General features: G+C 33.5%; 4 protein-coding genes and 1 non-coding gene across 5 annotated transcripts in view; all 5 read left to right on the top strand.

Annotated features, from left to right (window-relative positions):
- LOC133854469 (protein HOTHEAD-like) overlaps positions 1-495 on the top strand; it is a 7,369-nt gene extending 6,874 nt beyond the window's left edge. The window contains exon 6 of the mRNA XM_062290695.1: positions 232-495. Within this exon, the coding sequence (XP_062146679.1) occupies positions 232-289 (58 nt within the window). The 3' untranslated portion in view covers positions 290-495. The remainder of the gene's footprint in view (positions 1-231) is intronic.
- Positions 496-27,002: 26,507 nt separating this feature from the next.
- TRNAL-AAG (transfer RNA leucine (anticodon AAG)) lies at positions 27,003-27,083 on the top strand. The gene has a single exon. It is a non-coding gene; the product is annotated as a tRNA-Leu (tRNA).
- Positions 27,084-38,183: 11,100 nt separating this feature from the next.
- Positions 38,184-44,639, top strand: LOC133854242 (hydroxymethylglutaryl-CoA synthase-like). Its single transcript, XM_062290337.1, has 12 exons — positions 38,184-38,428; positions 39,870-39,976; positions 40,613-40,745; positions 41,335-41,478; positions 41,959-42,117; positions 42,419-42,492; positions 42,596-42,671; positions 42,816-42,871; positions 42,982-43,069; positions 43,203-43,343; positions 43,442-43,591; positions 44,198-44,639. Exons 1-12 carry the CDS (start codon positions 38,366-38,368, stop codon positions 44,387-44,389), a joined length of 1,383 nt encoding a protein of 460 aa, XP_062146321.1. The 5' UTR covers positions 38,184-38,365; the 3' UTR covers positions 44,390-44,639.
- A 14,357-nt stretch (positions 44,640-58,996) lies between these two features.
- On the top strand, positions 58,997-65,392 carry LOC133854223 (hydroxymethylglutaryl-CoA synthase-like). Its single transcript, XM_062290311.1, has 12 exons — positions 58,997-59,247; positions 60,656-60,762; positions 61,404-61,536; positions 62,126-62,269; positions 62,733-62,891; positions 63,180-63,253; positions 63,357-63,432; positions 63,577-63,632; positions 63,743-63,830; positions 63,964-64,104; positions 64,203-64,352; positions 64,958-65,392. The coding sequence occupies exons 1-12, from the start codon at positions 59,185-59,187 to the stop codon at positions 65,147-65,149; spliced, it is 1,383 nt and encodes a 460-aa protein (XP_062146295.1). The 5' UTR covers positions 58,997-59,184; the 3' UTR covers positions 65,150-65,392.
- A 2,946-nt stretch (positions 65,393-68,338) lies between these two features.
- Positions 68,339-69,723, top strand: LOC133854886 (transcription factor TCP9-like). Its single transcript, XM_062291151.1, has one exon. The coding sequence runs from the start codon at positions 68,465-68,467 to the stop codon at positions 69,560-69,562; it is 1,098 nt and encodes a 365-aa protein (XP_062147135.1). The 5' UTR covers positions 68,339-68,464; the 3' UTR covers positions 69,563-69,723.
- The last annotated feature ends 2,366 nt before the right edge of the window (positions 69,724-72,089 follow it).

Here is a 72,089-nt window from a genome sequence, read left to right as displayed (position 1 = left end):
TTTGTTTGTGTTTTTATTTTCAATCTTTCGATTTCTGCTTACGAACAACTCAAAATACGAAACATAAAAACAGTTTTTACTATATTTTTACGTCACATCATAACACTTTTTCAAATTAAAAATAAAAAATGCCCCTCAAAACACATCAACAAACGTACCACAATCATAACTTTGGCTATGATTAATACTATGTTCATGCAATAATGGGGTCATGTTATTTAACATTTGCAGGTACATGGGTATAAGGATATTGAGTGAGAGACTTGCTGGTGATGATGACTCAAAGTAGATGATCATGATTTTATTTTTGTTTTCCAGAGCATCGGGAGTCATTACAGCTAATTAATTAGCCTAAAGAAATGTAAAATTTATTCTTGTCAAGGATTTAAATTAAGTCATGACATGTTCACGATGAAGATTATGTGTACTGTTTTACGTTTGTTTAAACGATGTTTCTGGTCAACCATTAGTCGTAATGAAGATAATTAGCCATGATATTGTATTTTTTTTTTACCTAGCTATTACAAAATTTTACTTCAAGTCCTCAATTATTAACTGATGTGGTAATTTATATGGCACTTACCATATTAATCATTAAAATATGAAGTGTCACATGACACTTAATACGTTTATAAACTAACATGTATGGCAGTTTATGTGACACTTACCATATCAGCCAATAAAATGTTTGGAGTACAACTCTCTTACAAACTATCAAACTAGTTCACATTTTAATGCCTGATGTAGTAAATGTCATGTAAATTATCACGTCAATTTATAAGGAACTTAGAATAAGAACTGTAGCACCTTTATCGGCACTACTTTATTAAACTTGTGTGGGGTTGGAGGCTTTGGAGCCATTATATCAAAGAACCAATAAGAACAGCTTACAAGAGCAAACAGGGGGGAAAAAACCAGATCTTTATGTCCAATTGTTACTGTAATTCCCTTTTAACTGGTAAAATTTCTACAAAATTAAGAACACTACAATACTTTTTCTACGGTTTTTTTTTTTTTTTTTGGTTTTTTAAATATTCAACAGCGAAAAAGAGAATCATAATAAAATCAAAATGAGAAGAATATGACACAGGATATACCTCTAGGCCAAGATTTTTGCTGCAATTGTCTCCCAACATGTACAGAAAGAGAAAGAGAGAGAGAGAGAGAGAGAGAGACATACACAAAAGAAGGCATCTCTCTCTTGACCTTTTTCTTCTCTCTTCCTCCTTCACCTCATTGAGAGAGAGAGAGAGAGAGAGAGAGAGAGAGATCATGATAGAAACATTCATATATAGGTCGAAATAAAGACAACAAGAATCCCATCACATCGTGAGAAAAGCTTTTTCCTATAAAAGCAGCCTTGCATGGAATGCGTAGAAAGCAGGCACCATAGCATATCCATGGCATATGCTACTCCTTCAACCGCTTATCCTTTGCATGAAGAGCCTATAAAAGCTTTTGAGGAGTCCTCCCTTCTCATAAACCAGAGGCACTGAGCGAACTAGTTGTAGGGCTTCTCTCCTTTGGCAGGCCGGCAATCTGAATCTGACAAGCTTTCTCTCTTGACCCGCCAAAGGAGAGTTGCCCTTCAACTGCTTCTGCTTAATGTAATCCCAAGGCCACAAAGATCGTGTTAATTTAATGCAGAGAGGTATATATGCTCAGAAAGCTTCATTCATTCATGCAATTTGTGTTCTGCTGTAAATTGTATTGCCATTTCCATTCCAATGTCATGTTTATGATCATCACAAACTGATGATTTTTAGTTGCAAAAGTTAAATGATTAACCTAATTTTCTCTTTCTTATAAGATTAAGTTTTTGAAATGAGCTGTAATTTAACGTTAGTAAGAACTCCGATCCGGTGGTAGATCATAAGTGCACATCTCATGCATATAATGAGAAAACTGCACACGTACTAGCTAGCATCTGTCCATGTGTTGTAGTGCATTTGCTTATAATATTGTATAATATACTTGAGAGAAGTTCGAAATGCACTACAAATTCATTTAATTACTTCAATTACGTACCCAAAGAATTAAGAATTAAAAAAGAAAAGAAGGTTAATTGCCCTCCCTAATCATGTGAATATATATGCAACCATTTTCACTTACAGGTATGTGAATTTACTGAGAAAAATAGAAGTTATATATTCAAACGTTCTCCTTTTTTTCTTTTTTCTTTTTTTTTTTTTTGCTTTTTTGCTTTTTTTTTTTTTTTTTTTTTGTAAAGAAATTTTCATTAATGTGGAAAAATTATCTTTGAATAACTTGATTGCTTATTTAATTCATGCAAGGACTCTAGAGATTGGCTTAATTGCCCTATAGCTTGTTAGAAAAAAAAGGGCATATCTTTGTTATTGAATATAGATGGTTAAGATTAAAACCCACTCAAATCCATTTAATGATTAGAGATATCCTTACTCTCCATATCCAACAACATATGTTCTGTTATTTAATGGGAGAAAGTTTAAGGTAATTAATCATAGGAAATGATTAATTTAATTAATATTTTAATACTCATCTCATGTGTAGCTTAATAAGTGAGGCCTAATATGTAGAATATTTAACTTAAATGAGAGGAGACTTGTTGGACATAAGGTTCGAACTCACGATATCTGGTCGGATACCTTGATAAATTATTAATTATCTCAAAAACTTAATCAGCTGATAAAAAATAATTAATTTAATCATTTAATAGTTAAGACAGCTTCAAAGTTAATTAATTACCCGGGCACTCATTTTTTATTATTCCTCTTCTATATATATTGCTGAATGGGCAGTTTTTTTTTTTCCAAGTATTTAATGGGTATATAGTTTTACGCAAAATACAGTAGTCTGTTCGAGGATTCAGGGATTCAGTGTGGAGGAAAATTGTGTTCCTGTTCGAAAAAGTTAAGAGGAAATTAATGTAATTTTTACCAAAACAAATTAACCAGTTAAGTCTCAATATATTCTCAAAGGTTTCTTTCTACTGTCATAGGCCCCTCTAGCAGTAATTATCATCCGCCAAGTCCTTTACAAACATGTACTTCGAAAAATATCATAGCCTTGTGATGTGTGTATAGATGTAATTAACTCTAATATAATTAACCAATATCATTGATATTTTTTTTGGTTTTACCATACAAACGTGTAAAAGTTCAACAGATTAATTGTTAATACAGTAATACACTGATCGATAAGTAGCATGAGCTAGTCAGAATAATATTTCCGGTACACTAATATAAAAAATAAAAAATAAACAATAAATAGTCTGTTGTCAGTTTTCTTTTCTTTTATTTATTTTTAAGCAAGGCATCCATTAAAATTCAAAAAAAGCTTATGAAAACAGAATAATGAATGACATGAATAATGATTGAGATTTTAGGAACTATATATATAGTAAAATATTTTAAGAATTCTAAAGAATCTTAATCATTTTGAAAAATTACGATTACTGTGATATCTTTGGTGGTGGAATGTAATTTTTCTTAAAATTCTTATATGTTTAAATGGACACTAATCTCTAAAAACTTTCAAAAGCTCTAAACCCTACTCCCTAATCCTAACTCAAAGTCCGGCCAGATCTTTAATCCTGATACTAACCTTGAACCGTAAATTAAATAAAAATTCATTTTGTATGTAAATACAACAAAGATTTATATTTTCCTCACTTAAAAAATACATAGGTCAATTTGTGAAGGACTTGTAGAAAAATTGTAGTACCCCAAACAACTTACACTTTATAAAATTTTATAATAGTCAGAGGAAGAGTATGGATCGGCAAGTTTTCACATTTTATTTGGAATTAATTTATGGCACTGGGTCTATTTAGACTCGGAAAATTGGCATTGGGCTATCCACTTCGATCTAAATTGGCATTGGATTTGCCAATTCTCAAATCAAGATCCAATGAAATGCCAAATCAATGTTTCAAAGAAAAACCGTCATATCTTTTATACTGCATGAATACAAGATGAAACTTTTCCTGTTTATATTTTCTTATTCTTTTTGTTCTTTCTTTATGTTGTGTTTGGATGGTGTGATCCAAGGTGGTCAGTCTTCAACCTCAAAGACTTCAATTTGCTCATGACTTGTCAGGGATCGATATCACTGCATCTGTTTTTTCAAGCCAAAAGATATTTTTAAAAAAAGAAAAAAAGAAAAGAAAAGAAAGAACATTTCTCTTTTTCTTGATTTTGTTTTCTAGCTAAGACCTGGACAAGTTTTATTTTAAGTGATATCAATCAAACTTTCAACCCAAATAAACAAGATTTAACAGCATAAACAGCATATTGGCAAAGCAACCATTGGTATAAATGTGAACCTTAGTTTCCTTTGAAAAAAAAAAAACTTACCTATACTATTAGAATATTAATTAAATAATTAAATCAATCAGTTCATATCATATTAAGCTTTTAGAATAACTGGTGATTTAACATGATATCAAAGTAAAGGTCCAGCATTCAAACCTTGTTTTAGTGCGTACTTGAAACTTTAGGGACCTCCATAAATTAAGGAGGACGAAGAAATGGAGGATATTAATGGGGGGGGGGGGGGGGGGGGGGTCCTGGGATTGCGTTGCATGGATATACCTGATTTATAGAAGTTACGAATCAATAGAGAGAGTTGTAGGTGTAGCAGGTGGTAAGAATGGATGATATGCAAATGAGGAGTGAAGGAAGCATGGTGGTATTCAAGAGTCGACTGTCTCCCAAGTATCCAGCCAAAGTTATCGTGCCATCTGCAATCACTCGTGCAATTGTCCCAGCCTCTGTTGATAGTAGTCCACCATTATAGGTTCCACGGAAAAACTGGGACAACATGACCCGAGAGAGGAGTGCCAAGTTAACACCTAGATCGACAATAGAGGAAAGTCATAATCTATTATTGTCAGGACGGGAGCAAATTCAAATATTCACAGAGAGGAACAAGAAAGAGCGCCCTAGGCTCCGTTTTCACTGATTTTTAGGGTTTCTTGAGTGATTTTCACCTAGAACTCCGATACTTTGTATGTCTTGTAATATATTATTCCTTTTTGGTTGTGGCCTTTATATCACATTTACGGTATTTACTATGTTTATTATTTTTTCAATAAACATATACGGCATTATGGATATTTCTATTAATTTAGATTACCGTAAATATGGAATCGGTATTATGGTTATTTCTATTAATTTAGATTACCGTAAATATGGAATCGGTTAATTGATTTTAAAATCAATTAACGATATTGTTTCCTTGATGGAAGGAAACAAATACGGTGTTTACCATTTTGAGGGTCCCTAACCTAGCCTATAAATAGAGTGCCTGTGTACACCATCAGTACAGCCATCAAGCAATAGGCATAGGTTAGAAGATCCCTCAAATAATCTTTCTTGTTCTTCAGATGGATCGTGGAGACGCTTGAGCAAACATGGCTAGAGATGGATCGTGGAGACGCTTGAGCAAACATGGCTAGAGGTAAGCCTGAATCCTGTTTATTCGTTTTCCGCTGCGCATGTTAGATTAAATAATATGTTGATTATTTCTAACATGTGGTATCAGAGCCAGCCTCTGTGCTATTTTGCTCAGCATATAATTTTACTATGCGTTATCAATATTGAATCAAGTATTTTTTATTGGTTATCAATATTGAATCAAGTATATTCTATTTGGTATTGCTCACTTCTGTTTGTCAATATTGTTTGAGCAATATTTCGTCTTTTGTGACATGATAGAAACGCATTAGCGATTATTTTGTGAATATTTGTTGTTCACGTACTGTTTGTGAAAACCCATAAATTTGATATAACTATTTTTTGTTTTATCACTATTCTGTGTATTGTGATATACTGCCTAATTTTGAGTTGTTGTAATCTTGATATGGGTATTTTCATAAAGGGGTGGCGGCTAGGGTTCCATTTTTTGGGTTTTCAACCCATCTGGAACATTACGGGTCGGGTTGGTTGGTGACTGGGTAGGGTTTCGACCCATTAAAGTTTTTGGGTTTGATATATTTTCGGGTAGGGTTTTTTAAAACCCATGCAGTTTTGGGCCATTTAAGTGGGCTGACCTAGTTTGGGCCAGCACTATACATAGACCCAGAAGCCTGACCCGATTAAGTGGGCTGACCTAGTTTGGGCCAGCACTATACATAGACCCAGAAGCCTGACCCGATTAAGTGGGTTGACCTAATTGCCAAATACAGTAGCCCATTTGGAGTCTTGTGACCCAAAAGCCCAACCCAATATAGTAGCCCAATACAGATACCCAACCCAAATTAAGTGGGTTAACCCAATTGGGTCAGCCCAATACAGCAACCCTTTTCAGTAACCCATCAAGTTCTTTTTAAAAGGGGAATTTAGGCCTTATGGTGTTTAGAACCTGGGTTCACCAGGTGTAAAGAGCCTTGGCCACTTACTAAACCATTAGGCCATGTGTTTTATTATGTCCTCATATTAAAGTTTTATTCCCTTTATTATTTACAGTACTGTGTATTAAAATTATTGTTTATTTAATACATGAATTGAGGGATATATATATTTTAAATTTATATTGTTTAAATATAAATTGTTTGATGCCTAGACCTAAGAATAATTAACAATACCATATATACTGGTGTGTTTACAGTAATATCTAAGAATGCAATGTCGGGGAAAGTTCTGGCAAGGAAAGTCTTGGGATTTAAGTGTGTCCGGTGTGACCCCCCTCACTTTCCTGGGAGCTCATCTGCTTGCACCTTGGAAAATGCTGTTTACCCCTTTTAAGTATTGGTTTGTTATATTCCTGGGGCTATTCAGGGGGCATCTATAAAGTTGTTAGATGTTAATGAAGTAGCAATTATCATGATAATTTTGGGAGAGCCACAGCATCCCAATTTTGAATGACAATTGCATCAAGATTACACACACGTAATTATCATAATAATTATGGGAGAGCCAAAGCATCCCATTTTTGTATGATAATTACATCAGGATCACACGCATGAACCTCATAAAGATTTATTAGATGTTCATGAATTACAGCGTGATTATTATGATTTTGGGAGAGCCAAAGCATCCTAATTTTGTAATAATTGCATAAGGATCGTACACATGAACTTCATATAGAAAAATTAACATCGTATTGTAATTAACTCATAAATTTAATTACCTATCCCCAAAGGGAAGTTTTTATTTTTATGACTTAATTAGAATGAGATAACAAATTTAGTATTAAAAGTAAAATTTCTTTCGGTTGCCCAAAGGTACGAAGAATTTTATTTATTAATATTTAAATTTATTAGTCTTATCAATAAAGAGTAAATTTCATGCGTGATGCAACCTTTGCCCAAAGGTAGGTTGAAATTTACTATTTAAATTGGCATTGGCTAATTTAAAATAAAGTTACTTCATAGCATTAAAGTATTTATTTTAATTTTGGGTTATTGCAGCTATTCCTGTTACTCTACCTTTTGGTGGTTTTATATTCCAATACATTATGATAATATTTTTCTGACTGGAAAAATGATTGATATGCTTTTTCATTTGGGGTGTTAAAAATTTTGGTACTCCGTGTGGACAAACCACCTACTCCCGCGGAATTAAGTACGCCACGTGAAATTATTAAGCATGAACGGTGGGAGTGATTTAATCACTTAAGTTAGATGTTCATGAAATCTCATGTCACTAAAGTCATCAGGGATTTATTCCTGAATGTTTTAGAGCCAAAGTTTTATAAAGGTTGTTTATGAACATTTAGTAAGTTCAAACAAAACTTGGCCAGCACTCTAATAGAAAATGCTTTAAAGACAAACCTTTTACAGTTTCTAAAGTGTTTATAATCCCATTATGGGAATGAAGGATATTATAGTTTAGCTTAAGTCCCTAAAGATTGAGATTTTTGAGTCATTGTTGGTCTATTTCAATTTTTTGAATTCTCTCTTCTAAGTGTAGAATTTTATCTTGTAACACACGTAAGGATAAATGGTTAGTAAATAAACTTCTAACCATGTGTGTTCAAGGATATGAGAGAATTTATAAAGTGTTCACATGATTACTCATATTAAAGGAAAGACCAATAAATGCAATCATGTCCAACACTTAAAGCATGAGAATAAGGTGCCAATAAAGTATTATGGCAATCAAGATACATATTTCTCATGAAATAAGGAAAATTAAGGCATATAAAGAAAGATTGCATGAAGTATAAGAAATGACTTAAAATAAAGATAATCTCCATATCTAGTATGTCGTGAATCTCTTTTAGTGACTCAATCAAATATATTGTGGATTGATTATGGTTTAACAATCCACATTGTCAACACAAATGCAGAGTCCTTTTTAAAATGGATAACACGTGTTTATAATTTGAGCTTGTTGGGATCTATAGGTTAATTTTAAAATTCAGTTATAATTTTGACCTCAAAAAATGATTTATATTCCATAATCTTTTTGAAATCTATTTTCTAGTTTGGCTTGTTAAAAATTTCAATTTTATTTTAAACTTGAAGTTTTTCTTATCTTTGGTGGAATATTGGTTGGGGTTTATTTAAAGTCTATTTAAAATTGACCTACGTCCCAATTTTTAAACAAAATTATTTGTTTATTTCTGCATAGTGATGTTGACGTAAAGTAGAGTCTTTGAGAATTTAAAATGCTCTGGTTATGGCTTTGGAGGTTGAAATATATCTCCATACAGTAAATAAAAGTTGGTGATTTACTGACTTTGGTACTTGTGTGGATTGCATAAGGGAAAGCATACCAACAAGACCATTAGAGGTGCCAAAGAGAGCCTTTTAAAATTCTTGAGATCATGTACATTGAAATATGTTAACATTTCCATACTCATTGCCTAAATGGTCAGAGATATTTTTATCTCTTTCAGTGATGACCATATAAAGTTTATGTATGTCTATCTTCTAAATATTAAAGCTGGGGTATTGAATGCTTTCAATATCTATAAGGAAGAAGAAGAGAAACAATGTGAAGATCATTAGATCTAATATAGGCATAGAGTGTTAAGGTAGGTACACACCAAGGGAAAATGATTAGTAATACTAATCTGCTATTACCCTTATAGAGTAAAGCTTTGAAGACCGTTGTGTATATGTTAAACAGGATTTCATCTAAGGTTGTCTTTATGACACATTTTAAAATATGAAATAGATGGAAGCTTGTTTACATTATTTACACATATGGGGTTGCCTTGCTAAAGAGAGGATTTATAATCCTCACCTTAGAAAATTAGATTCAAGGACAACCAGTGGATCTTTATAAGCTATCTAGTAAACTTTAAGGGGTTATAATGTTTAATTATCCTTCATATGATCATAGAGTTGTTGATTGTAAAATTTCTAGAGGATGCAGAACCTAGTGGGAGTGCTCATTCACATAAATTGGAATTTGAGGAAGCACTAGAGTTGGCCAAATCTCCTCCTCATAGAGGATGATTGATTGTATTCAGGAAAATCAGATTGATTATCCTGAGCCACAATCACTTCTAGAACAACCAACTCATACAGAACAGGTTCAAAATCTATTCTCCCATTGCAAAATGCAGAGGAAGTAGAATTAAGAAAATCCTATAGAATAAGTAGATTAACAATTCTTAGTGATTATGTTGTATATCTCCTAGAGTCTGATGTTGACGTTGGACATAAAGATGATCCAAATTTGTTTTCACATGCTATGAATGGAGAAAACTCCTCATTGAGATTCAGTGCCATGAAGTGAGAGTTAAGTCCATGGCTGAAGGGTCGAGCTAGACTCGTAGCCAATGGTTTTACTCATAAGGAAGGCATTGATTATCGTGAAACATTCTCTCCAGTGTCTAAGGATGGTTCATCAAGATGATCATAGCATTAGTAGCTTATTTTTGATCCAGAGCTACATCAAGTGGATGCGAAAACAACTTTTCTGAATAGGGATCTTAAGGACGAGGTTTACATGAAACAATCAAAAGGTTTTATAAATAACAGTCAGAAAGCTTGCAAATTAAAGAATTCTATTTATGGGCTGTGATAGATCTCTCAATGGTAAGATACTTTTTACAAGGTTATTGTTTATAGAAAACCTTGTTGATTAGTATATATACCTTAAGGTCAGTGGGAGTACAGTAATCTTTCTAGTCCTATATTTGCAAGTGGTGATTTAGGTTTGCTACATAAAGTTCACAAAACTTTGAAATGAAGGATTTGGGTGAAACCTCTTATGTCTTTTGACATAGAGATTCACAGAGACATAAAGAATATTAACATTGTCTCGGAAGGCTTACATTGAAAAAAGTTTTGGAAAAAATTTAGAATGAAGGATTTGCACCTTCAGTAGCAATTAAGAGGGACTAATTAAATACAGATTAATGTCCCAAAATGTATTGGAATAAGGGCAGATGAAAAGTTTTAAGCGTCTGCATTATACATAACCATATGACTTACAATAAGTATATTGAGTCAATAAAGTGCTGCAAATAAAGCCTTGCGGTATGTGCAAGGAACCAAGAAGAACAACTTAACCTAAGGATACACTTTCCATTTGAAGGTGGTTAGTTGTTTAGATTTGAGTTTGCTGATTGTGTAGATAGTAGAAAGTCTACTCTAAGGTATATATCTTTTTATTGAAGGATAGATCCTAGAGATGCAGTTTGCAGACTATAGTTGCTACGTCTACCAAGAAAGCTAAAAGTCTAGCGTGCTATGAATTTGGTACACAGGCATGATGGTTGAGACATTTGTTGAAAGTCTCAATCTTGTCGATTTTACAGTTAGACCATAAAGATACTCTGCGGTAATTCTACTATAATCTTCTTTTATAAGAATAAAGAGTAGAAGCAGAAGTAAATCGACATTAAGTATCTCAGTACGAGAGATAACATTAAGAGACATAAAGGGTCTATTGAGCATATAAGTACTGAATTAATGATTGCGGATCCCATGACTTAAAGTTTACCGGTAAAGAAAGAATAAAGTCATGCGGAATATATGAGACTCATTAATTCATTTTCACTTGGTTTGTCTCTTTTTGGTCTATAGACATAAAGTTATTGTAATAAAGATTTTTTGTGCACATTTGTTATTTTATCCATGAGGATAAATAAAGTTGGACCCGAATGACTTATAGGAAGTTCATTCATAAAGCTTGATTATCCATAAGGTACTCATGTAAGGAGTGTTTTACATCGTGATACATGGAAGGGACGACCTAATTTTATAATGGTTTTACCGCCATGATTCATGTGAAACATTTCTTAACTGAGTTGGAGGATTCCATAAAAGATTGGCCAAAACTAAAGAACCTAATACCATATGGTCATGTGTTATAAAGTCCAAGTGGGAGAATGTAATATATTATTCCTTTTTGGTTGTGGCCTTTATATCACATTTACGGTATTTACTATGTTTATTATTTTTTCAATAAACATATACGGCATTATGGATATTTCTATTAATTTAGATTACCGTAAATATGGAATCGGTATTATGGTTATTTCTATTAATTTAGATTACCGTAAATATGGAATCGGTTAATTGATTTTAAAATCAATTAACGATATTGTTTCCTTGATGGAAGGAAACAAATACGGTGTTTACCATTTTGAGGGTCCCTAACCTAGCCTATAAATAGAGTGCCTGTGTACACCATCAGTACAGCCATCAAGCAATAGGCATAGGTTAGAAGATCCCTCAAATAATCTTTCTTGTTCTTCAGATGGATCGTGGAGACGCTTGAGCAAACATGGCTAGAGATGGATCGTGGAGACGCTTGAGCAAACATGGCTAGAGGTAAGCCTGAATCCTGTTTATTCGTTTTCCGCTGCGCATGTTAGATTAAATAATATGTTGATTATTTCTAACATGTCTCTTTTATTTTTAATGGATTCTTGTAGTTTTTTTATGCTTTCTTTTGCCATGAGAGGCTAAAATCTCAACTATGATTGAGGATGAAGTCTTACCATTGAAGAAAAACTATGTTTTCGTGCTTGTTTAGACCATTTGAGTTTATGGGTTTAAATCAACCCGAGTTTGTTGTAATTTTCTTTTCTGTACGTTGTTCGTAGTTCTTTTTCATAGATATATGTATATATATAAAATCTACTTCTAATATAAAGCCTCACCTAGTGGTAGAACGGAGATGCATGACTACAACAAGAGCCTTTAGGGTTACAGAGAATTTAGAAATTTATGTAAATATAAAATAAGAGAATTTAATAGTGGGAGTAGAGAGAGAAAAAAACATAAGAGATTTAGAGTGGTTCAACCTTAAAGGCCTATGTCTACCGCTAATAAGAGCCTTTAGGGTTACAGTTTTATTGTATTGATCGAATTGTATGTTATGGTATTAGATCGTGTGATATTTATAGAGAAATTAAGGCGTGGTAAACAAGGCAAGGTGGACCAAGGTATTGGATGTAATTTCTTCCGTAACAAATAACAATCATGTTAAATAGGCGCGCACCCCTCCACGTGCTTTTTAAAAGCATGTTGCGATGATAGTTGTTGACATGTGTTATGCTTGATTTGGTCTGTGGAGTAACAGGCATAACGCTTGCAAGCATTATACTCTGATCCTTCCTCCTCCCCTTCAATGGGGGTGAGACTATATATAGTCTTCCATTGAATGGGTTGAAGCATCATATCAGTATCAAACTCTCTCTCTCTCTCTCTCTCAATGTATTTTTTAGTGTTCTTAGACTATGGTTGTTTGTGAGTATTATTAATATAGCTAGATATTCTAGTACGTGGTATACTCTTCCATGGACAAATTGTTGAAAAATCACGGTGGAACAACAAATTTTAGTACAATTGTGGTACTATTTTAATTATGATCTGCATTTTAATTGTCTAACAAATTAAAACTAAACTGGCCGGTAACGTTTAACAAAAGAGTTCTCTTGAAATATATGGTTTTTTATCACTGAATTCAGGGCGAAGGGAAGGGGTGCTTAAATTTTTATATAACTCACGTTAGTTAGCTTGGTGTCTTGTTGTCCATCGTTTTTATCCACTCTTTAAAAATAAAAAATAAAAAAATAAAATAAAAATAAAATAAAAAAGATGAAGAAGAAGAAAGTATTTTGAAATAGTAGGCCTTCATTTCCCCAAAAAGTTGCCTTACTTAAACTAAATGTTTTTTTTTTTTTTTTTTTTGAGTAGTGCTTAACCTAAATGTTAAGTAGTAGTTGTAAAAGACAAAAATTAATTAATCACGATTACCAATTTACCAGAAAGTCTTACTAACAAGGATAACAAGCGTACCATTGAAACTGAAATTCATGCAAGATTATACCAAGAGGAGTGTTTATGTTGCTTCCTATGTAAAGGTAATGAGTAGTAATTAATTAATTTTTTTTTTTTTTAGGAAACTTTACAATGATGTTTGGACATTTTTGTAATTTTACCCTTCAAGTTTAAAAGGTTACAATATCGGATTGTCATGTTTTAAAAATTTACAATGTCACTATCCTGTTAAGATTTTTCCTTAAATCCTAATGAAAAATGTCAAAATCTCATAATCATCCCATCTAAAAAAAAATTACAACATATTCTAGCGTTGTCAGGTGACCCACGTCGATCCATAGAGCTTTTTTTGTTTCTTTTTTGTTTTTATTTTTTTTTATCTTTTATTTTTTTTTAAAAAAAATGTAATAGAGGTTTGGTTTGTATTTTTTCAATTTTTACATGGGTATAGTATAAGGAACATTTCATTTGTTTGCCGTATGATTTAATCTTAAACCCTAACGATAGGGGTGACATTGCAATATTTTGAAACATGGCAACCTAAAATTGCAACTTTTTAAACTTTAAGAATACGATTATAAGAGTGTTGAAACATTGAAGGGTAAGTGAAGTCCTCTCTTTCTTTCTTGCTAGAAATGATATTATATATATAAACTTTAAGAATAGGGTTGAAAAAGTGTTGAAACATTAAAGGGTAAGTGAGGTCCTCTCCTTCTTTCGTGCTAGAAATGATATATATATATACTTTTTCAATTTTTTTATGTAGTGGCTCCTTCCACTATTCATTTTTCTCATTTTTCATGCGGCGGCTCCTCCAACAAAGGTCTCTATCTTTTTCTTTATTTTATTATTATTTTTTAAAAAAAAAAAAAAAAAAGAAGAAAAAAACACTCTCCCTACAACACCACAACATTTTTCTTACAATTTTCTCTATACATAAATTTTAATAATTATGAATGAAAATTAGGATAAAATGTAAAAAAACATAGATATTGTAATATATACTTTTTTAAATAATCAAGGCACATACAGAACTTCTTAAAAAATAAAAAAAATAGATCTGTTGTCAACGTCACATGGATTTATTTTCTCAATTTACACTTAAGTAATCAAATTACCTTTCTAAATTTTGATATTTGGATTGTTCTTTTAAGTTGATGTGCTGATAAATGTATAGACATTCTTTATATGTTTTAATTTTATAAAATATAAACTTATAGTTAATGTGTTGATGAATATATACAAAAAATGTCGAAACAAATAAATAAATTAACGTTAAAAAACAAATTACAAATTACATTAATATGTGTTAATTGATAATTAAATAATATTTAATTGTTCTTTTTTTAAAAAAAATATATCATTTAATAGTTTTGATCATTAATTCTGTTTCAATTCCTTTTAATTTTGCACACTTTGAACCAAAATCCTGACCCCACAACTAACTAGCAAATCATATTACAAAGAAACTGAATTTTAAGATCATGAAATATTCTATACATGTGACTAGCTCATGCTATTTATCAGTGTATTAATAATTAATCTGTTGAAATTTTACACATGTTTCTAAAACCTAAATATTTATCAATGCAATTGCTTAATTAGTGTTACATCTATACGCATGTACACATCACATGGCTATGATATTTTTCGAAGTAGATGTTAGTAAATTAAAGGACTTGGCGGATGATAATTAATACTGCTAGAGGCCTATGAGCCTATGACAGTAGAAAGAAATCTTTGAGAATTGAGACTTAACTGGTTAATTTGTTTTGCTAAAAAAAAAAGTAATGTTTCCTGAAATTAAAAAAAAAAAAATATATATATATATATATATATATATTTATTTTCACGTCAGCGTTATTGTACAAAATGTGTACATTTATTGTGTAGGAAACATTACTCGATCTAAGTAATAGAACATATGTTGAATTGTTGATGTTGAATATGTAGAGTAGGACATCTCTAACAATTAAATGGCCGGATTTTAGTGGGTTTTAATCTTAACCGGCCATCTATATTCAATAACAAAGATATGCCCTTTTTTTCAACAACAGGCCGGACAAGCCAAACTCTTGATCGAGTCCTTGCATGAATTAAGCAATCAAGTTAATAAAATATAATTTTTCCACACTGATGAAAATTTCTTAATTAGGAAAAAGAGAGAGAGAGAGAGAGAGAGAGAGAGATTGAACGTCTGAATATATAACTTCTATTTTTCTCTGTAAATTCACATACCTATATGCCAAAATGGTTGCATATATATATATATATATTCACATGATTAATTAGGGAGGGCAATTAACCCAGTATTCTGTTCTTTTCTTTTTTAATTCTTAATTCTTTGGGCACGTAATTGAAGTAATTAAATGAATTTATAGTGCATTTCGAACTTCTCTCAAGTATATTATACAATATTATAAGCAAATGCACTACAACACATGGACAGATGCTAGCTAGTACGTGTGCAGTTTTCTCATTATATGCATGATATGCACTTATGATCTACCACCGGATCGGAGTTCTTACTAACGTTAAATTACAGCTCATTTCAAAAACTTAATCTTATAAGAAAGAGAAAATTAAGTTAATCATTTAACTTTTGCAACTAAAAATCATCAGTTTGTGATGATCATAAACATGACATTGGAATGGAAATGGCAATACAATTTACAGCAGAACACAAATTGCATGAATGAATGAAGCTTTCTGAGCATATATACCTCTCTGCATTAATTAAATTAACACGATCTTTGTGGCCTTGGGATTACATTAAGCAGAAGCAGTTGGAGGGCAAATCTCCTTTGGCGGGTCAAGAGAGAAAGCTTGATAGATTCAGATTGCCGGCCTGCCATAGGAGAGAAGCCCTACAACTAGTTCGCTCAGTGCCTCTGGTTTATGAGAAGGGAGGACTCCTCAAAAGCTTTTATAGGCTCTTCATGCAATGGATAAGCGGTTGAAGGAGTAGCATATGCCATGGATATGTTATGGTGCCTGCTTTCTACGCATTCCATGCAAGGCTGCTTTTATAGGAAAAAGCTTTTCTCACGATGTAATGGGATTCTTCTTGTCTTTATTTCGACCTATGAATGTTTCTTTCATGATCTCTCTCTCTCTCTTTCTCTCTCTCTCTCAATGAGGTGAAGGAGGAAGAGAGAAGAAAAAGATCAAGAGAGAGATGCCTTCTTTTGTGTATGTCTCTCTCTCTCTGTCTCTTTCTGTACATGTTGGGAGACAATTGCAGCAAAAATCTTGACCTAGTGGTATGTCCTGTGTCATATTCTTCTCATTTTGATTTTATTATGATTCTCTTTTTCTCTGTTGAATATTTAAGAAACCAAAAAAAAAAAAACCGTACAAAAAGTGTTGTAGTGATCTTAATTTTGTAGAAATTTTAAAAATTAAGAGGGAATTACAGTAACAATTGGACAGAAAGATCTGGTTTTTTTTTTTTTTTTCCCACTGTTTTACTCTTGTAAGCTGTTATTACTGATGTTTCTCTTATTGATTCTTTGATGTAATGGCTCCAAAGCCTCCAACCCCACACAAGTTCTATAAATTAAACTTGGTTGGTAAGTAGTGCTGATAGAGGTGCTATGGTACTTATTCCAAATTTCTTACAAATTGGCATCGTAATTTACATAACATTTATTACGTCAGCCATTAAAATGTGGACTGGTTTGAGAGTTTGTAAGAGGTTGTACTCCAAACATTTTAATGGCTGATATGATAAGTGTTACGTAAACTGTCATGCACGTCAATTTATAAACGTAGTGTCATATGGCAATCCATATTTTAATAACTAATATGGTAAGTATCAAGTGAATTACCACGTCAGTTTCTAATTGGGGACTTGTAGTAAAATTTGTAAGAGAACTAGTAGCAGATGCCCTATAAGTAGTTCTATTCCTTAAAATAGAGAAAATTTAAAATAAATAAAATAGAAAAATCATGTTGCTGGCACAGCCTCCATTGAATAGGGGATGTATGGTGTTGTTGGCTACAAAACTGCACGCACACTTCTATTATGGGTCCCCGCTACTTCCCAGCGTTGGGTTTCTACTTTCTTCCCAGACGCCTTGTATCCAAGCAGATGAAATCATCCCAGAAGAAATCAGAAGAATATTTGGCTACCAATTCCTTGTCCCTGCGCAGCTCTTGAGATGCAGACAAGAGAGAGAAAGAAGATGGAGAGAGAGAGAGAGAGAGAAGTTTATGGAAGAAGAAAAAAAAAAGATAGACGAAATAGAAAGAAGATGGAGACAAGAGAGAGAAGAAAAGATTTTATGAAAAAAAAAATAGAAAAAGTAAAAAAAATATGAGAAATGCTAGGGTACCAACACTTTTACAAATAGACTTTTATAAACTGATGTGGCATCTGACATAAGACGAAAATGCCCTTTCAAGTCCACAAAAAGCTACACCCAAGAAAAATGCCGATCCAGATCTCGTTCCCATCGCTGGAAAAATCCAGCTCGCTGGACAGCCGGTCCTCCAGCCACGTCAAAAAACCCCCGACCTCGATCACCGGTAACCACTATGTCTGAGGATCCGGCCGGATATGGGATTCGGCCAAATCTCTCAAAGAGATCTGCCCGGAAACAGAGATCTGGCCGAGCGTGGGATACCTCGGCCGGATCTCACATCCGGCCGAATCCGGTCAAAAATCCGGTGGCTGGACCGGTGAGAGGGGGGAGAGGGAGATTGTCGAAGATGGGGGAGATTGGGACTGGGTTCAACCGGATAAGGGTATTTTTGTCTATTTGTTTTTGAATAATTTTATCATTAAACTGACGTGGACACTCATACGAGGGTCCATGACAGTTTGTAAATTTCTCTTTGTAAAAGTTTTTGTACTTGTAGCATTTCTCAAAAAATATTATTTTAATAATATAAAGAAAGATAAAAAGAAGATGTTGTGTAGTGTATTTTTATAAGAAAAAAAAATTATTTAATTTCCTAAATTAGAGAAAATGATAATATGCTGCTATTGCTCTAATAGTTAAAAAAAAAAAAAAAATACAATATCACAGGCTAATCTTTATTGCGACTAATGGTTGACCAGGAACATCGTTTAAACAAACGTAAAACAGTACACATAATCTTCATTGTGAACATGTCATGACTTTATTTAAATCCTTGACAAGCATAAATTTTACATTTCTTTAGGCTAATTAACTAGCTTAATGACTCCCGAAGCTCTGGAAAACAAAAATAAAATCATGATCATCTACTTTGAGTGATCATCACCAGCAAGTCCCTCACTCAATATCCTTATACCCATGTACCTGCAAATGTTAATTAATAACATGACCCCATTATTGCATAAACATAGTATTAATCATAGCCAAAGTTATGATTGTAATACGGTTTGTTGATGTGTTTTGAGGGGCATTTTTTGTTTTAAAGAAGCGTTATAAAGTGACGTAAAAACATAGTAAAAATTGTTTTTATGTTTTGTGTTTTGAATTGTTCGTAAGTAAAAATCGAAAGACATTAAACAAAAACACAAATAAATATGAATTGGGATTCCCAACAATTTTGCACCCGATAGGGCTCACTCTTATGGGGCTCAACCTATCTTCCTACCCGAACAGGTGAAGCTCAAAGGAAATACTCTCTCACATTTACTGTCCAGATTATTAATTAACAATCCAGACAACAAATTAGTGTGGCGAAAGATGCTAAGTATATAGTAATTACCTTCCCAGCATCATGACAATGGCTTGAGGATTAGTTCCAGGAGAGTAATTAAAGGTGTTTTTAGTAGTTTTTGTGTTTTTAGTTGTTCGTAAGCAAAAATCAATAAACAAAAAACAAGAACACAAACAAACATGAATAGAGATTCCCAGAAATTTTGTAAATGTGAGAAAGCTCTTATTGGACTTACATGTCTAAGCAAGTTTCAGGCTGTCTGCCTTCTCGCTCGAACAGGTGGGATTCAAATAATCAAATGGAGTACTTTTTCACATTTATTGTTCGAATTGTTAGCAATCTAAACAGAAAATTAACAAGGCGAAAGATGCTAAGTAGTAATTAATTGCCTTCCAAGCATCGTGACAATGGCTTGAGGATTAGTTCCAGGAGATCGAGTAATTCAATTGATCTTAAAATTCAGTTTGTTAGTAATATGATCCGAAGGTTAGTGGTCAAGTTAGGATTTTGGTTCAAAGGGGCAAAATTAAAAGGAATTGAAACAAAATTAACAGTCAAAACTTATAATAATATAAGTATAAAAAAAGAAAAAAAAAAAGGAACAATTAATTATTATTTAATTATCATCTAACACATATTAATGTAATTTGTAATTTGTTTTTTAACGGTAATTTATTTATTTGTTTTTACATTATTTGTATATATTCATCAACACATTAACTATACATTTATACTTTATAAAATTAAAACATATAAAGAATGTCTATACATTTATCAACACATCAACTTAAAAGAACAATCCAAGTATAAAAATTTAGAAAGATAATTTGATTACTTAAGTGTAAATTGAGAAAATAAATCCATGTGAAGTTGACAACATATCTAATTTTTTTTAAGAAGTTCTATATGTGCCTTGATTTATTTAAAAAAATATATATTACAATACCTATGTTTTTTACTTTTTATCCTAATTCTCATGCATTCATAATTATTAAAATTTATGTACTGAGAAAATTGTAAGAAAAATGTTGTGGTGTTGTAAGGAGAGTTCTTTTTATAAAAATAAATAAATAAAAAGATAGAGACCTTTGTTGGAGGAGCCGCTATATGAAAAATGAGAAAAATGAAAAGGGGAAGGAGCCACTACATAACAAAATGAAAAAGTATATATATTTGTGTATTTTGAGGAGGGGATACTAAATTTAATATCATTTCTAGCACGAAAGAAAGAGAGGGAAAACCTCAGTACTTATCCTTTAATATTTCAAGACTTTTACAATCGTATTTTTAAAGTTTAAAAAGTTACAATTTTAAGTTGCCATTATTAGTTTATTGGCTACATTCTGTTGACAAAAACACTATATTTTAGGTTGCTGCTTTAACAGGAATGTCGTAAGATTTCAGAGTCTTCAAATATTTAGAGTTTATTTCTCTAATATGGAAAGAACTTTATTATGACAAGTTTCAGTGTCACAAGCTTCAAGAAGGCAATTTCAGAGTTCTATGAAGATTCTACGCAGTCTGACTCAGCAAAAGTCGGATCCCTTGTTTCCATTAGGATGGGCCAGTGAAGTATCTGGACGCCCATCTATGTCGAGAAGATTCTAAACAACTCAGCTTTCCAGCATACATCGTCCGAGCAACACCATTCGGACGTTGTTCAATGTTCAAGAAGAACTCGGATTTCCTTTACAGACACGGATTGGGAGGACAACTTGCAACCGCCCGGACGCTAAGGCAACACCGTCGGGATGCGGCCTTAATATGGAAAGGCAGTTACATAGTTCACCGTCCGGGCGCTCTTAGCCTACGCCCGGACGCCGTCCAGAGAACTTCGAATCATTGTTGAAATAGGTTTTCTTAAGTCTATAAATAGAGATCTCTAAGTATGTATTATTTACAGAATTCAGTATTGAATTCTCTAGATCATTCAATTGTCTGAATCACATGCTTTGATTGACTCTTTGAAATTTGAGAATACCATGTTGTTTAACCCTATTAATACACTTGAGAATAAATTAAAAGAATCTAAAGATCTCATGAAAAAATTCTCTAGTAATAATTTAAAAAGCATGTTTTGTATTCATATAGATTATTCTAACAAGCCTGGCATAATTGTTGATGATTTAAGTACTTCTACTTCACATGCTTCTGATTCAGAATTAGATTCGTTTTTTATTAAGCATGTGATAGTAGATACAACTTGTTTAGATAATTCTGAAAACTCTTGCTTAAATAATTGTGTGAAGCCTAAATCTAAAGATACATGAACACAAGTTTATGGTAAGTTTGTTTCTACTTGTCATAATTGTGGGAAGGTTTGTCACATTAGACCAAATTGTTTTCTGTTAAAAACCCACAGATCTTGGATTAAGCAGGATACTCCGAGGAAAGGTAAAGTTGAAAAACTTCCCTCATCTAAATATGTCCCTCTGCATAGGAGACATATAAAAGGTAAGGACAGTGTTATTTGTAAGAATGCTAACCTTGAATCTGCAAAGACTATCAAGAAGCATTCAAACAAAATAAGCCTGCCACCTGTCATTACAGTGGCCAATTACATCCGACCCAAATGTCCACAGCTCCAGGCTCAAAAGTCGAAGTTTTAGAGGGAGTTGCCAACAAAAGCTACATCAGGCACTCTACCTCCAACGGCACATCAAGCTCCACGGCATCAACGGCAACAGCAAAAGTTTGTTCCTACCAATCAGAGTGACAAACCAAAGAAAAGCAAATCAATGCGCTACAAGAGAAAGCCGTAGAAGCCTAATAGCAACCATGGCTATGAATGTAACGACCCACCCCCAATGATACAATATTGTCCGCTCTTGGCTCTTCCAAACCAGACTTCCCAAGGGGTCACCCATCCTGGTACTGCTCTCGCAGAAGCACGCTTAACTGCGGAGTTCTGATAGGTTCACGGCCATCACGACTTTAAAACGCGTTGTGTCATAAATGGTGCATTTATACATATAAGCACATCCTCATTCCCAGGCAATATGGGACGTCACAATCACCCCCTCTTGGGACCCAACGTCCCTGCTGGCGACGCTCATGGGCTTGTGCATGCTCCCACCATCTCAGACTGGGCAATGGCTCTGATACCATTTGTAACGACCCACCCCCAATGACACAATATTGTCCGCTTTTGACTCCCCCGAACCAAACTTCCCAGGAGGTCACCCATTCTGGTACTGATCTCGCAGAAGCACGCTTAACTGCGGAATTTTGATAGGTTCACGGCCATCACGACTTTAAAACGCGTTGTGTCATAAATGGTACATTTATACATATAAGCACATCCTCATTCCCAGGCAATGTGGGACATCACAATGAAGGCTTGTTAAGTCTAATGCAAGATATGCTAAGGAGAAATGACAACATGGACAAAACTCGCAAACCACCTTCACGGGTCAAGCAGGTATGGGTTAGGAATGATGAGACCATTCACCCCTTGTGAAGGAGTGGACTCACCTAGAAAAGGTGAAGTCACACCATGCTTAAAATTTTGGTTCCTAAATCCTAATGCATATCAAGTATATTTGCATTGCATTGTTTATTATGTCATAACTTATCCATGCCTTGCATTCTGTTTCTTATCCTCACATGCTAGGACTAGATATTGTTTCTTATCCTCATAACATGTCTTTGTTGTTTTCTGTCTTTTTTTTTTTAACATAAAAAATTAAAAATTAAAAAAAAAAAAAATTGGGGGAGAAGATGCAGAATTTTATATTTTTTTTTTTCTTTTGATAGCTTTTTGGATATCGTATATATTTTTACTTGATATCTCAGTTCATTGTGCATTTATTGAATATGCTTATATATGATTGAGAGTCTATGCCTAATATCTGCTAAGTTTTTCCGTTGCATCTTAATGCTAGATAATCGATTTTCTCATGTGATGAAAAAAATTTACACTATCCAAAGCTCCCCTAAGGTATATTCTTTTTACTCTTTGATTTTTAACTTCTGAAAATTCTGATGAAAGAGATTTTTTGCTAAGATGGTCAAATTGACCAACTCGCTAGTTGAACCTAGAACCCATAAATTCTGTCATTATTTATAGGTTGCAACACCAAGTGATTAAAAGCATTTAAATTTCAGTAAATATTGATAAATAAAAAGATCCATTGCTTATTATGCTGGAAAATCTGTTCTTGTATTTGTCCCTATAGAAAAAGTCAGTGACCGAATCATTGCGGAAATAGACGGTCACTAACAAACTAAGTAAAAGAAAAGTGTTGCATCTTAGGGGGAGTGTATTAGATGAGAGTGGTTAGGCCTTAGTAAAATAATGTTTGACTTTTTACTCATCTAACATTGATTTTCTCTCTTGTTTAGAAAATTCAGTTGTTTTAAATCATATCAACAAACATCATACACTACTAAAAAAGCTTTCACACACACATGCGTGCGCGCGCGCATAGCATGAGTTAAGTCATCTATTTAAAATTTCTATCTGCAGGAAAATTTATGCTTATTGAATACTTAACTCTCAATTATATCTTTGCATATTTTTTAATTACTATTTGACTGTCTTATCAGTTATTTACACATGCGTTTTCTGAAGTTGACTTTAGGAAAAATTATTTTTCTGCAAATTTTTCTCTGATTTTCAACTTTTCAGTGTGAAGGTTGTGAAGCGTCCGAACGGACTTGGCTTACAGTCCGAACGTATGTGTCCCTACCGATTGCAAATCTGGCAATGGACTGTCCGGACGAGTTGGTAACACGTCCGAACACGATCCTTACAAGTTTTTATCTGTCGCTTTCTTTCTCGGCCAGCAGCACACCACTACATTTTTATTTATTTATCATGTCATGTTGTGTGTGATTTTCTCGCGAATTTCTCCCTAGATTTTGGCATTCTCTGCACTTCTTTTCTTATTCCATTGTATTCTCTTTGTCTTCCTTTGTTCTTTTAAGTTCCTGTGCTTTTTAGAATATTAAAATATTTGTTGATTGAAATATTGTGCATGAAAATCTCATTATGTATGTGTGCTGGGTTGGTCTTGTTATATTTGTGCCTTACGAATTGTTGTATTGCTTATGTTTTTCTTTGGCATCCAATTGACAGCCGTTAAAATACAACATTTTTTTTTGAACTAACAGGATTTAGTCTTTCTTGGTGGTGGTATTTTTGGAGTTTGATTTTTTTCAGCAATATGTAATTCAGCGGCTCCTAGCATAGTGTCCGATAGAGGGTCCTTTGGAAAATAGACTGTTGTTGAAGTCATATGTTCAAATTCCAAAGGTCTCTGAATTTAAGATGAGCTTTTTTCCACAGCTCATGCAAAGCCTTCCGTAGCATCTTCCTCCAGATCTGCATCAGTTAGAGATTCAGTGGCGAAACTTCTCACTCGTCATGCATACCAATTGTTTAGAGGATTTCAATCTGCGGTTGATCAATTTCAGGCTTTGCAGACTCAAGTGACTGAAGGTTTTTAGTCTATGGATTCCCGTATTTAGGAGCAAGAAGCCGAATTGGCTCAAATTCAAATCAATGTGCGAAACACTCTTTGTCACTTGATGCCAAAGGACTAATGAGATTTGGTGCCTTGAGGTTTTTCTTTCCTCTTATGGTTTTTTTGAGCTTTTGTTGAGACACTTTACTATTATCTTTGTTATTTTTTATTTTAGTACTTTTTGTCTGTGGTTTTTCAATACTTTGTTTACCAGTTGTCCTTTTGAGATAAAAAGTGGAAGTATTTTTTATTTTTGAATCGGGATTGTATTTTTAAACCGATCAAGTGTTTTTTGTCCCAGAATGACCAAATGGGGAGTTTGTTAGTTTTTTCGCTACATCCTGTTGACAAAGACACTATATTGTAGATTGCTGCTTTAACAGGAATGTCGTAAGATTTCAGAGTCTTCAAACATTTAGAGTTTATTTATCTAATATGGAAAAAACTTTATTATGACAAGTTTCATTGTCACAAGTTTCAGGAAGGCAATTTCAGAGTTCCAGGACGATACTGTGCAGTTTCCAACTCAACAAAAGTCGGATTCCTTGTTCCATCTGGACAGGCCAGTTAAGCATCCGAACGCCCATATGTGTCGAGAAGATTCTGAACAACTCAGCTTTCCAATATGCATCGTCCGGACGTCATGGCAACACCGTCCGAACGCTATTCAGTGTTTAAGAAGAATTCAAATTTCCTTTACAGACACAAATTTGGAAGATAGCTTGCAATCGTCCGAACACTAGGGCAACATCGTCCGAACACTAGGGCAACATCGTCCGGACGCGGTCTTAATATGGAAACACGTAAAGAGCGTTATGGAAAGACGGTTGCACAGTTCACCGTCTGGATGCTCTCAACCTATGTCCGGACGCCGCCTAGAGAACTCCAAATCATTGTTGGAATTGGATTTCTATAAATAGAGGTCTCTAGGCATATATTATTTACAGAATTTAATATTGAATTCTCTAGAGCTTAGAGATGGTGTTTAGGTAGAAATTGTAAAAATCTGCTAACTCTCTAAGAGTTGTTCGGTGTGTGATATTAATCATGTGAAGTCTAGCTTAGGGATGAGCCCTAAGCTAGAGGAATCCATTAAAGACCCCTTCAAGTAGGAGATCTGGTTGGGAAGCGTTCGTGTATAGGTACATGTCAGAGTACAAGGTACGATCACTGCATCAGAGTATGTGAGTGTTATTGCTTTGTCTTCTGAATAGTAGAATTCCTGGGTTTGGCTGCCATAGAGTGATTTTTCTCTTAATTGAGTTTCCAATTCGTTAACAAAATATCTGTCTTATTTAAATTCTGCTTTTAAATATTTTTTTACACATAGTTCACACACACACCGTAAATTAGAAGTCTTTATTTTTTAGCCACGTTTCAAAATTTTGCAATGTCACCCCTACATTTAGGGTTTATGATTAAATCAGATAGCAAACATATGAAATGTCCCTTATTCCCATGTAAAAATAGAAAAAATACAAACCAAACCTCAATTATATATATATTTTTTTAAAAATAAAAAAGTAAAAAAGCATATATATATATATATATATTAAAACCAAAAAGAAAGAGAAAAGCTCTATACATGGCAATGGGGTCACCTGACCACTCTAGGATATGTTGTAATTTTTTTTAGATGGGATGTTTTGGGAATTTTGACATTCTTCATCATGATTTAACGAAAAATCTTAATGAAATTGTGACATTGCAAATTTTTAAAACATGACAACCCGATATTTTAAGCAAACTAACGTGAGTTACATAAAATTTTAAGCACGGTTAAGGGGTCCCCTCTTGACCCCCATTCCTTCGGCCCTGGATTCAGTTACCAGTTTAAGCAAACCATTTCAAGACTCCCTTTTGTTACCAGTTTGGTTTTAATCTGTTAAACAATTAAAATGTAGAGCATAATTAAAATAGTTCCACAATTCTACTAAAATATGTTGTTCCATGTGATTTTTCAACGATTTGTCTTTCCTCTCGACCGTAGAGTACACCACTAGAATATCTATAGTAATACTCTCAAACAACCATAGTCTAAGAACACTAAAAAATACATTAAGAGAGAGAGTTTGACAGTCACTCAAATTCTTGAATCTTCATTAGTGATCTGATGTTTCAACCCATTCAATGGAAAGCTATATATATATATATATAGCCGGTCAAGTGTCCCCCCCAATCACTACCCATCTAATACAATCATATACAATTCAATACAATAAAAATGTAACCCTAAAAGCTCTTATTAGTGGTAGACGTAGGCCTTTAAGGTTGAACGGCCCTAAATCTTTTATATATATTCTTTCTCTCTCTACTCCCATTATTATTCTCTTATTTTATATTTTACATAAATCTCTAAATTAATTGATGCTCTTGTACCCCCATAAGGAACAAAAAGAGTTAATTATAACTTGTTGCACACTTGCACTCATGCATCTCCGTTCCACCACTAGGTGAGGCTTTAAATTCTAAATAGATTTGATTCTAATGTAGGGTAGTTGGATGATGAAAAGTAACCGTTGAAAACTGGCTGCTACTGTATATGCATTTTATTTTATTTTTCTATTAAAATATTCATTTTGGATTGGAGAGAACATATATATATATATATATACTTGAAAATCAGTGCAAATTCGTAGAAAAGAATCAGCATTAGTTCATGATAGAAGCTAGATATAATAGATGACAAAACATCTTGCACAACGGTTGAGATGGCCGAGTTGGTCTAAGGCGCCAGATTAAGGTTCTGGTCCGAAAGGGCGTGGGTTCAAATCCCACTCTCAACAAACTGTCTATAATAACTTTTGACTTTTGCTTCTTTTATTTATTTATTTATTTTTAAATTCTAAGCAATAAAAAGGTGTCTTTAGAGCACTCAATCTCTTCGTATTTAGTTTTTTCTCTACATTTTTAATAAAAAATTTCAAATAACACTCTTTAACAAATATTAAATTTAACAATTTTCAGATTTTTCTTTAGATTTAAAGAGCCAATAGGACAATGTTATAATTTTTTTAATAATACTTTTTGCTAACTGTGCCAATGTTCTCACTTTTTCTAATAAATAAAAACTACTCCATGTGACAATGTTATTATGATTGATTAAAAAATAGTATTTATTTAAAGTAGATAAACATTTAAAGAATTTATTGTTTAATGGTTTAAAAAAGTAACTAGCTAAAACCCTTAAAGTAAATTTAAAAAAATTATGAAAATGCTATTGTAAATGCTCTTACCCATTGAAAATGGAGTTGTGATTGATGCACAATACAAGACACATGGGGTGAGACTTATACAGTGGGTTTCATCCCATGTGTCTTGTGTTGTGCAAAAATATTTTCTCTTCAAAATGAAGTCCTAAAAACTCAATAAATAAAAAAAATGATATATAACCAGAAGTACGTTCCCTCTCTACATAATTATAAGAAGACAGTTTATGTGGAGGAATCCACCAAACTAAAATCACATGCTATTGACAGACAACATCAAGGTAAAAGTTTTTAAAGATGCCCGAAGTTCCAAACGGCTACGATTCTCTCAAATTATTTGTTTGAATTTGGGAGAATTCAAACATGTAATTGTGAGAGACTACTTATAATACTCATATGATCACAGGATAAATGATTGAGCAATTCAATTTTTATTTACTCAAGTGAGTTCCATAAATAATCTCTCATAATTATTTGTCCAAATTCTCTAAAATTTACCCAAATAATTTGAGAGAATCCTAAACCCCAACTTTACAAAGTTACCAGATTTTATAGAACGAAATCTTAATAGTTAGAGGAGAAGATTGGCAAAATTGGCAGCAACCATTCAACCAGGTTGTAATGGGTCGGGTCAAGTAGCTCTCTGTATTAGTCTAGGGAATTGGGCCTGGACTTGCAAAATTTCGGTTTATTTATTACAAGGTGTTAGGCTGTGTTGGACCAGGCCAACTTAGAGCAAGTCTGTAAGCAATATTCACAGACCCAATTATGGGACTGAAGTCATTGAACGGGTAGAATGTGAATGAAAAGAAAAATGCATGCCCTAACTTATTTGCTGATGTGACAGTGCGATGCGACACCGTTTCGTCAATTCAAAAAGAAATTTCTTTGGCTTTTTATAGGTGGGCGGTCATCTTACTCAAACATTTATTTGTCGTCGCACCATCTTTAAAGCTCTCGGATTTGTCACGACCACCACCGGTGTTCATTAGTTTCAATTTTTTTTATCCATCGAAAATCGATTTTACGATAAATCGCGCTTCTGATAATTGCATCATTGTGCCTAGAGTCACCAGATCTCTCCAATCCAGTGGTTAGGGCCACCCCGCATGGTGGTCGGGGGTGGCTTCAACCAAGAGAAAAGTGTCCAATTTCTTTTTATTTAGCTAATGTGACAGTGTCACCTCAACACATAAGATAGAGTGCATAAAATGCACATACAGGTACCACTAGTCAACGTAAAAAAAAAAATGTTATTTTGCATTATTTCAGTATTCTCCAAACATACTTAGCTGACGTGATATCTTCAATCTACCTTTAGATTAATCTTAATTAAAAAATAAAAAAAAAAAATAGATTGAACACGCACCACGTCAGCTGAATACGTTAAAATAATACAAAATAATATTTCTCACTTAAAAAATTTGCATTGTTGTAATTGGTGGACGTGTTTACCAACAAAAAGGGCATTAATAGTGGTATAAGGTTTGGTGGTGAGAGTCACTTTCACAAATAGTAGCATAAGAAATGTCAAACATGTTAGTGTATGGCCTAAAAAAAATATTAGTAATTCTTTGTTTTCATTAATTAATATAATCATAATAAATGTAGAGTTTCCCATCCACTACCTACCACCTAGGAGCATATAAAAGATCTTGGGGATCGATGGCCTACAAATTGGCATTAATTTAAGCTTAATTTGTTGACTTTTAAGCATTTATAAGCCTTAAATCAAACCCAAAATCATTAAATAAATCTCACAAAATATGTATTTGCTTGTCTAAGTAGGAAATTAATTGAATTAGTTAAGGGAATTAATTGTTGTTTCCCACAAGTAACTTGTTGATTATGCAGTCGTGCAAAGCTTGGTCCATATAACCTAGCAAGGCCAACAAAATAGATATATCTCCAAGACTCCTAGTTCTACCTAACTTAGGTAACATTTGAACGTGTGTTTAAAAATGTGCGTTTTACATTAGACCCAAAATTAATATTTGTATCAAATTAAGCATGTGACAATCCTTGAGGCCCTCCATGTCTAACTCGACTCGTCGTGGTTAATAAGTTTAATAATTATTAAGAAGTAATTATGCTTCGTTTGTTAATACTTTTTTGTTCCGACATAAGCATGATTTGACTTTTTTAAAAAAAAAAAAATAGAGAAAACAAAGAAAAATGTCATCAAACAAACTAATAATTCATTAATTTAAACTGTTAAAATAAGTAATAGTTCATCGTGATATCATAACAACATATTCTGTTTAATAAAAGAAAAAAGAAAAAGAAAAGTTAAAGTAAAACAATTTATCATTCTTATTTTTTGTCCTTTTTTTTTTTTTAATTATTCTCAACACAAATATACATTAAGAAACAACTCAAAAAATAAAACATTTTTTTTAATAAAAAAAATAATAATTTTTACCTTTATATCACATCAATATATATATATATATATATATATATATAATAATTTAACAAAAAAAAAAAAAAAAAACAAACAAACACGTTAACTTAAGCTCGTGTAGCACGGGTAGCAAACTTTGACTTAAAAGTTCAAACGATTAAATTCATATATTATATTCTTGACAAAATCGTCATGTGAACCATTAGGTACTCATCAGTTTTAGGTTGGTAGGGCAGAAAGGCCAAATTTTTGTCATTTTTTTTTTTTTTTAAAAAAAAAAATTTTAATTTTTTTTATTTTAAGCAAGAATAAGTTTTTTTATAATTAACAGTCTAAATTACAGTTAATTTGAACAGCTAATTAAGAGACGAGATTGATGAGGTCCACCTGCCTAAGCTACACAATTCTAGCCGTCTGAGCATGCAAATAGACTATCTAATTAAATTCTCTCCCATTTGTTGCTGGGATAGTCTACAATTCAAAGAATTAATTGGCACTGCTACATCTTGCTTGGCTGAAGATTGAAGTCAAGAACGGCACCCTCAATACGGCCCTTTCAAGCATCATATCACTCTTTAACTCTTATACGAAGTCAAAGTTACCATGAAGGCCAAGTTTTCAAGTTCCACCCTTGAAGCTTATTTCCAAGGATACCATAAGAATTATCGTCCCCACAGCCAAGTTAAATGAAAGACAGCCTTAAAACTTGTTCACTTGAGTGGTAAGAGGTGGATCGGGATCGGGATCGGAGATCGGGTGTAATTAGTTATCCGTACTACATACAATACGAACATGTATTGTGATAGGGTAGGTGGACTCTTTGGCTACCAGCAATACAGATAGTTAACTATTCCTAAATCCCGTTCACAAGAAGCGATTTTCCTATCGCCTCTTTGACATAATATAGTTTTAAATTTTGTTATTCCGAGTTTTGGTATCTTTTGCTATGCCCGAATGAAAAATAACTTAATTTTTAAGGATAACTTCATTTACGGGTACTGAATTTTCACAATTTTTGAAAAGAAGATACCTAAACTTCAAATCATCTCAATTTAAGGTATCTATTTTTCGAAAAGTCTTAATTAGGGGTCATTCGTTAGGATTTTCCGTTAAATCCTATAAAAATTCCCAGAATAACCCTCCATTTTTTTTAGGAAAAAAAGAAAAAGAAAAAAGTTGTTAGGATTCAGATGTTGGTTAGAATTTAACGGAATTTGCAAAAAAATACCTATGCCTAAATCTTTGAAAATTTTTATAATTTTTCATCCAAAAAAAAAAAATACATTTTCATCTAAAAAAATTTCTTCAATAAGAAAAATAACGAGAAGTCTCAAGTACGTAGCTCCGTTCTTTTTTAGCTAGGAAAAATAATCGATCCATTTCGATTTACTCATTGGCTTTTTAAATCCGATTTATAACTTTTTTAAGTTTTTCGAAATTTTCATTTCACTCATCCTATCCAAAATTATTTAAAATTGTTGGCGTGAGTTGATATTTTTGGACCCATTTTTCCTAAGCAAAAATTTGATATCTAAAAGAATCAATTAAGAACCATCCACAAATTTCAACAAACTTAAAAAGGAAGAAAGTGACAAAGAAAATAAAAACACAACCAGCAACCCAACTACCCAAGTCCATGAAAGCATGAATCACAAAAAGCAAGCATTGATGGAGTAACCCAATACTTTAAAAAAAAAAAAAAAAAAAAAAAAAAAAAAAAAAAAAAGAAGAAGAAGAAGAAGAAGAAGAAAGAAAGAAAGAAAGTTAACAAAATATTCAAAAGTATTTTTATTTTCATACGCATCAAAACATTTTTCAAGACTAAAGTTATTATTCACACCGACTTGACGTGACGTGACGTGACGTATTTTAAATGATTTTTTATATTTTTAATTTCAATAAAAATAAAAGTATTAATCACGTAAAAAAATAACAATTATTTTTTTCAAAAAAATAAAATAAAATATATTCCAAAACACATTAACAAAAATAGCGAAAATCTTTTTCCATTCAAGTTTGAACCGGAGACTCTCCGTGTTCTACCAGCCAAGTCCGCCGCCTGATATTCCGAAGTGCAAAAACGTGAAACATCGTCGTATTCACATATTTGTCCTTGCCCGGCAACTTGGGCAAAAATAAAAAACGTTGCTTCTTGTCCTGAGTAGTCAGAAAGTCAAAATGTCAATATCATATATATATATATATATATATATATAACCAACATTCGTATACTTATAAGAGATCACCCTCAATTTAATTATAAATTCTTGATGTAATGTTTTCGTGAACCGAACGTGGTTGAAAGTAGGCATCTTGAATCAATGCTTCCAAAAAGAAAAATTTTATTTATAACCTCTAATTTTTTATTATTTTTAAAATAAGATATTTAAACTTGTCAATTTTAAGTATTCATCTTTCAATTTTTTTTCAATCTCAATCATTCGTTAAAAATTTTAATTAAATCTTGTCAAAATTTTTAAAATACCCCTATGTTTTGTTTTTTTAAAAAAAATTATAAATTTTTTTCAAATGGTCTGGCATGAGTATTTTTAAAAATTCTGTTAAATTCTAACTAACATCTAAATCCTTGCAATATTTTTTTTCCTAAAAAAATTAGGGGTATGTTGAGAATTTTGATAGGATTTAACGAAAAATTCCAACAGAGGGTTAAAATTGAAAAAAATTAAAAGACGAATAACCTAAATTGGCACGTTTTGAAGTTTTGGTATCTTATTTTAAAAGTGATGAAAGATCAGGGGTTATAAGTAAAGTTCTTTCAAAATTATAGAGCAAGAAAAGTTATAGATATGGGCATTGGGTACGTTATAAGAAGATTCATTTCATGGTTTAAATTAAATTTTACAAATTTGTCGGTGTATATGTGGTCATGTGATGAAGATGTTGTCATGACATTTAAAAAATTTAAAAGACATGGTTCATGTATACCATTAATACAAAGGGCACATAGATAAAGCGTGATAGAGTGAGGGCAGCGTAAGCGAAACGATCGGAGCATAGAAAATTATTTCTCGAACGTATTGATTAAAGATTTTTCCTTTTAGTGTTATTCTCTGTTTTCCCTGTAACTGTTAACAAACAAGTGTTTATGATTTCTAGACTCTTTATATACCTATAACCATCTTTACTGGTTGTTTGGGTTCTTTGCATCCGTGCCAAGAACCTATTGGCCCGCATCATTGATTCGATACATTGTCATCACGTACTTGTTTTCTTAAGAGTTTATTGTTGGGTTACCCAGCCTTAATTTATTGTAATCTTTTTTAGTTTGTAATTTCTTTTCTCGTTAAAAAATAAAATAATAATAATAATAATAAAAAATTCTTTTTTCAAAAGCAAAAAGATATTCCCGGACCCCTTTAGATTTTAGCTAGCCCGCTAAAGTAGGGGCAAAAGAGAGAGACATGCCTATGTGTATTCATAATCACATCTCCTTTTATCAACTTATCAATTGAATCACGCACGCATACGAATGATAACATGCCAATAACCATAAGGTTAGCTAGGGTAAGTCCCAATAAAGAACAACACAAATGCCAAGAATATGCTTGTTACTAGCTTTTTTAAGGGGTATTTTTTTTGTTTTTATTTGAAAAATAATTTGATGTGACATATAAATATATATAAAAACATGCAGCTCATCTGCCTGAGTAGATGGTAGACTGCTCGAGACTTATTCGGACAAATAAGCACCACAAAGACTCTCTCATTGTGAATTGTTTGAACATTTTTATTTGGAAAAATTTCATTTATAATTCGTGATCTTTTATCACTTTTGAAATAAGGTACCCAAACTTTAAAACGTGTCAATTTATGATATCTAACTTTCAATTTTTTTCAATTTCAACCGTCCATTAGAATTTTTCATTAAATTTTGTCAAAATTTCAAAAATACCCATATATTTTTAGGAAAAAAAAATGAGAAAAAATTGCAAGGATTTAGATATTGGTAAGAATTTAATAAAATTTGCAAAAATACACATGCGTGAATCTTTGAAATTTTTTGTATGATTTAAAAAAAAAAAAAAACAAAACACACGAGTATTTTGAAAGTTTTGATAGGATTTAACGGAAATTTCTAACGAATAGTTGAAACTGAAAAAAAAAAAAATTTAAAAAAATAATTTTTTTTTGAAAGATAGATACTATAAATTGACACGTTTTAAAGTTTGAATACTTTATCTCGAAAGTGATAAAAAAAATTAAAGATTATAGGTGAAGTTTTTCATTTTTATTTTGACAATAAAAAACTAAATTTTTAAGAAACAGAGCTTTGATTAGTTCACAAAATTAATACAACTACTTCCACACTCACCTAACAACCACTTAATGGGATTCCACCAACCACACTCATTTGACTCATCCAATGGTGGATCACTAGGGTAAACCAAAACCTGGTCTACTGCAATTACAAACTTTTTTCTTTTGTCTTTTTTTCTGCAGAATCCCCTTGACCAATTATGATGGACAGACAGCGAAGTAGACAAATTTTTTTGAAACCGATTGTTTCCGGCCCGTTCAAATGAATCGGAGGGTTTTTAATTATTTATAGGGATAATTGCACTGTTGGTTCCTGTGGTATGCCATAATTATTTTTCACTCCCTATGATTTAAAAAGTGCATGGGAGGTCACTGTGATATGCAATAATTACGTTTTACTCTATGGATTGATTTTCCGTCCACCATTTTGACGGAATCTGTTAGCTCTACACGTCAGCGCCACGTGTCGCCAATAAGATGGCGACACGTGTCCATCTTCATAAAAATTTAAATTTATTTAAAAAAAAAACAAAAAAAGAAGAAGAAAAAGAAGAAAAAAAAAAAAACTGGCAGGCGCCACCCCTTGCCACCTTTTTCCTTTTTTTGTTTTTGTGAATTTTAATTTTAATTTTTTCAAAAAAAATAAGTATTTTGATTTATTTTTTAATAAATTTATATTATTTTATTAAGATGAACATGTCAGTGCCACGTGTTGCCAATAAAATAGCGACACATGGCGCTGACGTGGCATTTGACGGAATCTGTTAAATTTTTTAACGGAATTTGACTGTAGGGATCGATTTGTAATTATTGCATATCACAGGGACCTCCCATGCACTTTTTAAACCATAGGGAGTGAAAAATAATTATATCATACCACAGGGACCAACGGTACAATTATTCATTCTTTATAATATAGAGATATTTTTATCTTTTTATATTTCTTTTTTAACAAAAAAAATACTTTTACACTGTAAGGAACCGGATACCGAGAGGAGCCTAATTCCAAATTTGTGGGGTTGTCTTTTACACTATATAACACAAATACTGTTTTCATGATAATAAAATAGAAAAGTAATTCGTCCAAAAAAAATAAAAAAATAAAATTGAAAAGTAATGCACATGATGAAGTTAGGTGACATGCGTGGAGATCCGTGCATTTGACAGGTTCAGCAGATCCAAACCCTCGGTTAAGGAGTGGATTAATTGAGATTCCAATTTTTCAGGATTTGCGCTAAAGTATTAATTTAATTATTTTTTAATTTTTGAGATAAGTAAGTATTTAAACAAAAGTTTTGAATTCAAATCTTGCGTTTATAGTTTAACTTTTATTTTAATCGCTTAGTAATAAGAAGTTTGAGTTCATACATTAAAAAAAAATTTAAATTTAAAATATTAATTAAATAATTTAATTTATTTTTTTAAGGAGAAGTTTTACTCAACTCACATGAATTTTCATTACATTTTTAATTATCCACCTAAACTTTAAAAGCTCTCAATTTAGTGTATTTATTTATTTTTATTTTTTTCAATCCATTACTCTGTTAGGATTTTCAGTTAAATCTTGTCAAAATTTTTAAAATATCCCTATGAATTTTTAGAAAAAAAAAGAAAAGAAAAAATTGTAATGATTTATGCCTTCTTCAGAATTTAACGGAAGAGAAATGATCCCTACACTCATTTCTCACAACAGCCCCACAACAAGCTGACGTGGCCGGTAGTATTTTATTATTTTTTACAAAAAGAAAAGAAAACAAAACAAAAAAAGTAATAAAATATGAGTAATGTTTCTTACACAATTTTTGTACAACTTTTACACAACTCTAACAACTTTCTTTTAAAATCAGCCATTAAATATTTATGACCCACATGTTGGAAAACAAATCCAATGGTTGATCATAACAAAAAGTAGTTAGAGTTGTGCAAAAATTGTGTGAGAGTTGTGTAAGAAACATTACTCATAAAATATTACCAGCCACGTCAGCTTGTTGTGGGGCTGTTGTGAGAAATGAGTGTAGGGATTATTTCTCTTAACGGAATTTACAAAAATATCTATGCTTGAATTTTTAAATATATATGTAAAAGTAAAAATTAAAAATGGGCATTTTGGAATTTTGACCGGATTTTATAGAAAATCTTGATAAATTGGTGAAATTGAAAAAAAGAAAGAAAGATAAATACAATAAATTGAGAGTTTTTAAAGTTATAATTAATAGAGATTCAGTAAAGTTTTTATTTATTTTTTACTTGTTTAAGCTTTTAAAATAAAAAATAATTTATTAACAATTTGTGCTAAAAATCATTCAAAAGTCCAAGAAAACTGTATAACATTTACCTGGGTTTTTTTTTTTTTTTTTGAAAAGATAACATTTACTTGGTTAAATATGCATAAAAGATTTTTACTCGTTAAAAAAAAAAAAAAAAAAACTTATATTTGATATGTGATTCTCGTTGGGAGACAGTAATTGGACAATTGGACAGAGGACTTGAGTGCTTGTCTTTGTCACCAGGATCACACAGTCATAGGTGGCAAAAAGATGACTTGTCGGTCCATGTTAAGCTGAGAGATTCAACCAATTTATTTATTTTTGGAGTTATCACTAAATAATTGAGTAATGCCAATTACAATTTTATAATTTTTATTAGGAATAATTGTACTGTTGGTCCCTGTGGTATACCATAATTATTTTTCACTCCTTATGGTTTAAAAAGTTCATGAGAGGTCCTCGTGGTATGCAATAATTACAAATCGATTCCTGGCGTCAAATTCTGTTAAAATTTTTAACAGATTTCGTCAAATGCCATGTCAGCGACACGTGTTGCCAATAAGATGGCGACACGTGTTCATCTTAATAAAAAAAATATAAATTTATTAAAAAATAAATAAAAATACTTATTTTTAAAAAAAATTCAAAAAAATTCAAAAAAAGAAAAGAAAAGAAAAGAAAGCTCAAAGGGGTGGCTTTTTTTTTCTTTTTTTTTTTTTTAAAAAAATTTTATTATTATTTTTTTTAAAAAAGTATTTTTATTTATTTTTTGATAAATTTATATTTTTTTATTACGATGGACACGTGTCTTCATCTTATTGGCGACACGTGTCGCTGACGTGGTATTTGACGGACTCTGTTAAAAATTTTAACAGAATTTGACGCTAGGGATTGATTTGTAATTATTGCAAATCACGAGGACCTTTTATGAACTTTTTTAAACCATAGAGAGTAAAAAATAATTATGACATACCACAGGGACCAACGGTGCAATTATCCCTTTTTATTATATTGTTATTTTATCTTATTGATATAGTAACGCCGATCAACCTTTATTTTTTATTTTTTTATCGAAGCTAATAATGAGATAATAGGTAGTTTTTAACATTACTCATGAATAATTTGGTGTCATTATGATTTATATGATTTGGTTTAAAATCGTATTTTTAGTATGTAATAACGCAATGCTAAATACACTCTACACTCTTATAGCAGGCTCATCGGCACCGTTCAACATTAGAGTTGATAGAATCAACACGTGTCCTAATTTAAACGAATTAAATTCCAACTAAGCTTTGGATATAAATTTAATAAAATATTATAGAGCTTAAGAATTTTAATAATTTAATTTGAAAACAATAATTGATATTTAAAGAATTTTATATAATAAAATAGCTTAATGATTGTAAATATTTAATTTAAAATTAATGGTAAAAAAATTTAAAGAAATTTACAAATCGAAAGCTTGATGGCAACGGTCTGTCGTTTTAGCAACTCCCCTGGGTAACTATTAATTAAGCCACGGTAATAACGAAACGATTAACGGACACTCGGATTCCCAATTTCGTCCGCACATGTTATTATGTTAATGTAATGGGCACCTCCGTAAATACAGCAAGATAGAGGGCCAAAAAGTAAAATCGCAGCCTGGCCTTACACGAAGCTCTAAGTCTGAGTCAGAGTACTTCAGAGGCCAGTTGGCGCTCTCTCTCTCTCTCTGTGAGAGGCTCTATATATATATTGCCAAACAGCTACATGTGAGCCTCACCATTGCTTCGCTCGCTCTTGGACTTTCCCCGATTCCCTTTCTCTCAGGAGGTGTTCAGAGAGAGAGAGTTTGAAAGAAATTCGTCGTTGTTTGGATCTTTTAATTGAAAGTGAGAAAGGAAAGGAAAGCGGAAGAGCGAAAAATGGCAAAGAATGTGGGGATTCTCGCCGTGGACATCTACTTCCCTCCTACTTGTATTCAGCAGGTGATCACTCTCTCTCTCTCTGTGTTTCAGTTTCTGTTTGGATGGAGAGAAAAGCGGGGAAGCGGAATGAAAGTCTAAATTTGAATTTTCTTTTTGTTTTTGTCTCTCTTTGTTCGTGGTTCGTGTTGGTTTTTTTCCTCAGCTATTCGGAATTGTTTGAATTAAGTTTGGTTAAGTGAAGATGGATATTTTTTTTAAAAAAAAAGTCTTGGCGTATTTATTGATAGAAATTCGATATCTAACATTTTAATATATATATATATATATACACTCCCTCTCGGTTTCAGTTTCTGTTTGGATGGTGAGAAAAGCGGGGAAATGGAAATAAAGTCTAAATTTAAAGCTTCTTTGTTTGTGATTTGTGTTGGTTTTTGGCTCAGCTGTTCGGATTTGTTCAAATTGAGTTTTGTTAAGTGAAGTTGGAGATTTTATTTTTTATTTTTTATTTTAATGTTGGACTATCAATTAATGGAATTCGAGTATTATATATATTTTACTGTCGCTGTTTGGTTTTTGAAAAAAGTACGAGTAAAACGACGAAGGAAATTTTAAATGGTTTAGACATGCTTATATGCTTAAGGAAGCTGTTAAGCTAATTCTTTAAGGTATTTTTTCCTTTACTTTGCAGAGAAGCTAATTCTCTGCGTGTAAATGGAGGAATTGTAAATAGATGTTGATGTTTTTGTGTATAGTGATTTAGGTGGCTCTGATGCGTGGTGACTTTGCAAGTTTGCATGTATGTCCACCAATTTTAGTTTTGCTTGTGTATGTGATCCATCCGGTCCCAAAGTGAAGGTTACAGATGAAAGTTTGGTAATTTGGTCAAAGTTCTGATCTTGTGGAGGCGGTCAACCACCGCTAGGCTACAAAGCCAGTGTAAAATGTAAATTCCTTTTACATTTAATTGCAGAGTGCCGGTGGTTTCAGTGATGATTGTTTTGTTTTGAATGGAGTAAGAAATTGATGGGTACCATTGTTTGAGATGGGAATTGAGACAGGTAGAATGTAAATTTCTTCAGTGTTTTGTGATATTTTTCCAAGAGGTAAGGAATAACCAACGGTAATAAATGTGCCCAGGGGTTAACCAGCAGAGTATGCCCATGAAATTTAAATTAGAAAAGAATATTTTATGGCAAAAGTATGTATTTGAAAACTATACATCTTGATTTTTTTTTTGGTTAGGGGAAGACTTTTTTTTTTTTAAAAAAAAAAAATCAGCTAAGTAATTTCGTGGGTCCTGAGAAGATACTGAACATTCTCTGGTTATAAGAGTGGTCCCATGGTTCTTTTCTTAAATAAGCCATATACTCCAGCTATCAGATTTGAAATGGGTTTAATTCTTGCTGGCGTTTTATTAACCTGCATGTGTGTTCTTATAAACAAAACAATTTACATTTGCATCAAAAGTTATATGTATCTTTTCTCTGTTTATGGGAAATAGGAATCATTGGAGGCTCATGATGGTGCAAGTAAAGGGAAATACACTATCGGGCTCGGACAAGATTGCATGGCCTTTTGTACTGAGGTGGAAGATGTCATCTCAATGAGGTTGTGATTCCACATACAAACCGCACTGTTATTCTACACTAATAGCAGCACCTGATGTTACTTTTCATATTGTTTCATTGCCTTCAGTCAGAATTATTTCGAACATCATTATCATCTAGTGATGTTCTCAGAAGTTTAAAGAACACTAAGACAATTGAAAGGGTTCCTCACTTGAGTATAGGAAAGTTGATAGTCCAATACGGAAGCCTGCAATAAGAACTGAACCCTGCTTATTCAATTCAGGAATGATAAGACTGTTAGATGGATAAGGAACATACCAAGTATATCTTCTAGTGGATTGTGGTTAACTCTATGAAAAAAAAGTATTGAATAAAAATCTTTTTGTATGACATGTAATACTTTTCCTTTTCATAAAATGAAAAAAATTCTCATTTATCTATTTTCAATGTGGTTTAGCCCTGTAATAGTTATGTTATGTTCTTATCATGCTAGACAATGTCCATTAGGAGGGCCAATCTTGATATATACTTTTTACTTTGAGTCTTTGACTATTACTTTGGATATGTCCATTGCTTACACTCCTATGAGCTTCAACTTTACCTTCAATAATAACAACCAAGTTTTACTGATAGCGTCTTGGGGAGTTTCTATACTCATTGACTCTTCAATTTTCAGTTTGACAGTGGTTACTTCCCTCCTTGAGAAATATGGGATTGATCCCAAACAAATTGGTCGTCTGGAAGTAGGAAGTGAGACTGTAATAGACAAGAGCAAATCCATCAAGACCTTCCTGATGCCAATCTTTGAGGTAGTCTTTCGAATCATTTAAATGCAGTTGGTTTTCTTATAATCGTCTTTGAATTAATTGTTCTTTGAAGTGTGATATTGAATTTGGGACCATATGATTGTTCTTTGGAACCTAAACCTATTAGAGTAGATATATTGGAGTATTGTTTAGAAAAAAAAAATATTGGAGTATTGAAACCTCAGTCGAGGTAGACAGGAGACATATTTTTTGATTGAGTGAAGTGAGAGAAGTAATCATACAGTTCATGTGGCTCAAAATTATGTTGCATTGGGTCTGGGGTTGAAGGAGTCTAGATTTTTACTTTTACATCAATATGGGGTTGTCTGGCAGAGCAAGAGGTTAAAGTTGCTCACAGCTGGCCTGTGTTCTTCTGCATTTGTTTTCTTTCCAGATCACGATTCTTTCATGCTTCCATTTTAAGTAACAAGGTCTTTTTGAGGGTTTGTTTGTATTTGGATCCTGTATTGCTCTGCTGTGATTCTTATTTTGAGAGGATTCGCTTAATTAGTATTTCAAGTCCTATTAGTTCTTAAAGGTCTGTTCTTCAAAGATTTTAATTGACTGCTCTTTACTTACTTGGAATGAACAGAAATGTGGAAATACAGACATTGAAGGTGTCGACTCAACTAATGCGTGTTATGGGGGAACTGCAGCTTTATTCAACTGTGTCAACTGGGTCGAGAGTAGTTCATGGGATGGACGCTATGGACTTGTTGTGTGCACTGACAGTGCGGTATGACGATTTCTTTGGAGATTATATGTTCACATGGACTATGTCCAGGGGAAGACTTGCTTTATTTCTTACATGAAATAATAATTTTTTTTTTTTAAGTAATTCAATCTCATTACAAAGCGCAAAGAGGTGCAATCCGTGTACATAGGAGAGATTCCCTATAAGGAAAAAAAGAAAAAGAAAAAAAAGAAGAAGAATAAAAGTCCAAAAATTCAGCAAAACTAGAAAAGGGAGGACTATTATACATCATCCATACATGAAATAAATTATATATTGTGACAATGCACAAAATTGTAGAACTTCTGTATTTTGAGATGATTTTTTATTTCACTGGTTGAAATCAGTCTAATTTTCATATAATTGACTTCCTTTTTCTTTTTTCTTTTTTTCTTTTTTTGTTTTTTTTTCTCGTAAATAGGGGTTTATGTAGTTTGTAAAGTCTTCCATGCACCATTTACCAATTGTAGTTTTGTTTATCAGGTCTATGCAGAGGGACCAGCCCGGCCTACTGGAGGAGCAGCTGCTATTGCCATTCTAATAGGACCTGATGCTCCTATTTCTTTTGAAAGCAAATTTAGGGGGAGTCATATGGCACATGCCTATGATTTTTACAAGCCAAACCTTGCTAGTGAATATCCAGTAATCTTCCCCAATCCCATTTTTACACGTCATTTTTCACATTTACTGTTGACATTAGCATCATATTTTGGCAGTTTTTTTTATTTATTTATCTATTTATTTTTATTTTAGATATAGATATATATACCTTTTCCTCTCCCTGATTGTACTCTTTCTTTACCTTTTGGTTGCAAATACATGTTTATAGGCATTTGAATTTTCCCTGTATTGTTCGCATGCTTTTCAATCAACAAGATTCGCTATTTGGTGATACAAATTGCTTGTTGGAGTGACTCCTATCTATTGTCAACTATGATTGCAGGTAGTTGATGGGAAGCTTTCTCAAACATGTTATCTCATGGCTCTTGATTCTTGCTACAAACAATTGTGTAAAAAGTAAGATTCCTTGGAAGTTCTGAAAGCTTTAGCCATGTTGTAGTAGAGATTTTGGTGATTAATTGTGTGCCATGTAAATGCCTCACTGTTTTGCATTCTGTAGGTATGAGAAACTGGAAGGAAAACAATTTTCTATTTCTGATGCTGAGTACTTCGTATTTCATTCTCCATATAACAAGGTAGACTATGTGATCAATTATGACCCTGTGACCTCCTTTGGAATCATAATTTAAATCCTAGAATGCTTAAAGCAATAATATCTTGTTTATCTTATTCTTTCCTCCTTTTTGTTTATTTATTTATTTTGCTTTGAACTACTGCAGCTTGTCCAGAAAAGCTTTGCTCGTTTGTTGTACAACGACTTCTTGAGGAATGCCAGGTTCTTGTTTTTCTTCATCTCTCTAGGAATTATAACTTCTAGTTTTCATAAGTTTTATCCATTAACTTAGATGTAATTGGTGAATAATTAAAATCTGCTTCTATTTGCAGCTCTGTTGATGAGGTTGCTAAAGAAAAGTTGGGACCATTTTCGACCTTATCTGGTGATGAAAGCTACCAGAGCCGGGATCTTGAAAAGGTGTGTTAGAACTCTGAATGTTATTATTATGACAAGAATGTTTTTAATTCGCTAACAATTGAGATAATTTTGGATTATCTCATCCGTAAAATTGGAACTTCCTGATGATCACTAAAATATTATTGTTCCACAGGTAACCCAGCAACTTGCAAAGCCCCTCTTCAATGCAAAGGTGCAGCCAACCACTTTGATACCAAAGCAAGTTGGCAATATGTACACTGCATCTATCTATGCAGCATTTGCATCCCTTATTCACAATAAACATACCACATTGGTAATTTTCAAACTACTTTCTAATGTAACCATTTAGCTTCCTCCCTTCAAATGTTTGTATTTCCTTATATATTTGATTGTTATTTAATGAACTGGCAGGCAGGCCAGCGGGTGATAATGTTCTCGTATGGGAGTGGCTTAGCCGCCACAATGTTTTCATTGAAATTCCATGAAGGTCAACATCCCTTTAGCTTGTCAAACATCGCCAGTGTGATGGATGTCGAAAAGAAATTGGAGTCAAGGCATGAGGTATATCTCTTATTCTTCTTTTGAGGCAATAAATTTCCTGGTGTTTTCGACGGATGTTTTATAATTTTTAATTGTACCTGCACACCTCAATATTACTAAATATAAAACAAAAGGACTAGAAGAGAAAAATTGATCCCTATCTGTGCTAAGGATTTGGATCTGTAATCCGATTTCACGACATTAAATCAATTTGCACGCAGACCCATATAGAATGGCTTCTTTGAAGTTACTACTTGCTACCGAAGAGCCTTGGCAACATGGGGATCTTTGATTTTCCCCGTGTTCAGGTGACCTGGTGGTTGCCTGCATTCTAACATTTAGGGTAAAGAACACAATTTGTGTGCTAATTGTAACTTCTCAAGGAAAGCGTTAGTCACATCTGCGTTATCACTCCAAAAGGACTAGTCAATTTGAAGCTTCTCTAGAATTATTTATAAAGTTTAGTCTCGGGACTTAACATCCATGAGTATCTTAATAATTCGCCCACTTTATTTGGGTTACTAATCTTTTCAATGTTGGACTAGGGCGTTCACAAATGTTTAGCTGACAAGAGATATCGTAAAGTGTGTTTTCATGCATTTTAATTCTGGTGCGGGTTTCATGCAGTTTCCTCCAGAGAAGTTTGTTGAAACTATGAAGCTAATGGAGCACAGGTATGGAGGCAAGGACTTTGTCACAAGCAAGGACTGTAGCCTTTTATCTCCAGGCACATACTATCTCACTGAAGTCGATTCCATGTACCGAAGATTCTATGCCAAGAAGGCCGGTGAGAAGGGTTCTCTTGCCAATGGTCACTGAAGTTGGCATTTGTGTTCTTAGGTGTATGCCAAAGCAAGTAGTATTGTTCAGCAGTAAGTGCTGTAAGGTTCCATTTTCTTCTTCTTCTTTTTTTTTTTTTTTTTTTTTTTTTTTTTTCTACTTCTCAATGAGGTTTATCTCAATAATCATTACCTTTGTTCAACCCCAAATGTATTCTCTCTATCTGGATGATGATAATGCAACAAACGCTCAAGTTCTCGAGATAATACTCGATTGAGTGGATTAAAATGTGCTTCTGGGCTTTATTGCTTTCACTTTCTCACAGCTCTTTGTAAAGAACTAATTAGGAGTGTGATTGGCCTTGCAATTTCGTATGCCAAACACGTGCTTTTAAATAAAATTGTGGAAAGTATCAGGTTTGGGAGTCCGTTAAAAGAATGGCGGTTATTAAAAAAGTACGCTTTTAAAGATAGTTTAAGGCATTATTTTTTTAAACTGCAAATTTTATCGAACACTTGACTGTATTTTTAAAATTAAGTTTTCATAAATTGTATTTTATAATTGATATTGTTTCAAAACAAGTTTTGAAACTGCTAAACTAAACGGATACATCATGAAAAAGAGAGGGTATGACAGCTTGAGACCGTTTGATGAGAGAAACTCGCCTTTCTTTGGAGGTTTTTGTAATCTACTGCTACAAATAGAGTCTAAGTTATAAATTATAGATTTTGTCGGGAGAAATGATTCATACACTCATTTCTCACAACAGCCCCACAACAAGCTGACGTGGTTGGTAATATTTTATTATTTTTTTGTTTTGTTTTCATTTCTTTTTGTAAAAAAATAATAAAATATTACCAGCCACGTCAGCTTGTTGTGGGGTTGTTGTAAAAAATGAGTGTAGGGATCATTTCTCTTTTGTCGGATTCTTGTTCAAATACTCAAAGAGTAATGTTATACTTCACATCATAATTACACTATGCTGACGTGGTGAGGAATAGTAGCCCTTAGATTATTAATAGTTTTTTTAAAAAATTTAGTTTTTAATAAAGATTTATTCAAGCGCTACTAGCCTTTGTCACTATGGGTGTAAATTCGAACCGGTTATACTCGGCCTGGAAACCGGCTTTGGGTAACTGGAAAACCGGGTTGGTACCCGGTTATTTATAACTAGGTACTTGGAGCCAGAGCCGAGTATTAGTTTTCAAAACACCCGGTTCTAATCGAGTAACCGGCTCCGAGTGTATTAATATAATTAAAGAAAATTACCCCCTACCCTTTTACAGTCTAATGCTACACCAGCCTACATGGGGACCTTTCGGTCCTTTCCTCCTTTTGCCTTAAGCCCTTTTCTCTGCGCCGCTTGCCTTCAGCCTTCTTCTTGAATCTTCACGCTCTGCCTTCTTCTTCTTCTTGAATCTTCACGCCGCCTGCCTTCTTCTTCTTCTTGAATTTGCACACCGTCTTTCATGCTCTCCACTGCACATGGAGGACCCCACAGCAAAGCAACGCGCCATCCTCGCAGGCTCGCAGTCGAAGAGACACCACCGTAAGTGCGCCAAAGGACTTCCTTGCTCTTGCCATCGCCATCGTATTAAAGCCCAAGCCTTCTTACGGACCAAGAAAGCAAAAACCAAAACAAACCCCTCTCTCTCTCTCTCTCTCTCTCGTCGATGTTCCCTATTTTAATCCAAATCAGTTGAAAAAACAAAAAGAATAAAACGCAATGCCAACAAGGTTTGGATCTCATATAGATCCCAATAAGGTAGTTTACTCTGTTATTCTCTTTCTGTTTCATTGATCATGCGATGGTTCTCTTTGAAATTTATGTAGAGGATGTTTTTGTAGAAAAAAATCACTACCTGTCCGGATAACCGGGGTACTCGGTTCTGGAGCCGATTTTTGGTTATTACCCAATAATCGGAATTGACTCAGAGTTTGCACCCGTACTTGTCACGTTAGCATGGTGTGATTGTGTTGTGAAGTTTAGTATTTCTTATACTCAATTATGAATTTCTCTAAAAATTCATGTCAAAAGTTTTACTATTTGTGGATAACAAAATTTTCCTCCAACATGGTTGAAGGAAATTCCTTTAAACTAGTTTATAAATTGATATATGTCCTTAGATCCCAATGTACAATGAAGCCTTATAGTCACTCTAAAATTAACACTTTCTAGAGCGAATTAAAACACCATTCGAATGAGAATTGTACAAAAGAAATTTGTTGGAGACAAGAAATAAGTTGTTTGGTGCTATCTATTTGCATATAGCCAAATAATCATATTTATAGTGATTTTGGACACATCTCAATGATCCGAAATCATTTGATCCAATTGTCACATATCGTAACTGCCAAATCTAACTTAATGGACATTATAAATAGCATAATGGTCCAAGATCGTAACCACAAAATCCAATTTAATGGACACGTTAAACTTTATATATATATATAATTTCCAATTATTTGAAATACTAAAAAATGATTAATTTTATTTATTTATTTTAAATAAATCTAACAATTACTGATATTTACCAGATTTTGCCTTTGTTTCTTAGTTGGATCACTTAAAAGTTTTGAGATGTGCAAATAATTACCCAATCACTTTGAATCCTTAAACATTATACGAGGTGCTTACATAAGAAAAGACTAGGGCAAACAAATGAAAAATAAAAAAAAAACTCGGGATTAAGTGTAATTAGTTATTTGCATTACATGTAATACACGATAGGTGAGATCTAAACTTGTTCGGGCGGATGCCTGCACCTACTCGGATTGTTAGAACATTTGTTCGAACAAGTGCGGAATTCACCTACTCTCTAACATTAGGTGCAATACGGACATCTAATTCCAACCTATTCAAATCCAGGGCAAAATGCAAATAATGCTGAAGTAACAGTAGAAGGAGGAGGAGGAGAAGGAGGAGGAGGAGGGTGGTGGTGGTATTGCTTTCCGTTAGTGCATGGACCACCATAGAGAGGTGGTGTCGACCAATAAAATCCACTTATTAAGCCAGAAAGAAAAACCCTTTCCAGACCTTCCTGACACTACTCTGTGACCCAATTGGTTGAGACCGGAGCCCACCTGCCCCCAGTGGTCCACTAGTTGGGACAGATGACAATCCGAAAGCTCACCCAGTGGGACCCAAGTCGTGGCACCCCATCACCACCACAAACCTTCTATGATCGAATGTCCACCGTCCAATCATACAATCCGATAGCCAATAAATCCTAGGGGCCAGATTCTTTCTCGTCCATTTCCTCTTCAATTTCTTTCTGTTATATTACCGTTTCAATAACTCCCTCTGACCTCAACCATAACCGAGCCCTAGCTTTCCCTCGAATTCTCGGGAAACAAACGGTCCAATTTCCCCCGAAATGATGTCGTATCAGGAGCAGGACATGGATCAAGACGACGATGGAGGGGGCACCTCCGATATCAGCACCAGCACCGGCGACCCGGAGGAGAACCTTAATCACAAGGGCGTCTCGAAAGCCACAAGCTTCGAGAATACGATGGCGTTGCAGGCCATGCCGTTGAAAGAGGAGCCCTTGGACTCGGACCCGGACCAACGGTGCAATTATCCGTAACCGTGCCAATGTTCTCACTTTTTCTAATAAATAAAAACTACTTCATGTGACAATGTTATTATGATTGATTAAAAAATAGTATTTATTTAAAGTAGATAAACATTTAAAGAATTTATTGTTTAATGGTTTAAAAAAGTAACTAGCTAAAACCCTTAAAGTAAATTTAAAAAAATTATGAAAATGCTATTGTAAATGCTCTTACCCATTGAAAATGGAGTTGTGATTGATGCACAATACAAGACACATGAGGTGAGACCTATATGGTGGGTTTCATTCCATGTGTCTTGTGTTGTGCAAAAATATTTTCTCTTGAAAATGAAGTCCTAAAAACCCAATAAAAAAAAAAAATTGATATATAACCAGAAGTACGTTCCCTCTCTACATAATTATAAGAAGACAGTTTATGTGGAGGAACCCACCAAACTAGAATTACATCCTATTGACAGACAACATCAAGGTAAAAGTTTTTAAAGATGCCCGAAGTTTCAAACGACTACGATTCTCTCAAATTATTTGTCTGAATTTGGGAGAATTCAAATATGTAATTGTGAGAGACTACTTATAATACTCATATGATCACAGGATAAATGATTGAGCAATTCAATTTTTATTTATTCAAGTGGGTTTCATAAATAGTTTATCATAATTATTTGTCCAAATTCTCTAAAATTTACACAAATAATTTGAGAAAATTCTAAACCCCAACTTTACAAAGTTACCAGATTTTATAGATTGAAGCTTGAAAACACTAAAAGCACAAAGTAATTTCAGAACGAAATCTTAATAGCTAGAGGAGAAGATTGGCAAAATTGGCAACCATTCAACCAGGTTGTAATGGGTCGGGTCAAGTAGCTCTCTGTATTAGTCTAGGAAATTGGGCCTGGACTAGCAAACTTTCGGTTTATTTATTACAAGGTGTTAGGCTGTGTTGGACCAGGCCAACTTAGAGCAAGTCTGTAAGCAATATTCACAGACCCAATTATGGGACTGAAGTCATTGAACGGGTAGAATGTGAATGAAAAGAAAAATGCATGCCCTAACTTATTTGCTGATGTGACAGTGCGATGTGACACCGTTTCGTCAATTCAAAAAGAAATTTCTTTGGCCTTTTATAGGTGGGCGGTCATCTTACTCAAACATTTATTTGTCGTCACACCATCTTTAAAGCCCTCGAATTTGTCACGACCACCACCGGTGTTCATTAGTTTCAATTTTTTCTATCCATCGAAAATCGATTTTACGATAAAGCGCGCCTCTGATAATTGCATCGTTGTGCCTAGAGCCACCAGATCTCTCCAATCCGGTGGTTAGGGCCACCTCGCATGGTGGTCGGGGGTGGCTTCAACCAAGAGAAAAGTGTCCAATTTCTTTTTATTTAGCTAATGTGACAGTGTCACCTCAACACATAAGATAGAGTGCATAAAATGCACATACAGGTACCACTAGTCAACGTAAAAAAAGAAATGTTATTTTGCATTATTTCAGTATTCTCCAAACATACTTAGCTGACGTGATATCTTCAATCCACCTTTAGATTAATCTTAATTAAAAAAAAAAAAAAAAAAAAAAAAAAAAAAAAAATTGAACATGCACCACGTCAGCTGAATACGCTAAAATAATACAAAATAATATTTCTCACTTAAAAAATTTGCATTATTGTAATTGGTGGACGTGTTTACCAACAAAAAGGGCATTAGTAATGGTATAAGGTTTGGTGGTGAGAGTCACTTTCACAAATAGTAGCATAAGAAATGTCAAACATGTTAGTGTATGGCCTAAAAAAAATATTAGTAATTCTTTGTTTTCATTAATTAATATAATCATAATAAATGTAGAGTTTCCCATCCACTACCTACCACCTAGGATCATATAAAAGATCTTGGGGATCGATGGCCTACAAATTGGCATTAATTTAAGCTTAATTTGTTGACTTTCAAGCATTTATAAGCCTTAAATCAAACCCAAAATCATTAAATAAATCTCACAAAATATGTATTTGCTTGTGTAAGTAGGGAATTAATTGAATTAGTTAAGGGGATTAATTGTTGTTTCCCACAAGTAAGTTGTTGATTAAGCAGTCGTGCAAAGCTTGGTCCATATAACCTAGCAAGGCCAACAAAATAGACATATTCCCTATACTCCTAGTTCTACCTAACTTAAGTAACATTTGAGCTCGTGTTTAAAAATGTGCGTTTTACATTAGACCCAAAATTAATATTTGTATCAAATTAAGCATGTGACACTCCTTGAGGCCTCCATGTCTAATTCGACTCGTCGAGGTTAATAAGTTTAATAATTATTAAAAAGTAATTATACTTCGTTTGTTAATGCTTTTTTGTTCCGACATAAGCATGATTTGACTTTTTTTTTTTTTTTTTTAAAAAAAAATGTCATCAAACAAACTCATAATTCATTAATTTAAACTGTTAAAATAAGTAATAGTTCATTGTGATATGATAACAACATATTCTGTTTAAATAAAAGAAAAGAAAAAGTTAAAGTAAAACAATTTATCATTATTATTTTTTATCTTTTTTTTTTTTTTTAATTATTCTCAACACAAATATACATTAAGAAACAACTCAAAAAATAAAACATTTTTTTTTTATAAAAAAAATAATAATTTTTACCTTTATATCACATCAATAGATATATAAAATAATTTAACCAAAAAAAAAAAAAAAAAAAAAACACACGTTAACTTAAGCTCGTGTAGCACGGGTAGCAAACTTTGACTTAAAAGTTCAAACGATTAAATTCATATATTATATTCTTGACAAAATCGTCATGTGAACCGTTAGGTACTCATCAGTTTTAGGTTGGTAGGGCAGAAAGGCCAAATTTTTGTCATTTTTTTTTTTTTTTTTTAAATTTTTAATTTTTTTATTTTAAGCAAGAATAAGTTTTTTTATAATTAGCAGTCTAAATTACAGTTAATTTGAACAGCTAATTAAGAGACGAGATTGATGAGATCCACCTGCCTAAGCTACACAATTCTAGCCGTCTGAGCATGCAAATAGACTCTATCTAATTAAATTCTCTCCCATTTATTGCTGGGATAGTCTACAATTCAAAGAATTAAGAGTAATGCTACACATCATCCTCTTATCCTTCTTTTGTCCCCCCAAAATTGATGTGGCTCTTAAAATCACTATTGAATTTTTGATATATCACTCTTGGATTTTGATCCAATGGTAATTTTAAGAGCCACATCAATTTTAAGAAGACAAAAGGAGGACAAGGGAATAATATGTAGCATTCCTCAAGAATTAATTGGCACTGCTACATCTTGCTTAGCTGAAGATTGAAGTCAAGAACGTCACCCTCAATACGGCCCTTTCAAGCATCATATCACTCTTTAACTCTTATACGAAGTCAAAGTTACCATGAAGGCCAAGTTTTCAAGTTCCACCCTTGAAGCTTATTTCCAAGGATACCATAAGAATTATCGTCCCCACAGCCAAGTAAAATGAAAGATACACCAACGCTAGACAGCCTTAAAACTTGTTCACTTGAGTGGTAAGAGGTGGATCGGGATCGGGATCGGAATCGGGATCGGAGATCGGGTGTAATTAGTTATCCGTACCACATACAATACGAACATGTATTGTGATAGGGTAGGTGGACTCTTTGGCTACCAACAATACAGATAGTTAACTATTCCTAAATCTCGTTCACAAGAAGCGATTTTCCTATCGCCTCCTTGACATAATATAGTTTTAAATTTTGTTATTCTGAGTTTTGGTATCTTTTGCTATGCCCGAATGAAAAATAACTAATTTTTAAGGAGAACTTTACTTAAGGGTACCGAATTTTCACATTTTTTGAAATAAGATACTTGAACTTTAAATCATCTCAATTTAGGATATCTATTTTTTGAAATGTCTTAATTATGGGCCATCCGTTAGGATTTTCCGTTAAATCCTATAAAAATTCTCTGAATAACCCTCCAATTTTTTTAGGAAAAAAAGAAAAAGAAAAAAGTTGCTAGGATTCAGATGTTGGTTAGAATTTAACGGAATTTGCAAAAAAATACCTATGCCTAAATCTTTGAAGATTTTTATAATTTTTTTCATCTAAAAAAATAATACATTTTCATCTAAAAAAATTTCTTCAATAAGAAAAATAACGAGAAGTCTCAAGTACGTAGCTCCGTTCTTTTTTAGCTAGGAAAAATAATCGATCCATTTCGATTTACTCATTGGCTTTTTAAATCCGATTTATAACTTCTTAAGTTTTTCGAATTTTTCATTTCACTCATCCTATCCAAAATTATTTAAAATTGTTGGCGTGACATTAACGATTGTAGATATTTTTGGACCCATTTTTCCTAAGCAAAAATTTGATATCTAAAAGAATCAATTAAGAACCATCCACAAATTTCAACAAACTTAGAAAGGAAGAAAGTGACAAAGAAAATAAAAACACAACCAGCAACCCAACTACCCAAGTCCATGAAAGCATGAATCACAAAAAGCAAGCATTGATGGAGTAACCCAATGCTTTTAAAACAAAAAAAAAGTTCACAAAATATTCAAAAAGTATTTTTATTTTCATACGCATCAAAACATTTTTCAAGACTAAAGTTATTATTCACACTGATTTGACGTGACGTGACGTATTTTAAATGACTTTTTATATTTTTAATGTCAATAAAAATAAAAGTATTAATTTTTTCAAAAAAATAAAATAAAATATATTCCAAAACACATTAACAAAAATAGCGAAAATCTTTTTCCATTCAAGTTTGAACCGGAGACTCTCCGTGTTCTACCAGCCAAGTCCGCCGCCTGATATTCCGACGTGCAAAAACGTGAAACATCGTCGTATTCACATATTTGTCCTTGCCCGGCAACTTGGGCAAAAATAAAAAACGTTGCTTCTTGTCCTGAGTAGTCAGAAAGTCAAAATGTCAATATCATATATATATATATATATATATAACCAACATTCGAATACTTATAAGAGATCACCCTCAATTTAATTATAAATTCTTGATGTAATGTTTTCGTGAACCGAACGTGGTTGAAAGTAGGCATCTTGAATCAATGCTTCCAAAAAGAAAAATTTTATTTATAACCTCTAATTTTTTATTATTTTTAAAATAAGGTATATAAATTTTAAAACATATCAATTTTAAGTATTCATCTTTCAATTTTTTTTCAATCTCAATCATTCGTTAAAAATTTTAATTAAATCTTGTCAAAATTTCTAAAATACCCCTATGTTTTTTTTAAAAAAAAAAAAATTAGAAATTTTTTTCAAATAGTCCGGCATGAGTATTTTTAGAAATTCTGTTAAATTCTAACTAACATCTAAATCCTTGCAATATTTTTTTTTCCTAAAAAAATTATGAGTATTTTGACAGGATTTAACGAAAAATTCCAACAAAAGGTTAAAATTGAAAAAAATTAAAAGACGAATAACCTAAATTGGCACGTTTTGAAGTTTTGGTATCTTATTTTAAAAGTGATGAAAGATCAGGGGTTATAAGTGAAGTTCTTTCAAAATTATAGAGCAAGAAAAGTTATAGATATGGGTATTGGGTACGTTATAAGAAGATTCATTTCATGGTTTAAATTAAATTTTACAAATTTATTAGTGTATATGTGGTCATGTGATGAAGATGTTGTCATGACATTTAAAAAATTTAAAAGACATGGTTCATGTATACCATTAATACAAAGGGCACATAGATAAAACGTGATAGAGTGAGGGCAGCGTAAGCAAAACGATCGGAGCATAGAAAATTATTTCTTGAACGTATTGATTAAAGATTTTTCCTTTTAGTGTTATTTTCTGTTTCCCCTGTAACTGTTAACAAACAGGTGTTTATGATTTCTAGACTCTTTATATACCTGTAACCATCTTTGCTGGTTGTTTGGGTTCTTTGCATCCGTGCCAAGAACCTATTGGCCCGCATCATTGATTCGATACATTGTCATCACGTACTTGTTTTCTTAAGAGTTTATTGTTGGGTTACCCAGCCTTAATTTATTGTAATCTTTTTTAGTTTGTAATTTCTTTTCTCGTTAAAAAATAAAATAATAATAATAATAATAATAAATTTTTTTTTCAAAAGCAAAAAGATATTCCCGGACCCCTTTAGATTTTAGCTAGCCCAATAAAGTACGGGCAAAAGAGAGAGGCATGCCTATGTGTATTCATAATCACATCTTTTATCAACTTATCAATTGAATCACGCACGCATACGAATGATAACATGCCAATAACCATAAGGTTAGCTAGGGTAAGTCCCAATAAAGAACAACACAAATGCCAAGAATATGCTTGTTACTAGCTTTTTTAAGGGGTATTTTTTGTTTTTATTTGAAAAATAATTTGATGTGACATATAAATATATATAAATATATATAAAAACATGCAGCTCATCTGCCTGAGTAGATGGTAGACTGCTCGAGACTTATTCGGACAAATAAGCACCACAAAGACTCTCTCATTGTGAATTGTTTGAACATTTTTATTTGGAAAAATTTTATTTATAATTCGTGATCTTTTATCACTTTTGAAATAAGGTACATAAACTTTAAAACGTGTCAATTTATGATATCTAACTTTCAATTTTTTTCAATTTCAACCGTCCATTAGAATTTTTCATTAAATTTTGTCAAAATTTCAAAAATACCCATATATTTTTAGGAAAAAAAAATGAGAAAAAATTGCAAGGATTTAGATATTGGTAAGAATTTAATAAAATTTGCAAAAATACACATGCGTGAATCTTTGAAATTTTTTGTATGATTTTTAAAAAAAAAACAAAACACACGAGTATTTTGAAAGTTTTGATAGGATTTAACGGAAATTTCTAACGAATAGTTGAAACTGAAAAAAAATAAATTTAAAAAAATAAATTTTTTTTGAAAGATAGATACTATAAATTGACACGTTTTAAAGTTTGAATACTTTATCTCGAAAGTGATAAAAAAAATTAAAGATTATAGGTGAAGTTTTTCATTTTTATTTTGACAATAAAAAACTAAATTTTTAAGAAACAGAGCTTTGATTAGTTCACAACATTAATACAACTACTTCCACACTCACATGCTTCACCTAACAACCACTTAATGGGATTCCACCAACCACACTCATTTGACTCATCCAATGGTGGATCACTAGGGTAAACCAAAACCTGGTCTACTGCAATTACAAACTTTTTTCTTTTTCTTTTTTTCTGCAGAATCCCCTTGACCAATTATGATGGGGAGGCGGTGAAGTAGACAAATTTTTTGAAAAACCGATTGTTTCCGGACCGTTCAAATGAATCGGAGAGTTTTCAATTATTTATAGGAATAATTACATCGTTGGTCTTTGTGGTATATCATAATTATTTTTCACTCCATATGATTTAAAAAGTGCATGGGAGGTCCCTGTGATATGCAATAATTACGTTTTACTCTCTGGATTGATTTTCCGTCCACCATTTTGACGGAATCTGTTAGCTCTACACGTTAGCGCCATGTGTCGCCAATAAGATGGCGACACATGTCCATCTTCATAAAAATTTAAATTTATTTAAAAAAAAAAACAAAAAAAGAAGAAGAAGAAGAAAAAAAAAAACCTGGCAGGCAAGGGGTGGCTGGGCCACCCCCATTGGCTATGGGTGGCCTGGCCACCCCTTGCCACCTTTTTCCTTTTTTTGTTTTTGTTTTTTTTTTTTTGTGAATTTTAATTTTAATTTTTTCAAAAAAAAAAAAGTATTTTTATTTATTTTTTAATAAATTTATATTATTTTATTAAGATGAATATGTCAGCGCCACGTGTTGCTAATAAAATGGCGACACATGGCGCTGACGTGGCATTTGACGGAATCTGTAAAATTTTTTAACGAAATTTGACTGTAATGATCGATTTGTAATTATTGCATATCACATGGACCTCCTATACACTTTTTAAACCATAGGGAGTGAAAAATAATTATGATATACTACAGGGACTAACGGTACAATTATCCCTTCTTTATAATATAGATAAATTTTTATCTTTTTATATTTCTCTTTTAACAAAAATACTTTTACACTGTAGGGAACTGGATACCGAGAGGAGCCTAATTCCAAATTTGTGGGGTTGTCTTTTACACTATATAACACAAATACTGTTTTCATGATAATAAAATAGAAAAGTAATTCGTCCAAAAAAAATAAAATAAAATTGAAAAGTAATGCACATGATGAAGTTAGGTGACATGCGTGGAGATCCGTGCATTTGACAGGTTCAGCAGATCCAAACCCTCGGTTAAGGAGTGGATTAATTGAGATTCCAATTTTTCAGGATTTGTGCTAGAGTATTAATTTAATTATTTTTTAATTTTTTAGATAAGTAAGTATTTAAATAAAAGTTTTGAATTCAAATCTTGCGTTTATAGTTTAACTTTTATTTTAATAACTTAGTATAAAAAGTTTGAGTTCACACATTAAAAAAAAATTTAAATTTAAAATATTAATTAAATAATTTAATTTATTTTTTTAAGGAGAAGTTTTACTCAACTCACATGAATTTTCATTACATTTTTAATTATCCACCTAAACTTCAAAAGCTCTCAATTTAGTGTATTTATTTATTTTTATTTTTTTCAATCCATTACTCTGTTAGGATTTTCAGTTAAATCTTGTCAAAATTTTTAAAATATCCCTATGAATTTTTAGAAAAAAAAAGAAAAGAAAAAATTGTAATGATTTATGCCTTCTTCAGAATAGAACGGAAGAGAAATGATCCCTACACTCATTTTTCACAACAGCCCCACAACAAGCTGACGTGGCCGGTAGTATTTTATTATTTTTTACAAAAAGAAAAGAAAACAAAACAAAAAAAGTAATAAAATATGAGTAATGTTTCTTACACAATTTTTGTACAACTTTTACACAACTCTAACAACTTTCTTTTAAAATCAGCCATTGAATATTTATGACCCACATGTTGGAAAACAAATCCAATGGTTGATCATAACAAAAAGTAGTTAGAGTTGTGCAAAAGTTGTGTGAGAGTTGTGTAAGAAACATTACTCATAAAATATTACCAGCCACGTCAGCTTGTTGTGGGGCTGTTGTGAGAAATGAGTGTAGGGATTATTTCTCTTAACGGAATTTACAAAAATATCTATGCTTGAATTTTTAAATATATATGTAAAAGTAAAAATTAAAAAATGGGCATTTTGGAATTTTGACCGGATTTTATAGAAAATCTTGATAAATTGGTGAAATTGAAAAAAAGAAAGAAAGATAAATACAATAAATTGAGAGTTTTTAAAGTTACAATTAATAGAGATTCAGTAAAGTTTTTATTTATTTTTTACTTGTTTAAGCTTTTAAAATAAAAAATAATTTATTAACAATTTGTGCTAAAAATCATTCAAAAGTCCAAGAAAACTGTATAACATTTACCTGGGTTTTTTTTTTTTGAAAAGATAACATTTACTTGGTTAAATATGCATAAAAGATTTTTACTCGTTAAAAAAAAAAAAAAAAACTTATATTTGATATGTGATTCTCGTTGGGAGACAGTAATTGGACAATTGGACAGAGGACTTGAGTGCTTGTCTTTGTCACCAGGATCACACAGTCATAGGTGGCAAAAAGATGACTTGTCGGTCCATGTTAAGCTGAGAGATTCAACCAATTTATTTATTTTTGGAGTTATCACTAAATAATTGAGTAATGCCAATTACAATTTTATAATTTTTATTAGGAATAATTGTACTGTTGGTCCCTGTGGTATACCATAATTATTTTTCACTCCTTATGGTTTAAAAAGTTCATGAGAGGTCCTCGTGGTATGCAATAATTACAAATCGATTCCTGGCGTCAAATTCTGTTAAAATTTTTAACAGATTTCGTCAAATGCCATGTCAGCGACACGTGTTGCCAATAAGATGGCGACACGTGTTCATCTTAATAAAAAAAATATAAATTTATTAAAAAATAAATAAAAATACTTATTTTTAAAAAAAATTCAAAAAAATTCAAAAAAATTCAAAAAAGAAAAGAAAAGAAAATAAAGCTCAAAGGGGTGGCTTTTTTTTTTTCTTTTTTTTTTTTTAAAAAAATTTTATTATTATTTTTTTTAAAAAAAGTATTTTTATTTATTTTTTAATAAATTTATATTTTTTTATTACGATGGACACGTGTCGTCATCTTATTGGCGACACGTGTCGCTGACGTGGTATTTGACGGACTCTGTTAAAAATTTTAACAGAATTTGATGCTAGGGATTGATTTGTAATTATTGCAAATCACGAGGACCTTTTATGAACTTTTTTAAACCATAGAGAGTAAAAAATAATTATGACATACCACAGGGACCAACGGTGCAATTATCCCTTTTTATTATATTGTTATTTTATCTTATTGATATAGTAACGCCGATCAACCTTTATTTTTTATTTTTTTATCGAAGCTAATAATGAGATAATAGGTAGTTTTTAACATTACTCATGAATAATTTGGTGTCATTATGATTTATATGATTTAGTTTAAAATCGTATTTTTAGTACGTAATAACGCAATGCTAAATACACTCTACACTCTTATAGCAGGCTCATCGGCACCGTTCAACATTAGAGTTGATAGAATCAACACGTGTCCTAATTTAAACGAATTAAATTCCAACTAAGCTTTGGATATAAATTTAATAAAATATTATAGAGCTTAAGAATTTTAATAATTTAATTTGAAAACAATAATTGATATTTAAAGAATTTTATATAATAAAATAGCTTAGTGATTGTAAATATTTAATTTAAAATTAATGGTATAAAAATTTAAAGAAATTTACAAATCGAAAGCTTGATGGCAACGGTCTGTCGTTATAGCAACTCCCCTGGGTAACTATTAATTAAGCCACGGTAATAACGAAACGATTAACGGACACTCGGATTCCCAATTTCGTCCGCACATGTTATTATGTTAATGTAATGGGCACCTCCGTAAATACAGCAAGATAGAGGGCCAAAAAGTAAAATCGCAGCCTGGCCTTACACGAAGCTCTAAGTCTGAGTCAGAGTACTTCAGAGGCCAGTTGGCGCTCTCTCTCTCTCTCTGTGAGAGGCTCTATATATATATTGCCAAACAGCTACATGTGAGCCTCACCATTGCTTCGCTCGCTCTTGGACTTTCCCCGATTCCCTTTCTCTCAGGAGGTGTTCAGAGAGAGAGAGTTTGAAAGAAATTCGTCGTTGTTTGGATCTTTTAATTGAAAGTGAGAAAGGAAAGGAAAGCGGAAGAGCGAAAAATGGCAAAGAATGTGGGGATTCTCGCCGTGGACATCTACTTCCCTCCTACTTGTATTCAGCAGGTGATCACTCTCTCTCTCTCTCTCTCTCTCTCTCTCTCTGTGTTTCAGTTTCTGTTTGGATGGAGAGAAAAGCGGGGAAGCGGAATGAAAGTCTAAATTTGAATTTTCTTTTTGTTTTTGTCTCTCTTTGTTCGTGGTTCGTGTTGGTTTTTTTCTTCAGCTATTCGGAATTGTTTGAATTAAGTTTGGTTAAGTGAAGATGGATATTTTTTTTTTTAAAAAAAGTCTTGGCGTATTTATTGATAGAAATTCGATATCTAACATTTTAATATATATACACTCAATGGAAATAAAGTCTAAATTTAAAGCTTCTTTGTTTGTGATTTGTGTTGGTTTTTGGCTCAGCTGTTCGGATTTGTTCAAATTGAGTTTTGTTAAGTGAAGTTGGAGATTTTATTTTTTATTTTTTATTTTAATGTTGGACTATCAATTAATGGAATTCGAGTATTATATATATTTTACTGTCGCTGTTTGGTTTTCGAAAAAAGTACGAGTAAAACGACGAAGGAAATTTTAAATGGTTTAGACATGCTTATATGCTTGAGGAAGCTGTTAAGCTAATTCTTTAAGGTATTTTTTCCTTTACTTTGCAGAGAAGCTAATTCTCTGCGTGTAAATGGAGGAATCGTAAATAGATGTTGATTTTTTTGTGTATAGTGATTTAGGTGGCTCTGATGCGTGGTGACTTTGCAAATTTGCATGTATGTCCACCAATTTTAGTTTTGCTTGTGTATGGGATCCATCCGGTCCCAAAGTGAAGGTTACAGATGAAAGTTTGGTAATTTGGTCAAAGTTCTGATCTTGTGGAGGCGGTCAACCACCGCTAGGCTACAAAGCCAGTGTAAAATGTAAATTCCTTTTACATTTAATTGCAGAGTGCCGGTGGTTTCAGTGATGATTGTTTTGTTTTGAATGGAGTAAGAAATTGATGGGTACCATTGTTTGAGATGGGAATTGAGACAGGTAGGATGTAAATTTCTTCAGTGTTTTGTGATATTTTTCCAAGAGGTAAGGAATAACCAACGGTAATAAATGTGCCCAGGGGTTAACCAGCAGAGTATGCCCATGAAATTTAAATTAGAAAAGAATATTTTATGGCAAAAGTATGTATTTGAAAACTATACATCTTGATTTTTTTTTTTGGTTAGGGGAAGACTTTTTTAAAAAAAAAAAAAAAAAAATCAACTAAGTAATTACGTGGGTCCTGAGAAGATACTGAACATTCTCTGGTTATAAGAGTGGTCCCATGGTTCTTTTCTTAAATAAGCCATATACTCCAGCTATCAGATTTGAAATGGGTTTAATTCTTGCTGGCGTTTTATTAACCTGCATGTGTGTTCTTATAAACAAAACAATTTACATTTGCATCAAAAGTTATATGTATCTTTTCTCTGTTTATGGGAAATAGGAATCATTGGAGGCTCATGATGGTGCAAGTAAAGGGAAATACACTATCGGGCTCGGACAAGATTGCATGGCCTTTTGTACTGAGGTGGAAGATGTCATCTCAATGAGGTTGTGATTCCACATACAAACCGCACTGTTATTCTACACTAATAGCAGCACCTGATGTTACTTTTCATATTGTTTCATTGCCTTCAGTCAGAATTAATTCGAACATCATTATCATCTAGTGATGTTCTCAGAAGTTTAAAGAACACTAAGACAATTGAAAGGGTTCCTCACTTGAGTATAGGAAAGTTGATAGTCCAATACGGAAGCCTGCAATAAGGACTGAACCCTGCTTATTCAATTCAGGAATGATAAGACTGTTAGATGGATAAGGAACATACCAAGTGTATCTTCTAGTGGATTGTGTGGTTGACAACTCTATGAAAAAAAAGTATTGAATAAAAATCTTTTTGTATGACATGTAATACTTTTCCTTTTCATAAAATGAAAAAAATTCTCATTTATCTATTTTCAATGTGGTTTAGCCCTGTAATAGTTATGTTATGTTCTTATCATGCTAGACAATGTCCATTAGGAGGGCCAATCTTGATATATACTTTTTACTTTGAGTCTTTGACTATTTCTTTGGATATGTCCATTGCTTACACTCCTATGAGCTTCAACTTTACCTTCAATAATAACAACAAAGTTTTACTGATAGGATCTTGGGGAGTTTCTATACTCATTGACTCTTCAATTTTCAGTTTGACAGTGGTTACTTCCCTCCTTGAGAAATATGGGATTGATCCCAAACAAATTGGTCGTCTGGAAGTAGGAAGTGAGACTGTAATAGACAAGAGCAAATCCATCAAGACCTTCCTGATGCCAATCTTTGAGGTAGTCTTTTGAATCATTTAAATGCAGTTGGTTTTCTTATAATCGTCTTTGAATTAATTGTTCTTTGAAGTGTGATATTGAATTTGGGACCATATGATTGTTCTTTGGAACCTAAACCTATTAGAGTAGATATATTGGAGTATTGTTTAGAAAAAAAAAATATTGGAGTATTGAAACCTCAGTCGAGGTAGACAGGAGACATATTTTTTGATTGAGTGAAGTGAGAGAAGTAATCATACAGTTCATGTGGCTCAAAATTATGTTGCATTGGGTCTGGGGTTGAAGGAGTCTAGATTTTTACTTTTACATCAATATGGGGTTGTCTGGCAGAGCAAGAGGTTAAAGTTGCTCACAGCTGGCCTGTGTTCTTCTGCATTTGTTTTCTTTCCAGATCACGATTCTTTCATGCTTCCATTTTAAGTAACAAGGTCTTTTTGAGGGTTTGTTTGTATTTGGATCCTGTATTGCTCTGCTGTGATTCTTATTTTGAGAGGATTCGCTTAATTAGTATTTCAAGTCCTATTAGTTCTTAAAGGTCTGTTCTTCAAAGATTTTAATTGACTGCTCTTTACTTACTTGGAATGAACAGAAATGTGGAAATACAGACATTGAAGGTGTCGACTCAACTAATGCGTGTTATGGGGGAACTGCAGCTTTATTCAACTGTGTCAACTGGGTTGAGAGTAGTTCATGGGATGGACGCTATGGACTTGTTGTGTGCACTGACAGTGCGGTATGACGATTTCTTTGGAGATTATATGTTCACACGGACTATGTCCAGGGGAAGACTTGCTTTATTTCTTACATGAAATAATAATTATTTTTTTTTTAAAGTAATTCAATCTCATTACAAAGCGCAAAGAGGTGCAATCCGTGTACATAGGAGAGATTCCCTATAAGGAAAAAAAGAAAAGGAAAAAAAAGAAGAATAAAAGTCCAAAAATTCAGTAAAACTAGAAAAGGGAGGACTATTATACATCATCCATACATGAAATAAATTATATATTGTGACAATGCTCAAAATTGTAGAACTTCTGTATTTTGAGATGATTTCTTATTTCACTGGTTGAAATCAGTCTAATTTGCATATAATTTTGACTTCCTTTTTCTTTTTTCTTTTTTTCTCGTAAATAGGGGTTTATGTAGTTTGTAAAGTCTTCCATGCACCATTTACCAATTGTAGTTTTGTTTATCAGGTCTATGCAGAGGGACCAGCCCGGCCTACTGGAGGAGCAGCTGCTATTGCCATTCTAATAGGACCTGATGCTCCTATTTCTTTTGAAAGCAAATTTAGGGGGAGTCATATGGCACATGCCTATGATTTTTACAAGCCAAACCTTGCTAGTGAATATCCAGTAATCTTCCCCAATCCCATTTTTACACGTCATTTTTCACATTTACTGTTGACATTAGCATCATATTTTGGCCCTTTTTTTATTTATTTATATTTTATATATAGATATATATACCTTTTCCTCTCCCTGATTGTACTCTTTCTTTACCTTTTGGTTGCAAATACATGTTTATAGGCATTTGAATTTTCCCTGTATTGTTCGCATGCTTTTCAATCAACAAGATTCGCTATTTGGTGACACAAATTGCTTGTTGGAGTGACTCCTATCTATTGTCAACTATGATTGCAGGTAGTTGATGGGAAGCTTTCTCAAACATGTTATCTCATGGCTCTTGATTCTTGCTACAAACAATTGTGTAAAAAGTAAGATTCCTTGGAAGTTCTGAAAGCTTTAGCCATGTTTTAGTAGAGATTTTGGTGATTAATTGTGTGCCATGTAAATGCCTCACTGTTTTGCATTCTGTAGGTATGAGAAACTGGAAGGAAAACAATTTTCTATTTCTGATGCTGAGTACTTCGTATTTCATTCTCCATATAACAAGGTAGACTATGTGATCAATTATGACCCTGTGACCTCCTTTGGAATCATAATTTAAATCCTAGAATGCTTAAAGCAATAATATCTTGTTTATCTTATTCTTTCCTTCTTTTTGTTTATTTATTTATTTTGCTTTGAACTACTGCAGCTTGTCCAGAAAAGCTTTGCTCGTTTGTTGTACAACGACTTCTTGAGGAATGCCAGGTTCTTGTTTTTCTTCATCTCTCTAGGAATTATAACTTCTAGTTTTCATAAGTTTTATCCATTAACTTAGATGTAATTGGTGAATAATTAAAATCTGCTTCTATTTGCAGCTCTGTTGATGAGGTTGCTAAAGAAAAGTTGGGACCATTTTCGACCTTATCTGGTGATGAAAGCTACCAGAGCCGGGATCTTGAAAAGGTGTGTTAGAACTCTGAATGTTATTATTATGACAAGAATGTTTTTAATTCGCTAACAATTGAGATAATTTTGGATTATCTCATCCGTAAAATTGGAACTTCCTGATGATCACTAAAATATTATTGTTCCACAGGTAACCCAGCAACTTGCAAAGCCCCTTTTCAATGCAAAGGTGCAGCCAACCACTTTGATACCAAAGCAAGTTGGCAATATGTACACTGCATCTATCTATGCAGCATTTGCATCCCTTATTCACAATAAACATACCACATTGGTAATTTTCAAACTACTTTCTAATGTAACCATTTAGCTTCCTCCCTTCAAATGTTCGTATTTCCTTATATATTTGATTGTTATTTAATGAACTGGCAGGCAGGCCAGCGGGTGATAATGTTCTCGTATGGGAGTGGCTTAGCCGCCACAATGTTTTCATTGAAATTCCATGAAGGTCAACATCCCTTTAGCTTGTCAAACATCGCCAGTGTGATGGATGTCGAAAAGAAATTGGAGTCAAGGCATGAGGTATATCTCTTATTCTTCTTTTGAGGCAATAAATTTCCTGGTGTTTTCGACGGATGTTTTATAATTTTTAATTGTACCTGCACACCTCAATATTACTAAATATAAAACAAAAGGACTAGAAGAGAAAAATTGATCCCTATCTGTGCTAAGGATTTGGATCTGTAATCCGATTTCACGACATTAAATCAATTTGCACGCAGACCCATATAGAATGGCTTCTTTGAAGTTACTACTTGCTACCGAAGAGCCTTGGCAACATGGGGATCTTTGATTTTCCCCGTGTTCAGGTGACCTGGTGGTTGCCTGCATTCTAACATTTAGGGTAAAGAACACAATTTGTGTGCTAATTGTAACGTCTCAAGGAAAGCGTTAGTCACATCTGCGTTATCACTCCAAAAGGACTAGTTAATTTGAAGCTTCTCTAGAATTATTTATAAAGTTTAGTCTCGGGACTTAACATCCATGAGTATCTTAATAATTCACCCACTTTATTTGGGCTACTAATCTTTCCAATGTTGGACTAGGGCGTTCACAAATGTTTAGCTGACAAGAGATATCGTAAGTGTGTTTTCATGCATTTTAATTCTGGTGCGGGTTTCATGCAGTTCCCTCCGGAGAAGTTTGTTGAAACTATGAAGCTAATGGAGCACAGGTATGGAGGCAAGGACTTTGTCACAAGCAAGGACTGTAGCCTTTTATCTCCAGGCACATACTATCTCACTGAAGTCGATTCCATGTACCGAAGATTCTATGCCAAGAAGGCCGGTGAGAAGGGTTCTCTTGCCAATGGTCACTGAAGTTGGCATTTGTGTTCTTAGGTGTATGCCAAAGCAAGTAGTATTGTTCAGCAGTAAGTGCTGTAAGGTTCCATTTTCTTCTTCTTCTTTTGTTTTTTTTTTTTTTTTTTCTACTTCTCAATGAGGTTTATCTCAATAATCATTACCTTTGTTCAACCCCAAATGTATTCTCTCTATCTGGATGATGATAATGCAACAAACGCTCAAGTTCTCGAGATAATACTCGATTGAGTGGATTAAAATGTGCTTCTGGGCTTTATTGCTTTCACTTTCTCACAGCTCTTTGTAAAGAACTAATTAGGAGTGTGATTGGCCTTGCAATTTCGTATGCCAAACACGTGCTTTTAAATAAAATTGTGGAAAGTATCAGGTTTGGGAGTCCGTTAAAAGAATGGCGGTTATTAAAAAAGTACGCTTTTAAAGATAGTTTAAGGCATTATTTTTTTAAACTGCAAATTTTATCGAACACTTGACTGTATTTTTAAAATTAAGTTTTCATAAATTGTATTTTATAATTGATATTGTTTCAAAACAAGTTTTGAAACTGCTAAACTAAACGGATACATCATGAAAAAGAGAGGGTCTGACAGCTTGAGACCGTTTGATGAGAGAAACTCGCCTTTCTTTGGAGGTTTTTGTAATCTACTGCTACAAATAGAGTCTAAGTTATAAATTATAGATTTTGTCGGGAGAAATGATTCATACACTCATTTCTCACAACAGCCCCACAACAAGCTGACGTGGTTGGTAATATTTTATTATTTTTTTGTTTTGTTTTCATTTCTTTTTGTAAAAAAATAATAAAATATTACCAGCCACGTCAGCTTGTTGTGGGGCTGTTGTAAAAAATGAGTGTATGGATCATTTCTCTTTTGTCGGATTCTTGTTCAAATACTCAAAGAGTAATGTTATACTTCACATCATAATTACACTATGCTGACGTGGTGAGGAATAGTAGCCCTTAGATTATTAATAGTTTTTTTAAAAAATTTAGTTTTTAATAAAGATTTATTCAAGCGCTACTAGCCTTTGTCACTATGGGTGTAAATTCGAACCGGTTATACTCGGCCTGGAAACCGGCTTTGGGTAACTGGAAAACCGGGTTGGTACCCGGTTATTTATAACTAGGTACCTGGAGCCAGAGCCGAGTATTAGTTTTCAAAACACCCGGTTCTAATCGAGTAACCGGCTCCGAGTGTATTAATATAATTAAAGAAAATTACCCCCTACCCTTTTACAGTCTAATGCTACACCAGCCTACATGGGGACCTTTCGGTCCTTTCCTCCTTTTGCCTTAAGCCCTTTTCTCTGCGCCGCTTGCCTTCAGCCTTCTTCTTGAATCTTCACGCTCTGCCTTCTTCTTCTTCTTCTTCTTCTTGAATCTTCACGCCGCCTGCCTTCTTCTTCTTCTTGAATTTGCACATCGTCTGTCATGCTCTCCACTGCACATGGTGGACTGCACAGCAAAGCAACGCGCCATCCTCGCAGGCTCGCAGTCGAAGAGACACCACCGTAAGTGCGCCAAAGAACCTCCTTGCTCTTGCCACCGCCATCGTATTAAAGCCCAAGCCTTCTTACGGACCAAGAAAGCAAAAACCAAAACAAACCCCTCTCTCTCTCTCTCTCTCTCTCTCGTCGATGTTCCCTATTTTAATCCAAATCAGTTGAAAAAACAAAAAGAATAAAACGCAATGCCAACAAGGTTTGGATCTCATATAGATCCCAATAAGGTAGTTTACTCTGTTATTCTCTTTCTGTTTCATTGATTATCGCGATGGTTCTCTTTTAAATTTATGTAGAAAAAAATACTACCTGTCCAAATAACCGGGCTACTCGGTTCTAGAGCCGGTTTCTGGTTATTACCCAATAACCGGAACCGGCTCCAGGTTTACACCCTTTCTTGTCACGTTAGTATAGTGTGATTGTGGTGTGAAGTTTAGTATTTCTTATACTCAAATATGAATTTCTCTAAAAATTCATGTCAAAAGTTTTACTATTTGTGGATAACAAAATTTTCCTCCAACATGGTTCAAGGAAATTCCTTTAAACTAGTTTATAAATTGATATATGTCCTTAGATCCCAATGTACAATGAAGCCCTATAGTCACTCTAAAATTAACACTTTCTAGAGTGAATTAAAACACCATTCGAATGAGAATTGTACAAAAGAAATTTGTTGGAGACAAGAAATAAGTTGTTTGGTGCTATCTATTTGCATATAGCTAAATAATCATATTTATAGTGATTTTGGACACATCTCAATGATCCGAAATCATTTGATCCAATTGTCACATATCGTAACTGCCAAATCTAACTTAATGGACATTATAAATAGCATAATGGTCCAAGATCGTAACCACAAAATCCAATTTAATGGACACGTTAAACTTTATATATATATATAATTTCCAATTATTTGAAATACTAAAAAATGATTAATTTTATTTATTTATTTTAAATAAATCTAACAATTACTGATATTTACCAGATTTTGCCTTTGTTTCTTAGTTGGATCACTTAAAAGTTTTGAGATGTGCAAATAATTACCCAATCACTTTGAATCCTTAAACATTATACGAGGTGCTTACATAAGAAAAGACTAGGGCAAACAAATGAAAAATAAAAAAAAAACTTGGGATTAAGTGTAATTAGTTATTTGCATTACATGTAATACACGATAGGTGAGATCTAAACTTGTTCGGGCGGATGCCTGCACCTACTCGGATTGTTAGAACATTTGTTCGAACAAGTGCGGAATTCACCTACTCTCTAACATTAGGTGCAATACGGACATCTAATTCCAACCTATTCAAATCCAGGGCAAAATGCAAATAATGCTGAAGTAACAGTAGAAGGAGGAGGAGGAGGAGGGTGGTGGTGGTATTGCTTTCCGTTAGTGCATGGACCACCATAGAGAGGTGGTGTCGACCAATAAAATCCACTTATTAAGCCAGAAAGAAAAACCCTTTCCAGACCTTCCTGACACTACTCTGTGACCCAATTGGTTGAGACCGGAGCCCACCTGCCCCCAGTGGTCCACTAGTTGGGACAGATGACAATCCGAAAGCTCATCCAGTGGGACCCAAGTCGTGGCACCCCATCACCACCACAAACCTTCTATGATCGAATGTCCACCGTCCAATCATACAATCCGATAGCCAATAAATCCTAGGGGCCAGATTCTTTCTCGTCCATTTCCTCTTCAATTTCTTTCTGTTATATTACCGTTTCAATAACTCCCTCTGACCTCAACCATAACCGAGCCCTAGCTTTCCCTCGAATTCTCGGGAAACAAACGGTCCAATTTCCCCCGAAATGATGTCGTATCAGGAGCAGGACATGGATCAAGACGACGACGGAGGGGGCACCTCCGATATCAGCACCAGCACCGGCGACCCGGAGGAGAACCTTAATCACAAGGGCGTCTCGAAAGCCACAAGCTTCGAGAATTCGATGGCGTTGCAGGCCATGCCGTTGAAAGAGGAGCCCTTGGACTCGGACCCGGACCAGGACCAGAAGACTCACCGGGCCCTCCCGCCGGTGACGCCCGCGCAGCCGATCGGGATGGTCCCCGCCGCGATGCCGGTGACGGCAGCGAGGCGGTCGTCCACGAAGGACCGGCATACAAAGGTGGAGGGTCGTGGTCGGAGGATCCGAATACCAGCCACCTGCGCCGCCCGGATCTTCCAGTTGACCCGCGAACTCGGTCACAAGTCCGACGGCGAGACCGTCCGGTGGCTCCTTGAACACGCCGAACAGGCCATCATCGAGGCCACCGGCACCGGCACCGTCCCCGCCATCGCCGTATCCGTCGGCGGCACCCTCAAAATCCCCACCACCACTACCTCCAACACAATCACAATCCCCTCCTCCACCACCACAACCACCAAGAAACGAAAACGACCGTCGAACAGCGAATTCGTGGACATAAACGACGCCGTGTCGCAGCCCTCGACTCTGGCGCCGGTCCAGCCCGCCACTCCCGCGGTCCCTCAGGGCCTGGTCCCGGTCTGGACCGTGGGCAACACGGGCATGATGGTCCCAGCCAACGCGTTCTGGATGATCCCACAGGCCCAGCCCGGACCCTCGTCGAACCAATGCCCCCAGATATGGGCCTTCTCTCCCACGGTCTTCAACATGTCGGCCAGGCCTATCTCGTCGTTTATCGACGCCAACGTAAATGTTCCCACCGGCATCGAGCTGACCAGCTCTGCGGCGAGCACGACCTCCGTCGGGGCCAAGGTGGCGAATAACTCGTCGTCGACGATGGCGGCGAGTGTCAGTTCGGGTGGTGGGAGTAGTAAAGCTCAGATGCTGAGGGATTTCTCGTTGGAAATTTACGATAAGCAGGAGTTGCAGTTGATGAGTCGGGCTGGAAACCAGCAAACGCTTGCTTCATCTTCGAAGCCATGAAAATGGAGGGACACAAACAGTGGATTAATTAGCGTTCGCAAATTGGGTGCGCTATTTCCCACTGCACAAGATAATAAGAATCAAGAAACAAATGTAGGGTTTTTCCTTTTTTTTTTTTTATTTAAAAAAAAAAAAAAAAATTCCTGTTTCTCTTTTGTGTTTCCAAATGGATTAATGATGCTAATGTTTTTGTTTATCTTCCAATTTGCACGGCAGACATGAACAACTTTTCCTTTCTTGAAATTCTCACTGCAAAACTAACAAAATTTTCCTTTGAAACAATTTCAGGCATGCATGGTGTGGTTGGAAACTTCTATTTACCATGATTAATTAACAGAAAAAATAAACCGGTCGTTTCGTTTCGATTCGATTCAATCCAACGCGATCTGTTTATTATTTATTAAATAAGTTATACGAATAATTTAATTATTAAACGAGTCATGCAAATTGTGTTACGTTACCCGTTTAGCTAAATAGGATGTATTGTGGTTAAAATTATGATCTTCTCCGATTGAAGTAGGGACGAAACTAGACATTTAAATGTGAGTGGACAGAACTTTGTTTTTGAAGAAGACTTTTAGAGAGGGTAAAAGAGTAATGTTATATGTTTTTTTTTATTTATCCTTTAAAATTGATGTGTCTTTTAAAATTACCATTTAATTTGTGATAGATTACTACTAGACTTTGATTAATGGTAATTTTAAAAATCACATAAGTTTTTAGGGACACAAGCGTGACATGAGGTGTCATTTCATGATTTAATTCTGCCATATTTCAATAGATATGAAGATGAACCATTTCATGATTTAAATTAGATTTCATATCTAATAGTTTAGGAGTAATGCTGTAACGAAGACTCTTGTCAATATTATGTCCTCCCAAATGTTACGTGTTTTTTAAAATCACCACTAGATCAAAATTTAATAATTATTATTTCAAGTTCAATGGTGATTTTAAAAACAATATGATATTTAGAAAGACACAAAGATAACTCTAGTCCTCTTTATAGCATTAATCTTTAGTTTATGTGTTACAAGATGATGAATATGTAGTAATTTTTAAATGATGTGACACTATATATACTGTTAAATGTAATAAAATCAAAATATAGATCATGAAATAATTTATTTCCATTTTACTTAGAATCTTATTCCCATAAATAGATTTCAATATGATTATTTTATTGAGTTAAGTTCTTATTAGTCCACGTAATCTTGCACTCCTGACTCGATACAATTCACATGATATTAACTTGAATACCCGACCATAAACCCCAATTGTCATTTCAACCCCAAATTGTATAGACACCTCATAAATAATGTCAACCACTAACCATCACCTCCAACTTTTTTTATAGGTTTTTTTTTAATTTTTATAAAATAATAAAAAAATAAAAATAAAAATAAAAATTGAAGAGTTAATTGAGACAATTGAGTTTATGCCTCTATGGTATGGGAAATAAAGAATTTTGCTAACGGAGGGATTTGGGAGAATTTTAAAAGCCTTTTTGACCGTACACAAGGGAGATCAAAGCTCCCACGTGCGAATTCGTTGGGGGGATGGTGGGGGGCGGTGTGGTCCACCTCCAAATGGTGGGTCAACAAGCCCAAAAGGAAGTTCCCAGCCGCCATCGCCACGCTCTCTGATTGGACGTGCCAATCACCTCCTTTCTCAGCGACTTCAGCGTCCACCAGTTTAACAATCAGAAGATTCAGATCGATATTTTGTTTAATGTGTAGGTACACGCGCTAGGAGGAAGGGCGTGGTGGGGGGAGTGGCATTAAAAATATGATGCCCGTGGAGTGTGGGGGCTACGTTGAAGCTGTCATGGATGAGGTACGCGTGCACCGAGGAGCGTGGGGTCCAACCGGTTGCCCTTCTCTATCGGGTTGAGTGGGGCTCGATATTTGTGGACCCACCGGGGGTTTTTGGGTGGTGGGGCCCGGTGGCTTTGACGATTGAGATGAAAGCACAAAAGCATGGGGCTCCACCGCCTGTTCATCAACCATTTTTTTCGGTGGGGCCCCGACTTCTGTACTATTGACGGCCATTGTTTATCGTGGTCCCGGGTCCACCCTTTTTAAAAAAAAAAAAAAAAAATGTTTGGGTCGCAGTGGTCCACCTCATTGCATCAAAGGGACCATGCTTGGATTATTGCGGTCGTCGTGGGTCCTCGTCGTCCATACATATTGTATAATTATTAAAGGACAACCAAATTATTTCTATCGAATTATTATTATTATTATTTTTTTAATTACACGTAATTTTCATAAACATTTTTAATCCTCTAAGAACACGTATTAGCTTAATAGATTGTGTTGTGAATAAAATACGCTTAGGGCCCAAACCCTCAGGATCAATCAACATGAAGGCCAATCCGATGATTTTTTCCTTATTTTCCAAGTGGCCCTCAGTCGAGTTCAGCGGTGCAAAATTTGGTTTCATCTAGGGGTGTAAAACGGAGCGATTATAACCACTTAAAAATTGCTAATCGCTTATAACCGTTAACCGCTTAAGCGGAAGCAGT

The sequence above is a fragment of the Alnus glutinosa genome, chromosome 13 (genome assembly GCF_958979055.1).
Source record: "Alnus glutinosa chromosome 13, dhAlnGlut1.1, whole genome shotgun sequence".
Classification (NCBI taxonomy): domain Eukaryota; kingdom Viridiplantae; phylum Streptophyta; class Magnoliopsida; order Fagales; family Betulaceae; genus Alnus; species Alnus glutinosa.
Note: the sequence above shows the minus strand (reverse complement) of the source record. Positions and strands in the feature narration are given on the sequence as shown.

Excerpts from the sequence above, each read along its gene's own strand:
- LOC133854242 (XM_062290337.1), top strand. The coding sequence starts at position 38,366 with ATGGCAAAGAATGTGGGGATTCTCGCCGTGGACATCTACTTCCCTCCT. Across the intron at positions 41,479-41,958 it reads TTGTGTGCACTGACAGTGCG|GTCTATGCAGAGGGACCAGC; the intron begins GTATGACGATTT and ends TTTGTTTATCAG. Across the intron at positions 42,672-42,815 it reads TTCATTCTCCATATAACAAG|CTTGTCCAGAAAAGCTTTGC; the intron begins GTAGACTATGTG and ends GAACTACTGCAG.
- LOC133854223 (XM_062290311.1), top strand. The coding sequence starts at position 59,185 with ATGGCAAAGAATGTGGGGATTCTCGCCGTGGACATCTACTTCCCTCCT. Across the intron at positions 59,248-60,655 it reads CTCCTACTTGTATTCAGCAG|GAATCATTGGAGGCTCATGA; the intron begins GTGATCACTCTC and ends TATGGGAAATAG. Across the intron at positions 63,831-63,963 it reads AGAGCCGGGATCTTGAAAAG|GTAACCCAGCAACTTGCAAA; the intron begins GTGTGTTAGAAC and ends ATTGTTCCACAG.
- LOC133854886 (XM_062291151.1), top strand. The coding sequence starts at position 68,465 with ATGATGTCGTATCAGGAGCAGGACATGGATCAAGACGACGACGGAGGG.